Source organism: Chiloscyllium plagiosum, unplaced genomic scaffold (assembly GCF_037043375.1).
Source record: "Chiloscyllium plagiosum isolate Xiang-an unplaced genomic scaffold, Cpla_swu_hap1 HiC_scaffold_27, whole genome shotgun sequence".
In the NCBI taxonomy this organism is placed as follows: Eukaryota; Metazoa; Chordata; class Chondrichthyes; order Orectolobiformes; family Hemiscylliidae; genus Chiloscyllium; species Chiloscyllium plagiosum.
This window is the reverse complement of record NW_028270165.1, coordinates 45,413,059-45,485,147: the sequence shown is the minus strand read 5'-3', so window position 1 is coordinate 45,485,147 and position 72,089 is coordinate 45,413,059. Positions and strand designations below refer to the sequence as shown.

Below are 72,089 nucleotides of genomic sequence, written 5' to 3'. Positions count from 1 at the left end.
GCAGAAACAGAAGGCAAAAATAATGACAGCCACGGTTGATGAGGTAATAAAGAAAAGGATAAAACTAAAAGAAGAAGGAAACCGGAATGGTGGCGGGCGGCATGTTGAAAGTAAAGGGAGGAGAAAGGATCGGGGAGGAGATGTTAAGGGGTCTGGTAGACAGGAACAAGGATCAAAGTGGAAATCCCCACAGGCAGGATGTTATTACTGTGGAAAGACAGGTCACTTTGAGAGAGTGTCCAGATCTGAAAAAGGAAGCAAAGGCAGTACCGTTTATGAACCTCGATGAAGAATAGGGGTATCAGGGGTTCCTGCCCCCGGGGACCCACCAGGAACCCTTGATAAATTTAAAGGAGGGACCTTACAAAGAGGACGTAATTTTTCTAGTTGATATGGGGGCACAAGGTCATCCTTAAATTTTAAGCGCAAGAGAGCGGAAATCTCAAAACAAATGTTAGCTGTTTCTGGAGTAAAAGGGGAGGGATTTACAGTTCCAGTTTTTGAACCTATGATAATCGAAAATGGGGAAGAGATAGTCAAAAGTGAACTGTTATCTACTCCTGATAGTGGAAGTAACTTATTGGGGAGGGATTTAATCATACTCCTGTGACTGGAGATTGGAGTATGGGACCAGAGATTAGTAATACAAATGGCCATCCTGACTGAGGAAGAGGAGAAGGAAATAGAACCCATAGCGTGGGAACGGGAAGGGAATCGCGGGAATTACGAATACCTCCTTTGAAGATCAGTTCAAAAAGAGAGGGAGATGTGGTTTGCAAAAGACAATATCTGATTTCAATAAAGGGACGCAGGGGACTGCAGCCAGTAATTGAGGGATTGATTAAGGATGGATTAATAAAGCCCTGCTTGTCCCCTTACAATATCCCTATCCTGCCAATAAAGAAATCGGACCTTAGTTATCGCCTGCTATAAGACCCCAAGGGCATTGAACCAAATAGTACAAGCCCGCCACCCTGTGGTTCCTAATCCCTATACACGACTGAGTAAGATTCCCCATGACCATAAATGGTTCAGTGTAGTGGATCTGAAGGATGCCTTCTGGGCATGTCCACTGGCGGAGGGAAGTAGGAATATGTTTGCCTTCGAGTGGGAAGATCCAAAAAGAGGGCGAAAACAGCAGTACAGATGGACGGTACTCCCACAGGGATTTACTGAATCCCTGAATCTCTTTGGTCAGGTTTTGGAACAAGTCTTGGAGAAGTTTAATAGCTCCCAAGGAGCTACTCTGATCCAATATGTCGATGATCTTTTGGTAACAGGTGAGAAAGGGACAAAACAATAAAAGCCACAAACAAATTACTAAACTTTCTAGGACAACAAGAATTGAGGGTCTCCAAAAATAAATTGCAGTATGTAGAGATGGAAGTCAGATATTTGGGACACCTAATCAGTGAAGGAAAACAAAAAATAAGCCCAGAAAGAATTGAGAGAATTGTGGGAATGCCGCTGCCTAAAACCAAAAGGGAATTACTAAAATTCCTGGGATTAACAGGGATGTGTAGATTATGGATAGACTCATATGCACAGAAAACAAAGAAATTATGTTTGAAACTATTAGAGGAAGAACCTAAATTATTGAATTGGTCAGATGAAGAGAGGGAATTAGTTGAAGAACTAAAGAGGAACCTAATCCATGTCCCTGTTCTTGCATTACCTTCCCTAGACAAGTCCTTCCATTTGTTCTAGGGGTCCTAACCCAGCGATGGGGGGGAATAAAGCAGCCGGTTGCCTACTTGTCGAAATTATTAGACCCAGTCTCAAGGGGGTGGCCGGAGTGTGTGCAGGCAGTGGCAGCAACAGCCTTATTGGTAGACCAGAGTTGGAAACTTACTTTTGGGGGAGCCTAAATAGTCAGCACCCCACATCAGGTACGGACCATATTAAAATCAGAAAGCAGGGCGGTGGCTCACAGACTCTAGGAGATGAAATATGAGACAATCTTAATACAGCGGAATGACCTTGTGTTAGTCACAGACAGTTGCTTGAATCCAGTTGCATTTCTGTGGCGGGGAGAGGAGGTGGCCCTTGGCAATCCAGAACATGACTGGCTTGATATTATTGAATATCAGACTAAAGTGCAGGTGGACTTAAGAGACGTACCGTTGCATCCGGGAGCTCGGTTGTTTATCGACGGGTCCTCCAGGGTGATTGAGGGTAAAGGCACAATGGGTATGCTGTAGTATACGGGATAGAGGGAAGCATTATCAAGGCTGAAAGACTGCCTAATGGCTGGTCAGTCCAAACTTGTGAACTCTATGCCCTAGAAAGAGCTCTCAGAACCTTAGAAGGCAAGGAAGGAACGGGGTACACAGACTCCAAATATGCGTTTGGAGTTGTACACACCTTCGGAAAAATTTGGCAAGAAAGAGGATTGATAAATAGCAGAGGAAAATAACTAGCATGTGAGAAATTGATAAAACAATTGCTGGAATCCCTGTTACTCCTGAGAGAAATAGCGGTAGTTCATATAAACGGACATCAGAAGGGGAATGAACCGGAAGTGAGAGGAAATAGACTGGCCGATGAGGTAGCTATAGAAGCAGCCCTGAATCCATAGGGAGCAGTGCTATACTCCCTAACACCTTCAATTCCAGATCTTCAGGTGCCACGTTGTTTACTGCAAAGGAGAAAAAGGAACTAAAACATTTAGTAACTGCAAAGACAGCGGATGGGCGCTGGCTGTTACCTGGTGGGAGGGAAATGTTGAATAAAATGACAATGCCAGAAATTTATGGCTGTCTTACATCAGGGGAATCACTGGGGAGTGCAAGCAATGTGTGATTTAGTTTTAAGGAAATATGGATGCAAAGGGATATATACAATAGCCAAACAGATATGTGAGGGATGCATAACATGTAAAAAAGTAGACAAGAAGGTGTTAAGGAAACAAGTCCCAGGAGGGAGAGAACCTGGGCTAAGACCATTTCAGAGCATTCAGGTAGATTATACCGAATTACCCCGAGTGGGAAGACTGAGGTGTATGCTGGTAATGGTTGATCACCTATCTGGATGGGTGGAGGCCTACCCTTTAGCCACTGCCACCGCAAGTGGGGTGTCCAAGATAATACTCGAACACATAATCCCCAGATATGGGATAGCGGAATGCATAGATTCAGATCAGGGAACTCACTTTACTTCCAGAGTACTGCAGGGAGTGATGAAGGGGTTAGGAATCTCCTGGGAGTTCCAGTCCCCTTGGCACCCACCTTCATCAGGAAAGGTTGAGAGAATGAACCAGACACTCAAGAAGCAGTTATCTAAATTAGTAGCAGAAACCAGACTCCCTTGGACTAAGTGTTTACCTATAGCCCTTTTGCGAGTGCGAGCGGCCCCAAGGAAAGATATGGGGCTGTCCCCTTATGAGATATTGTTTGGCCTGCCCTAACTGGGAATGAAAGGGGAACTGCCAACCCTGGAGACTAAAGATCTGTTCTTAAAGAAGTATATACTGGTCTTAAAAATGTGTTGCTGGAAAAGCGCAGCAGGTCAGGCAGCATCCAAGGAGCAGGAGAATCGATGTTTTGGGCATAAGCCCTTCTTCAGGAATCACTGGGCTTGTCCTCCTCTTTGTCTTTCATCAGGAAACAGGGTTTATTGGCACAGACTCCACCTCTTGAATTCACCGTGCATTCGATCCAACCGGGGGATCATGGACTGAGACCAAATTGCAACCAGTCTAGGAGGGGCCGTACCAGGCACTCTGATGATAAGAACGGCGATAAGAACAACAGAGAAAGGCTGGACTCACTACACTCAGATCAAAGGGCCAGCTGAATCTCCAGTTGAGAGAGAAGTCTGGACAACCAAACCGACAAAAGAACCACTTAAACTTAAGCTAAAAAAGACTTTAAATAACTGATTATATAGTGGCGTGAGCACGGGAGAGTTTCTGTAGTGTTGTATGCTAAATCTCTCGGTGCTTCAATACCACTGTAGAATGGGAAGAATGTTTAGGTACCCTATATTAGCTTTTCTAGTCTTAGGATTCTGTCAGGCTATGGTGTGGTCGTCTTACTTAGTGATAACGGTTCCAGAAAGTACAAATCCACAAGTTATAGAAACAGATGCCTGCAGCCGAGTGGATTGCGGAGATGTAAGAAGTCAGAGGCAATACAATAACTCAGAGATACATCTTAAGTTCTATGAAAAAGGCCCCAAAGCGGGGGTATGGGGTAGGGTTGACGGGAAGGAAGTGTTTTGGAGAGAGACGTGTAAGGGATATCTTTGGGATGGAGGATGTAAAGAATGGCGGAGGCAGGAAGATCGTGAAGGTGATCTCTTGATTAATCCACTCGTCACAGTACACCGGGGTCCCTTCCAGCTAGCTCTTGACTGTCCCGATAAAAAGTGTAACCCTATATATTTAACAATAAAGAAAATTTCATGGCGTGAAGCAGTTTTGGGGGGAGGAATCTGTCAGGTCCAATTAAACAAAATATTTTTGATAGAGATGAAAGCAGACGGGAAGGATTTCTTGGGATGTTGTTTCAATATACACGTGCAAGATGGAACCCGAATAGGGGAAAGGAATAGTAAAGCCCTTTACTCTGAGCCTAAGGTGATAAAAATTGTAAAGGTAAACACTTAAAACAGACCATTGAAGTAGAAACAGGATATGGGGATACAAATGCCTGGGTTGATTGGGTAAAGTACACTGTGAAAAGTCTGAATAAAAGCAATTGTTATGCATGTGCCTCTGGGAGACCAATGGCCCAAGTAGTCCCCTTTCCGCTTGGGTGAAAGCGAAACAGGAGGGGCATGACATGCATGATAGCCCTGTATCAGGATGAGACCACACGGAGTAATAAAAATTGTATGCCCCTTCTATTAATGTTCCCTCCCTTAAAGAAGGAAGATTTAAAAACGCCCCCCCTGTTTTCTGCCTTGGTAGGAAATCACACATTGTTTGTAAACAGACGAGGAACAAATCGGTCCAGGTACTTGGGGGAGCTGAAATCATGAACCGAAATTGAGTACGTGACGGAAAAGGACAAGGGAGGGAACTACTCAGCATTAAGGATTCCCCGAGCGGATCTGTGGTGGCACTGTGGAGGGAAAATATTGAGACCCACCCTACCTCCAGATTGGAGGGGCATGTGTGCAATTGTGCAATTGGCAATCCCGTTCACCCTGGCATTTGAAACGAAAGAGATAGTAAAGAAAGGGGAGTGGAGTAAGAGATCACTGTCAGATACTTTGTTTGATGAGCGGATATATCTAGACTCTATAGTAGTTCCAAGAGGGGTACCGATGAGTTCAAGGCTCGTAACCAGATCACAGCAGGTTTTGAATCGGCTCTCTTCTGGTGGGTAGTAGTCAACAAAAATGTAGACTGGATAAATTATATTTTCTATAATCAGCAAAGGTTCAATAATTACACTAGAGACGCAATTAAAGGCATAGCCAAACAACTTGATGCAACCAGCAGACTGGCCTGGGAGAATAGAATGTCCCAAGATATGATCCTAACGGAAAAAGGGGGAAATTGTGGGATATAGGTCAAGCAGGTTGCTTCTGCAGCTGTAATTGCTTCTGCAGGGTGATGAACTAACTTACACAATTGTATAATTGTTTCAGCAAAGAGCTGAGTTAGCTAAACTTGCATGCAAAGATGAAACTATATGAAGGGAGTCAAAGTTTGTGAAAAGATTTGTAGCTCGGGTGCTTGTTGTTGTGGTTCTGTTCGCCGAGCTGGGAATTTGTGTTGCAGACGTTTCGCCCTGTCTAGGTGACATCCTCAGCGCTTGGGAGCCTTCCCCTAAGACACCCGACAGGCAAAGCCTCCGACTTTGAAAAATTAATCTTGTAACCTGAGCAAGAGCCAAATGAATTGATCCACTGTATCAATTGGGGCACTGAAACTACCGGGTTCAAGAGAAATATAAGAACTTCATCCACATATACTGTGCTCTTATGCGCCTTTGATCCCACCTCTGGACCAACTATATTGGAGTCCCTACAAATAGTCTCTGCCAACGGCTCAATCATCAATGTGAAAAGTAAAGGTAAAAGGCCACAGCCTTGCCGACTGCCCCTGCCATGTTAACATTACTAGGCCTTACACTATTGGTGAGAACTGCTGCTGGAGGATCACTGTAAAGGACCCTTACCCATCTAGTAAACACTTCACCTAGGGTATAAAAATGATCTAGACACTCCACCCAGTCAAATGCCTTTGAATCAAGGACATGATAATGAAATATCAAGGCTGCTTGAGAAAAGAAAGCCAGTAAAGTTGCTGAATGACTTCTTGCTGTCCTATTAAATAAAAATTATTTCCAGCACCTTTGAAGGCAGCTTGTTCCAGGTCATTGTCACCTAAATGAAGTTTTCCTCTGTACACACTTAAGGTTATCTGGCTCTGTGAGGGTTCTCAGGTTTCTGTGTGCTGGATAATGTGTGATCAGCAGGCATCTGGCAACCTACAAGAATTGCCACCGATGTTATGTCCATTTAACTGTACTGACAGTGATCACTTATTTTGTGATTTCTTTTGCAGGAAGACATGCAGAAAGAAATCTGAAAGCAAATGATACATCAACTTCTGACAGAGCCACTTGATTCAATGGGTCTTGAATATCAGCAGCCATTCACTTGAGAAGAAATGTTTGCTTTTGTCTGCATGAGAGATTTTGGACACTGGTGTGGCAGGAAGAATACTGAGACACCCGAGTGAGGGAGATTCAGTGCGCTGACTGTGAAAAGTGCTTCACACCATTTACTCGGCTTGGGGGATCAAAATCTCACCTGTCACAGTGGGGGGAGACTGTGTAGCCGTTCTGTTTGTAATTTCAACCCCAAAGTGACACAAGGAAAGCTTCCGCCCCCACCCCCACCTCCATGGTGAAATGTGGGGACTGTGGGAAAAGGTTCCCTTCCCTATCGATGCTGGAAACCCACAGACACGTTCACACGGGGGAAGAGGGAAGAGGCCATTCACCCGCTCCGTGTGCAGACAGGGATTCAGTAAGCTGGGCCATCTGCAGACACACCAGCGGGTCATGTGGAAGAGAAACCGTTCAAGTGCTCCATGTGCAGGAATGGATTCACTCAGTCATCTACACTGTTGATCCATCAGTGGGTCCACACCAGAGAGAGGCTGTTCACTTGCTCTCCGTGCAGTAAGGGCTTCATCCACTACTCCCACCTGTGAATGCACCAGCAAGTTCACATGCCATCACAGGGGGATTAAAGGAGTGATGGCTGAGTGCTATTATCGACTGGATATCAACCCAGTTCTGCAGACCCCTGGGTTCAAATCTCACTGCAGCAGATGACAGGATTGGAATTCAGTCTGAAATCTGGAGTTCAGAATCTCATGATCAAACCATTTTCGGGGAAGGAAACTGCCGTTTTGGGAAAGGATTCACTCAGTCGTTCCAGTTGTATCGTTTACCCTACAAGTGACTCCTGACCCACAGCAGTGTGGTCGACTCTTGACTGCCCCCCAGCCTGGCAAATAAGTGGGAGAATCTTACTTGGAGACAGGGTATAGGTTGAAATTGCTGAGTGAGATAATACTTCCTACGGGTTAAGGCTGTACCAAGGATCCAATTACAAAGGGACAACTCAGCTGACCAATAGTAAAGGAAGTGGGGTACAGGGGAGTCTGAGCTGTTTAAAAAAAAAGCTACGTTTCGGGCATAGTCCACCTTTGTGCTGGGGAGATCTCAAGTTGTAACAAAGTTGAATCGCAATAAAAGTTACCTGAACCTACCTTTTGGACTCAGAAATTGAAGGCTATGAGACCCAACAGGTTTTTATTTTGAAGCTGCTCATTTCTTTCAGCCTCCAGCGTGAGGTTTCCAATGTCATATATTAGAAGGAGCAGTCAATGTGTAGCTCATCTTATTAGAAATTTTAAATTTTTCAGGACTGCAAGTTCATTGTTTCATCGGCTTTGTAAAGTTTACTGACAGCAGCTGGAGGTGTGGGCTGTGTTCATTGGAAACAAAGTTAAAAATTACACAGCACCAGGTTATAACAATAGGGGTCATCTCAGCTCAGATAATGCATCGACGGCGTGAAGTCAAAGTCTGTCTGTGTTCCAAAGTTAGGTCAGACTGATTGTATTTCTAAAGTGGGAACTACAGAATCTTACATGGATTTATGCAGTTTTTGAGCAATTCAGAATAGAATGGACTACTGCAAGGAAGTGTACAGACAACTGACCAGGAACACGACAGGCAACAGCCAGCCAATCTGACCAAAGAGCACACCCATGAATTAACAACATTGATCAAGACTTTCAATTCAATCCTTCAGAGTTCTCAAGCACCCTCTTCCCATGTATTCTCACGAAGGCAACTTCTACTGCCTTCGTCCCATTGTATCAGGCCACGGGACTGTGTGAGAGAATCTCTCTGGCTATGTTGAAGGCATCTCGAAACCCATTGTACAAGGGACTCCACGCTTCTGTCGCGACACTACAGATTTCTTCCAGAAACTCAGCACCAACAGACCAGTCGAATCAGGAACATTGTTTGTCACAATGAACGTTTCAGCACTCTACACCAGCATTCCCCACAATGATGACATCACAATAACAGCCTCAGTAATGAATACCAGAAACTGCCAATTTCTGAGCTCTGTCCTACAACTCATCTGCTTCATCCTCGACCACACCATATTCACCTTTGACAACCAGTTCTTCATCCAGACACATAGAACTGCCATGAGGACCAAATTTTCAACCCAGTATGCCAATATTTTCATGCATAGGTTCGAACAAGACTTCTTTTCTGCACAGGACCTCCAGCCAACACAATACACCAGATATATTGACAACATTTCTTCCTCTGGACCCAGGGCGAGGAGTCACTGAAACAACCACACAGTGATATCAACAAGTTTTGTCCCACCATCACACTCACCATGGACTACTCTTTAGTATCTGTCTCATTCTTGGACACATGCATCTCCATTAAGAATAAGCATCTCAGCACTTCTCTGTACTGTAAACCCATGGATAACTTGACAATATTAAAACAGCCATCCCCTATGGACAAGGCCTTCGCATACATAGGATCGGTTCAGATGAGGAACGTGACAGACACTTGGAAGTACACAAGCATACCTTCAAAGGAACGGGATACAACGCTCAACTCATCAATTGCCAGTTCCAATGTGTCGCAGCGAGAAACCGTAATGACTTCCTTAGGAGACAAACACGAGCTGCAACCAAAATGGTACCCTTTGTTGTCCAGTACTTCACGGGAGCTGAAAAACTATGACACGTTCTTCACAGCCTGCAACACATTATCGATCAGGATGAGCACTTCACCAAGACCTTCCCCACGCCTCCACTTCTCACCTTCAAACCACCAAACTTTAAACAGAACATTGTTTGCAGCAAACTGCCTGGCCTTAAGGCAACATGATACAACCTTGTCATGGCAGAGGCTGCAAAACATGTCAGAGTGTCAACACAACTACACATGGGTTCACCACCCACTATGAGTGCAGCTGGTACTCATGTGACCCCGACAACATTGTTTATCTCATACACTGCAGGCACTGACGCGCTGAGGCATGGTATATTGGCGAGACTGAGCAGAGGCTACGGCAATGGATAAATGGACACTGCACAACAATCACCAGGCAGGAGTGTTCCCTCCCAGTCAAGGAACACTTCAGCGGTCCGAGACATTCAGCCTCGGACCTTCGGGTGACCATCCTCCAAGGCGGACTTCAGGACAGGCAAAAATGCAAATTGCTGAAAATGTGTTGCTGGAAAAGCGCAGCAGGTCAGGCAGCATCCAGGAACAGGAGAATCGACGTTTCGGGCATAAGCCCTTCTTCAGAAACTTATGCCCGAAACGTCGATTCTCCTGTTCCCTGGATGCTGCCTGACCTGCTGTGCTTTTCCAGCAACACATTTTCAGCTCTGATCTCCAGCATCTGCAGACCTCACTTTCTCCTCAAAAATGCAAATTGGCCAAGCAGAGGCTGATAGCCAAGTTCGGTACCCATGGGGATGGGCTCAACTGGGACCTTGGATTCATGTCACACTGCAGCTGACCCCATTACATTATACACTCTCTCATACACACACACACACACACGCTCCTCCAGACCAACACACTCACGCAGACCCTCTCTCATACACAAGCGCTCTCTTATATGCTCACACACACTCACAGATTTATAACCCATTACACTCTCACACACTCACACCTCACCCCGCCCCCCCCATACACACTCGGTTTCCCTTGCGTGCACATGCACAAGTTTGTGGAGTGAATATGTACGTGCAGAATTACATTATATTTTGTTCAAAACCTGCATTAATCCACGTAAGATTCTGTAACTCCCACTTTAGGAATAGAATCAATCTGACCTTACAGTGGGACACAGACTTTAACTTCACACCTTCAATGCATTACTTTAGCTGAGAAGACACCTATTGTTAAAAGCAATCTTGAGAATGTAACTTTTAAAAAGTTCTGATATTTACATATGAAGGAACAGAAACTATCATGGTCATTCTAAAAGACGTAAGCTAAATTTGTTTAATATTACTCCCATGACACTATAATCCTCTTGCGATAAAGTCTGTGTCTAATTATTTTGCTCCACAACCACCCGATGAAGAAACAGCGCTTTGAAAACTAGTGCTTCCAAATAAACCTTTTGGAATACCCTGGCGTTGTGTGATTTTTAACTTTGAAAATCTGTCAGTAATACCAGCATCTCCATGCTGCGCATGCTACTCTGTGTCAGCAACGCAGTGCGCATGTTCGCCGGTGTCAGCAAAACACTACGCATGCTCGTGCAACAACCGGAAATGTCCCACGACCTTGTTTTGATGGACCAATGGGACGCTCAGGAGGACCGGATGGCGACTGGTCCTCCTGCCAATCACAGCAAACCCATTGTCTGGATGCGGAAGTTGGACCAAGATGTTGCTGTTCCTCTCTCTCTCTCTCTGAATTAAGATTGAGCTTCAGCCTAGACCACAACTTTCTTCCTCACTCCAACATCTCTGAGTACAGCACTCTCTTTTTTCACCCCCTTTTCAATTCCGGGGTTCAGCTGTTGACTTGCAGGAACTGAAGGGAAACGGAGTGAACCCAGGGAGGGGACAGACTCTGGGAAAGTTAGTCCAGGTCAGTTGAAAAACACATGGCAAATACAGGAGAATTGACATTTCGGGCATGAGCCTTTCATTAGGAATGATGTGTGGATGCACAGAGGGCCTCAGCATCCTTCTACACCAGTCAATGCCAGTTGTCAGACAGGTGCAGCAAGCAGTGAGCAAGGCAAGTGGTATTTAGCAAGAGGAATTGAGTTGAGAACTGGTGATGTCTTCCTGCAGTTAGAGCGTCATTGAATATATTCAAGGCTGAGTTCATCTGATTTTTGAACAACAAATAAGTGGATGATTATGGAGGAAGGCAAGAAAATGATTTTAAGACCAGCACAGAACAGTTACAGAGTAATACAGCACAGAAACAGACTCTTCAGTTCAAGTAGTCCATGCTGACTATGTTCTCAAACTAAACTAGCCCCACCCTGTGTTTAGCCCATATCCCTCTGAACCTTTCCTGTTGGAGTCATAGAGATGTACAGCATGGAAACAGACCCTTCGGTCCAACTTGTCCATGCCGACCAGTTATTCCAATCTAGTCCTATTTGCCAGCACTTGGCCCATGTCCCTCTAAATCCTTCCTAAATCAGATGCCTTTTAAATGCTCTAATTATACCAGCCTCTACCACTTCCTCTGACTGGTCATTCTGTACACATTACCATTCTCTTGGTGAAAAAGCTGCCTCTTAGGTCCCTTTTATGTCTTTTTCCCCCCTCACCCTAAACCTATGCCCCCTCATTCTGAACTCCCCCACCACAGGGAGAAGACTTTGTCTATTTACTCAGCCATGCCCCTCTGTAAAGTCACCCCTCAGCCTCCGATACTCGAGGGAAAACAGCCCCAACCTGTGCAGCCTCACCCAAGAGCGTAAATCTTTCAAACTTGGCAACATCCTGGTAAATCTTTTTCTGAATGCTTACAAGTTTTAAACATTCTTCTGATGGGAAGGAATCCAGAGTTGCATGCAATTTTCCAAATGTGGCCTCACCAATGTCCTGGACAGCTACAACATCAACTCCCAACTCCTTTACTCGATGCTCTAACCAATAAAGGAAAGCATACCAAATGCTGCCTTCACTATCCTATCTACTTGCAACTCTACCTTCAAGGAACTATGAACCTGTACTTCAAGGTCTCTTTGTTCAGCAACACTCCCCAGGACCTTACCGTAAAGTGTATAGGTCCTACTCTGATTTGTTTGTCCAAAATTCAGCACCTCACATTTATCTAAGTTAAATTTCATCATTCATGTAATTATTCAAATGTCTTTTAAATGTTTTAACTGTACCTGCATCCACCTCTTTCTCTGGACATTCACTCCACTCACAAACGACTCTCTGTGGGGAAACGAAATGGTGCCCCTCATGTATTTTTTTAAATATCTTTCTCCTCTCTTCTTCAAAAGTTGCTCCCTAATTTTGAATCCCCACCAAGGGAAAGGATCTCCGCTGTTCACCTCATCGATATCACTCATGATTTTGTCATCCTCTATTAGGTCACCACTCAACGTCCTCTTCTCCAGTAGAAACATTTCTAGCCTATTCACAGAGATGCAGGTATATTCATATTCACTTATGATCTGTTCAATGCTGGTGCAGGCTTGACAGGGTAAATGGTCTGCTCCCAATTCTCTCACTCCTAGTCCAGGACAATAACAGACCATTAAACACAGGAGCAGAAATTAGGCCTTTCAGCCCATCGGGACTGCTCCGTCATTAAATCATGGCTGATAAGTTTCTCAATCTCAATCTCATTCTCCCACTTTCTTCACGTAACCCTCGATTTCCCTCTTGAAACTCAAGAACTTATTTGTCTCTGTCTTAAACATATTCAGTGACCCGGCCTCCACAGCCTTCTGTAGCAGTGAATTCCACATGTTCATCACTTTCTGGCTGAAAAGGTTTCTCCTTATCTTTGTTCTAAAAAGGTTTTCCCTTTACTCTAATGCTGTGCCCTCAGGTCCTAGTCTCTCCTACCAATTGAAGCATCTTCTCCACGAGCACTCTGTCCAGGCCATTCAGTATTCTGTCTGTTTCAATTAGATCTCCCCTGTGTGTGGGCCTGTGTATCAGCACAGACCAGACCCTTCAGGATGAGGTACAGCAGGGATTAGGTTCAGCAAAGTGAGAGTGGAGGGTGTGTGTGTGGGAGATGGAGACTCAACATTTAGGGAATGAGAGGGGAAAGAAAGAATTGATAGGATGGGCTGATGGGCCAAGGAGTGGCAGAATGAGTTTAATTTAGATAAATGTGAGATGTTGCATTTTGGTAAGGCAAATCAGGGCAGGACTTACACAGTTAATAGGGAATATTGCTGAACAAAGAGACTTGCAGGTTCATATTCCTTGAAAGTGGAATTGTAAGGAGACAAGATAATGAAGAAGGCATTTGGTATGCTTTCCCTTATTGGTCAGAGCATTGAGTACGGGAGTTGGGAGGTCATGTTGCGGCTGCACAGGACATTGGTTAGGCCACTTTTGGAATAGTGTGTGCAATTCTGGTGGCCCTCCTATGGAAGAATGCTGTGAAACTTGAAGGGGTTTAGAAAAGATTTACAAGGATGTTGGGTTTGAGTTGTCGGGAGACACTGAATAGGCCGTGGATATTTTCCCTGGAGCATTGGAGCCTGAGGGGTGACCTTATAGAAGTTTATAAGGAGTGTGGATAAGGTGAATAGCAAAAATCTTTTCCTCGTGGTAGGGCAGTCCATAGGTTTCACTTGAGAGGGGAAAGATTTAAAACAGACCTGAGGGGCAACTTTTTCAGTGTGTTTATTGAATGAGCTGCCAGAGGAAGTGGTGGGGCCTGCTGCAATTACAACATTTAAAAGGCACCTGGATGAGTATATCAATAGGAAGGGTTTAGAGGGGTATGGGCCAAATGCTGGCAAACGGGACTAGTTTAATTTAGAATACCTGGCCAGCGCAGACGAGTTGGACCAAAGGGATTGTTTCCATGCTGTATGACTCTGATAATCATTGGTGAAAGTAGAAGTGTCGTTGTGAAGACTGGGCTTTCAGAGCAGCTTTCAAAGATGTTTTGCCCTGACTGGGAGCAGAAGTTATGGTGAAATCTTTCATTTGTGAAACAGCAACTGAGTGAGTGAGTACATCCTGGATTTTGGTGGAAAGTGGGAATTCATTGCAATGTGGGGTTGAAGTGCTTTAAGGTTTACTGGCAGTAAGTAAAGTGTGCTGAACAGGGAACCAATGGGAAATGTAGGGTTATAGGTTCGTATTAATAAGAGCAAGAATAGGCCATTTGGCCCATCCACCCTGCTCTGCCATTCATTAAGATTATGGCTGATCGATCCTTTTAAACTGCTCATTTGTGTCAGCCTCCAACACTGTATTTCCAATGCTGTTCATCAGAAGGAGCAGTGAATCAGTAACTGGTATCGTTAGCCTCACGATTTTCAGTACTGCAGGTATAGCATTGTTTCATCAGCATTGTAAAGTTTATTGGCAGCAGTGGGAGGCGTGGGCTGTATTCATGAGAAACAATTCTGCATTTAGATAACACACACACTCTCGTGGCACTTGTCTTTGGATTGGCAGAAGGTGGGAGGTTTTGGGTGCTGTGATCCAGGGCAAACAACTGCGGTAAATCATAGAAGCCCAACAGTGTGGAAGCAGGCCATTCAGCTCATCAAGTCCACGGCAGTCCCTCCGAAGAGTAAACCACTCGTGCAGCTACCCCCCTCCCCCATCACCAATCCAGTTGTTTCTGCTGGTGGGTGAGATGAGCAATAGATGACATGACCTCAAGATTAAGGGGAGTCGTTTTAGGACAGATGAGGAGGAACTGCTCTTCCGGGAGAGTAGTGACTCTCTGGAACTGTCTGTTCAAGGAAGCAGTAGAGGCAGCTTCATTGAGTATATTCAAGACACAGTTGGATGGGTTATTGCATGGTAGGGAAATTTAGGGTAGTTGGGATAATGCAATGGATCGATCAGCCATGATCTTAATGAATGGCAGAGCAGGGTGAATGGGCCAAATGGCCTACTCCTGCTTCTATTGCTATGAACCTGTAACCCTGTATTTCCCATTGGCTAATCCACCTAACCTGCACATCCCTGGACACTGGGCAATTTAGCATGGCCAATCCAAATCAAGGCAGGTGAGCAATGTAGTGATGTGGAAAATGAGCATCAGAGAATGATAGAAAGGGACAAGGAGACTAAATGTACCAGCAATCAAAGCTGGATTCAGAACATCACAAAACTGAAACTAAAAATGGCGTGTCTGAATGTTGAAGAGAATAATTGAAGAGAATAATTATGATCTGAGACTCCTTGCAGAGTCATGGCTTCAGGATGACAAGGATTGGATCCTGAATATCGAGGGGGTACATGGAATTCAAGTTGAATGGGAAGCCAGTTAAAGGTAAAGGCACTGCTAGTCAAAGCACTGATAACATGGTAGTCTGGTGTAAGCTCGGATTTTAGGTCCTGATTTCCCTGTCCTCTTATATCCCTGTTCTCACAGAGTAAGATGTTGTCTGTTCTCAGCTCTGCTGGATTTCTGCTGAAATTTTGACCCCACTTTTTACACCTTCCGGAACAATAAAACATTCAGTCACTCAAGGCCCGACCCACAACCTCCCAGCCTGTCAACTGAACAGTGTTATCATCGCAGAGAATAAAACAAGAAAAATGGAACAAAATTAGGAATTAAATAGGTTCTTGTTTAATGTTTGTTTGTTAGGACGTAAACCAGAAATTAGGTCTCCCAGGATTTGTATTGTGCCCTAAGTGAGGAATTCTCTCTCCCTTACATCTAACTATTAGTACCCAGCTATGATTTATAACAATATTTGCATCAACGGAAATAAAGCATCTGTTATCAAATAGACATAGAAAGATACAGCACGGAAATAGACTTTTTGATCCAACACATCCATGCTGATAAGGTATCCTACGTAAATCTAGTTTAATTTGCCAACATTTGGTCCATATCCCTCTAAACACTTCCTACTTACATACCCATCCAGATGCCTTTTAAATGTAATTGTACTGGCCCCTTCCTCTGGCAGCTCAGTCCATAAATGCACCATCCTCTTTGTGAAAACATTGATCCTTAGGTCCCTTTTAAATCTTTCCCCTCCCACCCTAAACCCTCTAGTTTTGGACACCCCCACACTGGGAGACGTGCTTGCCTATTTACCCTGTTTATGCCCCTCATGATTTTATAAACCTTGACAAGGTTACCCCTCTTGCCTTTGACGCTCCAGGGAAAGCAGCCCCATATTATTCAGCCTCTCCTTATACCACAATCGTCCAACCCTGGTGACATCCTTGTCAATCTTTTCTGCACCCTCTCAAGTTTCACAACATCCTTCCTACCCTGTCGCAGGTAGACCAGAATCTAATGCAATATTCCAAAAGTAGCCTAACCAATGTCCTGTATAGCTGCATCATGACCTCCCAACTCCGATACCCAATGTATTCTATGGACCAAATAAAATCTTTGCAGTTCAGAAAGAGGCTATGATTTTATTCTGTGTCCCAGTCAATTTTAGTCATTATCTCTGGTGTATGGTGTGTCAGGATGGGATCACTGGTACCAGAATTGCATGCAATATTACAATAGTGGCTGAACCAATATCCTGTGAAGTGTACCAAACACCACCTTCACTATCCTGTCTACCTGTGACTCCACTTTCAAGAACTATGAACCTGCCATAGAGTCATGCAGCATGGAAGCAGACCTTCGGTCCAACCAATCCATGCCAACTATAATTCCAAATTAAACTCGTCTCTCCTGCCTGCTCCTGGCCTGTATCCCTCCGAACTTTGCCTATTCATGTACTTAAACAAATGTCTTTTAACTGTACCCACATCCACCACTTTTTCAGGAAGTTCATTCCACACATGAACCACCCTCTGTGAAAAATTAGTATTTGAATGGCAAGGATTGAAAGATTCAGAAGATTTACAAGGACGTTCCAGGGTTGGAGGTTTTCAGCTTCAGGGAGAGGCTGAATAGATTGGGGCTGTTTTCCCTGGATCGTTGGAGGCTGAGGGGTGACCTTATAGAAATTCATAAAATCATGAGGTCTTTTCCCTGGGGTAGGGGAGTCCAGAGGTTGAGGATGAGAGGGCAAAGATTTAAAATTACTTAAGGGGCAACTTTTTCATGCAGAGGTTGGTGCATGTATTGAATGAGCTGCCAGAGGAAGTGGTGGAGGCTGGCACAATGACAACATTTAAAAGGCCTCTGGATGGGTGTTTGAATAGGAAGGGTTTTGAGGGACACGGGCCAAGTGCTGGTAAATGTGGCTAGATTAATTTTGGATATCTGGTCGGCCTAGACGAGTTGGACCGAAGGGTCTGTTTCCGTACTGTACATCTCTATGACACTGAGGTTGAATAAGTCCTGATCTGATTTGCATTTCCAAAATGCAGCACCTTACATTTATCTGCATTAAACTCCATCTGCCACTCCTGAGCCCACTGGCCCATCTGATCAAGATCCTGTTTTAATCAGAGGTAACTTCCTTCGCTGTCCACTATACCTCCAATTTTGGTATCATCTGCAAACTTACTAACTATACCCACTATGTTCACATCCAAATCATTTATATAAATGATGAAAAGTAGTGGACTCAGCACTGATCCTTGTGGCACATCACTGGCCACAGGCCTCCAGTCTGAAAAGCAATCGTCCACTACCACCCTCTTTCCTCTACCTTCAAGCCACTTCTGTATCCGGTTGATTAGTTCTCCCTGTATTTTGAGATCTTACCTTGCTAACTAATCTTCCATGAGGAACTTTGTTGAATGTCTTACTGAAGTCCATGTAGGTGAAACCCACCACTCTGCCTTCATCAATCCTCTTTGTTACTTCTTCAAAAAACTCAGTCAAGTTTGTGAGACATGATTTCCCATTCACAAAGCCATGCTGACTATTGCTAATTGGACCTTGCCTTTCCAAGTACATGTACATCCTGTCTCTCAGGATTCCCTCCAACAACTTGCCTATCACCGATGTCAAGCTCATTGGTCTGTAGTTCCCTGGCTTTTTTTGACCAGCTTTCTTAAATAGTGGCACCACATTAGCCAACCTCCAATCTTTTGGAACCTGTGACTATTGATGATACAAATATCTCAGCAAGGGGCCCAAAAATCACCTCCCTACCTGCCAGAGAGTTCTGGGGTACACCTGATCAGATCCTGGGAATTTATCCACTTTTATGTGTTTCAAGATATCCAGCACCACCACTTTGGTAATATGGACATTTTGCAAGATGTCACCATCTATGTCCCCACATTCTATATGTTCTTCTCTACAGTAAACAATGATGCAAAATACTCATTTAGGATCTTCCCCATCTTCTCCACTCCACACATAGGCTGCCTTGCTGATCTTTAAGAGGCCCTATTCTCTCCCTAGTTACCCTTTTGTCCTTAAATGTATTTATAAAAACCCCTTCTAAGTCTCCTTTAACATATTTGCCAAAGCTATTTCATGTCCCCTTTTCGCCCTCCTAATTTTCTTCTAAAGTATACTCTTCTAAGGATGCATTCGATTTTTCCTATCCATACTTGTCATATGCTTCTGTCTTTTTGTTAGCCAAGCCCCAATTTCTCTAGTCATTTGCATTTCCTACACCTACCAGCCTTTTCTTTCACCCTAACAGGAATATACTGTCTCTAGACTTTCGTTATCTCATTTTTGAAAGCTTCCCATTTTCCAGCCGTCCCTTTACCTGCGAACATTTGCCCCCAATCAGCTTTTCAAAGTTCTTGCCTAATACCATCAAAATTAGCCTCCCTCCAATTTAGAACTTTGACTTTTAGATCTGGTCTGTCCTTTTTCCATCGTTATTTTAAATCTACTACAATTATGGTCACTGGCCCCAAAGTGCTCCTGCACTGACACCTCAGTCACCTGCCCTGCCTTATTTCTCAAAAGTAGGTCAGGTTTTGCACCTTTTCTGGTAGGATCATTGACATACTGACTCAGAAAAGTTTCTTGTACACACTTAACAAATTCCTCTTGATCTAAACCCTGAACAGAGGCAGTCCCAATCGATGTTTGGAAAGTTAAAATCCCCTACCATGACCATCCTTTTACTCTTACAGCTAACTGAAATCTCCTCATTACAAATTTGTTTCTCAATTTCCCGCTGACTATTAGAGGATCTATATTACAATCCCAGTAAGGTGATCATCCCTTTCTTATTGCTCAGTTCCACCCAAATATCTTCCCTGGATGTATTCCCAGGAATATCCTCTCTAAATACAGCAGTAATACTATCCCTTATCAGAAACTCCACTCCCCCTCCTCTCTTGCGCCCACACCATGCTTCTTATAGCACTTGTATCCTGGAACATTGAGCTGGCAGCCCTGTCCGTCCCTGAGCCACGTTCTGTAATTGCTATGATATCCCAGACCCATGTTCCTAACCATGCCCCGATTTCATCTGCCTTCCCTGTTGGGCCTCTTGCATTGAAGTAAATGCAGTTTAATTTATCAGTGCTACCTTGTTCTCTGCTTTTTTCCTTCCTGCCCTGACTATTTGACTCACTCCCTTTCCCAACTGGACGAATCTCAGGTTAATCTCTTTCCTCACTATTTCTCTGGGGCCCATCCCCCACTTACTCATTCAGCAACTTTACTGGCTTTCTTTCTGCAAGCATCCTTGACATTTCATTATCCTGTCCTTGATTTAGCTTGTTCCAGGTCATTGTCACCTAAATGAAGTTTTCCTGCATACACACTTAAGGCTATCTGGCTGCATGAGCGTTTTCAGGTTTCTGTGACCTGGATAATGTGATCAGCAGACATCTGGCAAACTACAGGAATTGCCACCTATGTTACATTCATTTAACTGTACTGGCAGTGATCACTTATTTTGTGAATTTATGTTGTGGTTCTGTTTGCCAAGCTGGGAATTTGTGCTGCAGACATTTCGTCCCCTGTCTAGGTGACATCCTGAGTGCTTGGGAGCCTCCTGTGAAGCGCTTCTGTGTTGTTTCCTCCGGCATTTATAGTGGCTTGTCTCTGCCGCTTCCGGTTTGTCAGTTCCAGCTGTCCGCTCCAGTGGCCGGTATATTGGGTCCAGGTCGATGTGTTTATTGATAAAATCTGTGGATGAGCGCATTGCCTCTAGGCATTCCCTGGCTGTTCTCTGTTTGGCATTTCCTATAATAGTAGTGTTGTCCCAGTCAAACTCATGTTGCTTGTCATCTGTGTGTGGCTACTAAGGATAGCTGGTCGTGTCGTTTCATGGCTAGTTGGTGTTCATGGATACGGATCGTAAGCTGTCTTCCTGTTTGTCCTATGTAGTGTTTTGTGCAGTCCTTGCATGAGATTTTGTACACTACGTTGGTTTTGCTCATGTTGGGTATCGGGTCCTTTGTCCTGGTGAGTTGTTGTCTGAGAGTGGCTGTGGTTTGTGTGCTGTTATGAGTCCTAGTGGTCGTAGTAGATTGGCTGTCAGTTCAGAAATGTTCTTGATGTATAGTAACGTGGCTGGTCCTTTGGGTTGAATGAGTAAGTGGGGGATGGGCCCCAGGGAAATAGTGAGGAAAGAGATTAACCTGAGATTCGTCCAGTTGGGAAAGGGAGTGAGTCAAATAGTCAGGACAGGAAGGAAAAAAGCAGAGAACAAGGGAGCACTGATAAATTAAACTGCATTTACTTCAATGCAAGAGGCCCAACAGGGAAGGCTGATGAAATCGGGGCAACATGAGTTTGACTGGGACAACACTACTATTATAGGACAAGCCAAACAGAGAACAGCCAGGGAATTCCCAGAGGCATGGCACTCATCCACAGATTCAATCAATAAACACATCGACCTGGACCCAATATACCGGCCACTGCAGCGGACAGCTGGAACTGACAACCGGAAGCGGCAGGGACAGACCACTATAAATGCCGGAGGAAACAAAACAGAAGCACTTCACAGGAGGCTCCCAAGCACTCAGGATGTCACCTAGACAGGGGATGAAACGTCTGCAACACAAATTCCCAGCTCGGCGAACAGAACCACAACAACGAACACCCGAGCTATAAATCTTCTCACAAACTTTGTGAATTTATTTTTGCAGAAAAACGTGGAAAGAAATTTGAAGCAATTGATACGTCGACTTCTGGCAGAGCTCCTTGATTCATTGGGACTTGGATATCAGCAGTCATTCAAATTGAGAAGAAATGTTTGCTTTTGTCTGGTTGAGAGGTTTTGGACACTGGTGTGGCAGGAAGAATACTGAGACACCCGAGTGAGGGAGATCCAGTGCGTTGACTGAAAAGTACTTCACACCATTTACTCAGCTTGGAATATCAAAATCTCACCCCTCATGTTGGGGACAGACTATATACCCTTTGTTTTTATAATTTCAAACCCAGAGCAACACAAGGAAAGTTCTCCTCATGGGGAAACCATGGAAATGCGGGGACTGTGGGAAAGGATTCCCTTCTCCCTCTGTGCTGGAAATACACAGACGTGTTCACACTGGGGAGAGGCCGTTCATCTGCCACCATTGCGGGAAAGGATTCATTCAGTTGTCTCAGCTGCAGACACACCAGCATGTTCACACCGGGGAGAAGCCGTTCACCTGCTCAGTGTGCGGGAAGGGGTTTGCGAATTCTTCCAACCTGCGGGCACACCAGCGGGTCCACACGAGAGAGAAGCCCTTCACGTGCTTGATGTGCGGGAAGAGGTTCGCGCATTCATTTGCACTGCTGATCCATCAGCGGGTCCACACTGGGGAGAGGCCGTTCACTTGCTCCGAATGCGGGAAGGCTTTCCATCGTACAAGCAACTTGCGGAAGCATGAGCGGGTCCACACGGGGGAGAGACCCTTCAGGTGCCCCAAGTGCGGGAAGGGGTTCAGTCAGGTGGGCGACCTGCAGAATCACGAGCAGGTCCACACGGGGGAGAGGCAACTCACCTGCTCTGAGTGTGGGAAAGCCTTCGGTCATGTGGGCGACCTGCGGAGGCACCAGCGGGTCCACACTGGGGAGAGGCCGTTCACCTGTCCCGAGTGCGGGAAGGCCTTCCGTTATGTTAGTAACCTACGGACCCACCAGCGGATCCACACAGGGGAAAAGCCATTCACCTGCCCAGAGTGCGGGAAGGGGTTCCATCATGTGGGCAACTTGCGGAATCACGAGCATGTCCACATGGGGGAGAGGCCATTCACCTGCCCTGAGTGCGGGAAGGCCTTCGGTCATGTGGGCATCCTGCAGAGGCACCAGCGGGTCCACGCGGGGGAGAGGCCATTCACCTGCCCTGAGTGCGGGAAGGCCTTCTGTTATGTGGGTGACCTGCAGAAGCACCAACGGGTCCACACCAGGGAGAGGCAATTTGCCTGCTCAGTGTGTGGGAAGGGGTTCAGTCATATGGGCAACTTACGAAAGCATGAGTGGGTCCACACAGAGGAGAGGCCCTTTACCTGCACTGTGTGCGGGAAGGGATTCATCAATTCTTCCAGCATGCTGACTCACCAGCGGGTCCACACCGGGGAGAGGCCATTCACCTGCTCTCAGTGTGGGAAGGGTTTCACCCACTCCTCCTACCTGCAGAAGCACCAGCGAGTTCATTTGCCACTGCAGGGGGATTGAAGGAGTGAGTGCCATTATCGACTGGACTATCAACCCAGCTCTGGGGACTCCCAGGTTTGCAGGGAAGATCTGAAGCTGTAACAAGGTTGGGTGGCAATAAAGGTTACCTAAATATACCACCGGACTCAGACTCTCATTAAAACTGAGCTCCAGCAGATTTTTGTTTTCATGCTGCTCATTTCTTTCAACCTCTAGCACTAAGTTTCCAATGTTGTGTATCAGAAGCTAATATTGTTAGGAACTGTTACATTTTTCATCTCTGCAGCTGCTGCATCATTTCATCAGCATTGTAAAGTTTACTGGCAGCAGTGCAAGGTGTGGGCTGTATTCACTAGAAACAAAGTTTAAAAACCACATAACAGCTGGTTATAGTCCAACAGGTTTATTTGGAAGGACTAGCTTTTGGAGTACTCCTTCATCGGGTAGTTGTGGAGCAGGATCATAGGACAGAATTTGTAGCAAAAGATTAGTGTCATGCAACTGAAATGGTATATTGAACAAATCTAGATTGCTGTTATGTCTTTCACCTTTTAGAATGGGTTGCAGGTTTAGGTTCATTAATACGTAAATCACAGAACTACTTTTAAGTCACATTCTCGACGTAACTTAAGGTGACATTTCGGCTCAGACAATGCATTAAAGTTGAGGTCAGAGATCATCTGTATCCCAATCTTGAGTCAGACTGGTTCTATTTCCAAAGTAGGAATTCATAAAATATTGCGTGGATTGAATACCTGCAGACTGTGTGCTTTTTGAGCAAAACTGAATGTAACTGCATATATAATTCTGCAAGGTAGAAGAAAGAGGGTGGTGGTGGAGGGTTGCTTTTCAGACTGGAGGCCTGTGACCAGTGGTGTGCCACAAGGATCAATGCTGGGTCCACTACTTTTCATCATTTATATAAATGATTTGGATGTGAACATAGGAGGTATTAGTTAGCAGGTTTGCAGATGACACCAAAATTGGAGGCATAATAGACAGTATAACAGGATCTTGAACAGATGGGCCAGTGGGCTGAGGGTAGGCAGATGGAGTTTAATTTGGAGATGGAGATAAATGCAAGGTGCTGCCTTTTGGAAAAGCAGGACTTAGACACTTAATGGTAAGGTCCCAGGGAGTGTTGCTGAACAAAGAGACCTTGGAGTGCAGATTCATAGCTCCTTGAAAGTGGAGTTGCAGGTAGACAGGATAGTGAAGAAGGTGTTTGGTATGCTTTCCTTTATTGGTCAGAGCATTGAGCATTGGTTAGGCCACTGTTAGAATATTGCGTGCAATTCTGGTTTCCTTCCTATCAGAAGGATGTTGTGAAACTTTTAAATCTTTTCTGAACCCTTTCAAGGATGTTGCTAGTGTTGGAGGGATCGAGCTATTGGGAGAGGCTGAATAGGCTGGGACTATTTTCCTTGGAGGATCAGAGGCTGAGAGGTGACCTTATTGAGGTTTATAAAATCATGAGGGCCATGGATAGGGTAAATAGACAAAGTCTTCTCCCTGAGGTTGGGGAGTCCAGAACTATAGGGCATAGGTTTAGGGTGAGAGGGGAAAGATATAAAAGGGACCCAAAGGAGCAACTTTTTTCACGCAGGGTGGTGTGTATGGATGGAGCTGCTGGAGGAAGTGGTTGAAGCTGGTGCAATTACACCATTTAAAAGGCACCTGGATGGGTTTATGAATAGGAAGGGTTTAGAGGGATATGGGCCAAGTGCTGGCAAATAGGACCAGATTAGATTAGGATATCTAGTTGGCATGGACAAGTTGGACTGAAGGGTCTGTTTCCATGCTGTATATCTCTATGACTCTGACTCTAAATGCAAGTTCACCCCATAGTATGTGTGTGCATGTGAGTTTGTGTGAGAGTGTGTGCTTAAGAGTGCATGTTTGTGTATGTGCATGTGAGGTAAAGTGTGTGTGTGATGGGAGTATAAGCCTGTCAGAGGGTGAGAGTTTCGGAGGAGGGCGGGGGGGGGGGGGGGGGGGGGGTTGGTGAATGTGTGTGTCTGAGAGGGGTATGGATAAAAGCAAGGGGTTGCATCTTGGTAAAACAAACAAAGCAGCACTTGTACAATTAATGGTAGGGCCCTGGGTCTTGATGTAGAACAGAGATACCTGGGGGTTTCAGCACATAATTCTTTGAAAGTTACACCACTGGTAGACAGGGTGGTTAAGAAGGCGCTTAGCACATTTGCCTTCATGCTTTGGACTTTCTCACAAATATGGTGCACCAAAAGACAGAATTTTTATAAGACATGGCAGCCCTTTTTGAATTATCTGGAAGCAGATTTGTCTGCCATTTTAATTAGGGCCTTTGTGTAGCCATGTTGGTTTGGTTTAATGAACTCTATGCCCTGACAGGAAGAATTTCAAACAAATGTTGGGGTAATAATTGATGCTCTTGAAGATTGAGAGCTATGGTCTTATTGCACATTATTTATTGATCTGTAGTGAGTATAGTTTTGATATGTTTTGTGTAGTAGTTGGTTTACTGTTATTGTTGTTAGAATGTTATTTTCATATTTTTATAGCTTTATCATTCAGAAAAAGGTTGCAATAAAAGTATTAAAATGTCTAATGCTTTGTGTCTGTGACATTATCAGTCAAGGATAGTTTCCCTATCACCACCAAGCCCCTGAATCAGTATCTAATTAAGGAAACTACAAACATCCATAAGTAGAGAAAACAGCAGCTGTATTTAAGAGACAGAAGATGAGGTGTTTTTTCTCCAGGCGTCAGGTGGTTAGAGTTTGGTGGTGGTGGAGGGAGAGTTAAAATGATCGGCCACAGGGCAGTGGAGTCATTTAATTTCAGTGTCCCAGAGCTGGTCTCTAAAATGTTCTGCAAGTTGGCCTCCATTCTCCCCAATGTAGAGGAGACCAGGTAGAGAACTGGACATATTTATAAGATTTATTTATAAGTTGTATAAATCTTAATCTCCCAGAGTTATTTTCTAAAAAAATTTAAATTAAATTGGGCGACAATGAAACAGTTTGTTGATCAGACTTGAATCATCACCCTCAAATGAGACAATGCCATTGACAGCAGTGAACAGCTGTTTTTGTTAAAAAGCACAAGTTCTTGATTTATTTTCACATCTTACTGATATTCACATCTGCACATTCAATGTCAAACTCTGACATCAGAAATGACATGACACCATTAATTTTTTCTTACAATAATCCAACAAAAATTAATAACACAGTGAATACCAAGTCTCATTAATATGAAATTAAATTTGACCAAATAAAATGTAAAATCAAATGGGAGATAACAAATGGGGGAAGGGCAGAAGGCAAGAAATGCAGCATCATAGAAGGTGCTCCTCCAGGGAGTGTATTTTACCAACTACAACTGCTCAATATAAACAAACACTGACATGATCCTCCAGTTTTAATGTAAACCATAGCCCCATACAGTAGGTACCATTTAAATAAGTTAATAGATACAAGCCTTGAGCAAATCCAGCCTCCAGCCGGACCCCCCGCTTCTTGGAGCTCGGACCTTCCTCCAGCTACGGGGGGTTGTTGAGCTCCTGGGCTCCGGCCGCCGCCGACGAAGCCGCGGGCGCCGGCTCTCTCTCCTCCACCGCCAACATTTTTAATTTGTTTTATCGTTCACCCGGTTACCGTCACCTCCCCCTTCCCGGGCCCCGGGAATTATACACAAATAAACAATAAACCCCACCGGGGACTGTCTCCTTTTCTTCACAACTTTTGTTTGAAAAGTTCCGGCTTTAATTTGAAATGTATTTTAAAGGTATTTTCTGAGGTAAACGATGCCTGTCTGCCCCCCTCCCTCCGTCAGAAACCACCCGCTGAGTCGATGAGAAAACCGCAGCCTCGTGCCGCCATCTTTGTTTTTCTTCTTCTTTCCGTCTCCTCCTTCAGTGACGCGCGACATCCACGCCCCCTCCAATCATAGCGCACCTTACTCCACCTGACCAATGGCGGCTGGCTTTGTGTGTCGTGTTGGTCCCACCCTCTGCAATATCTCTCTCCGATTCGTCGGTACCGACCACAAGCTTTGGGATTAGTTGGGAATTTCACAACCACGTCAGTGTATCCGCCCTTTTCATTCCCGTTCATTCATTCAGCAGCAGATGACCCAATTTACTGCAACGGGCTGTGGGGCTATAGCGGTAGTGTCACATATTCAGGGGGAAGATGTGATTTTTAACGTTATCAACCAATTCAACTCTGGCACCTCCGCATCCATTCATTCAATCGATGAGGGCTCAATTTAGTGCAATGGGCTCTGAGAGTATAATATTTGTATCCCATGTTGGGAAGAAACCTCTCCCCACTCATTCAGTAGAAGAAGGCCTATTTGCTGCAGAGGTTTTTTTTTATGGCGCAGTGGTAGTGTCCCTACCTTCGAGCCCTGAAATCCCACTGCTATGAGGATGCGTAATAACAAATTTTTTAGTCATAAGTCACATGACACCAGGTTATAGTCCAGCAGGTTTGTTTGGAGGGGATCTTACAGAAATATATTAAATTATGAAAGAAATAAAAGTAGGATGTTGCATTGGTAGGTGAGACTAGGATAAAAGCGCACGGCCTCAAGATTAGAGGAAGCAGGTTTAAAACTGAACTGAGAAGAAACTTCTTCAGCCAGCGGGTTGTTAATCTATGGAATTCCTTGCCCAGGGAAGTATTTGATATTACTTCAGCAATCACTAGAAGCAGTAGATATGTTTTTGAAAAATAAAAGAATTAAGGATATGGTGAAAACGCAGGTAAGTGCAGCATAGATTAGTCATGATCTTATTGAGTGGTGGAGCAGACTCGAAGGGCCGGAAGGCTGACTCTTGCTCCTAGTTCTTATGCTCTTAGGTTGAAATCACAAGCTTTTGGAGTGTAGTCACTTCAGCAGATGAAGTCATGAAAAAACAAGTGCAGGAAAGAGAATTTAGATAAATGAAAGACAACGCATCTCAACGGTCAATTACTTACTCCCATTCCTATTTCTGATTATCTTACTACACAGCAAGTTGTGTTTTCCAAACATTAATTTTATTTCCATTGTTTAAAATTAAATATTTAAGGTGAACAGTTTGTTTTTCGTCACTTGGACACACTGTGAATATCATAAACCCTCTCATGAGATATCATAGGAACAATTCATAAACTAGATTTGTCACTGAGTCACTCAAGGAGATATAGAAAGGAGAAAAAATCCCAACATGTGCAGGATGCTAACGAAAAGTTAGCAACCTGATATGGTAACAGGAGCAAGTGAACAGCCCCAATCAGGAAACTCATATTAGATTAGATTAGATTACTTACAGTGTGGAAACAGGCCCTTCGGCCCAACAAGTCCACACCGCCCCGCCGAAGCGCAACCACCCATACCCCTACATTTACCCCTTACATAACACTACGGGCAATTTAGTATGGCCAATTCACCTGACCTGCACATCTTTGGACTGTGGGAGGAAACCGGAGCACCCGGAGGAAACACATGCAGACACGGGGAGAACGTGCAAACTCCACACAGTCAGTCGCCTGAGGCGGGAATTGAACCCGGATCTCTGGCGCTGTGATGCAGCAGTGCTAACCACTGTGCCACCGTGCCGCCCACGACAGTACCTTGTACTATTCTTCACTGAACACTGCAATTGCTTTCCTTTTCAGTTTAATGATCCATAATTGAATCTGACTCCAACACACTCTCTGGCAGATAGTTCCAGAGGTCAAAGTAATTTCAATCATTAACGAAGTTAGTTTTGGATCCATCCCAAAGACAATTCCGATGGACTTTTGCTTCCAAACATTTACAGCAAGTTCTTGGTATGGACACATTTCCAACTTAGTAGGTTTATTCCAGTTTTATAACATATTGGGGTGGCACACTGCTTAGCATTGCTACCTCACAGCATAAGGGACCCAGGTTCAATTCCAGCCTCAGGTAACTGTCTGTGTGGAGTTTGCATGTTTTCCCTGTCTGCACAGGTTTCCTTCCACTGTCTAAAGAGGGGCTTCGGTACATCTGTGTGGACCTCCTCCAATTAACTGAGGGCAATGGGGCACTGTGAGGATCAACAGATCAGACAGTCAGTCAGCAACTTCTCTCCGGGAGACTTGTCTCAAGAAAGGCAGCGGTTTCTTATCTCATCCATTCTCCTATACTCCACAAACTCCACACAGACAGTCGCTCCAAGGGTGGAATTGATCCTTGGTTCCTGGTGCCATGAGGCAGTGCTAATCACTGAGTCACAATGCCACCCCTGAGCCGTGAGGTTGCACTCCAATGGAAAACAAATACAGTGCACCAACTCTCCCACTGCACCCACTGTCAGGAGAATCAGTCCTGCGGGGGACTCATGGCAATGTCAGCGGTGGAATCTGATTGTTGTGAGCGCTGGTGCCCCCGCTGGTGCTTCCGCAAGTTGCGGGAAAATGTAAACCTCTTCCCGCACTCAGGGCAGCTGAAGGGCCTCTCCCCGGTGTGGACTCGCTGGTGCTTCAGCAGGGCAGAGGAATCACTGAAGGCCTTCCTGCACTCGGGGCAGCTGAATGGCCTCTCCCCCGTGTGGACCCGCCGGTGGGTCAGCAGTGTGGAGGAGCGGGTAAAGCCCTTCCCGCACTCGGGGCAGGAGAACGGCTTCTCTCCAGTGTGGACGCGCTGGTGCCGAAGCAGGGCAGAGGAATTGCTGAAGGCCTTCCCGCACTCGGGACAACTGAATGGCCTCTCCCCTGTGTGGACCCGCCGGTGGGCCACAAGGTGAGAGGAAACAGCAAAACCCTTCCCGCACTCGGGGCAGGAGAACGGTCTCTCGCAGGTGTGGATCCGCTGGTGGGTCAGCAGGTTGGAGGGCTGGGTAAAGCACTTTCCGCACTGGAGGCAGGAGAAGGGCCTCTCCCCAGTGTGGACCCGCTGGTGCCTCAGCAGGTGGGAAGACCTGCTGAAGGCCATCCTGCACTCTGGGCAGCTAAAGGGCTTCTCACCCGTGTGGACCCGCAGATGGGTCAGCAGAGCAGAAGAGCGGGTGAAGCCCTTCCTGCACTCAGGGCACAAGTACGGTCTTTTCCCCGTGTGGACCCACTGGTGCCTCAGCAGGGTAGAGGAATCACTGAAGGCCTTCCCGCACTCAGGGCAGCTGAATGGCCTCTCCCCTCTGTGGACCAGTTGGTGCTTCAGCAGGTCCGAGGATTTGCTGAAGGCCTTCCCACATTCAGAGCAAGGGAAGGGCCTCTCCCCAGCGTGGACGCGCTGGTGGGCCAGCAGGTGGGAGGAGTAGGTGAAGCCCTTCCCACACTCAGGGCAGGAGAATGGCTTCTCCCCAGTGTGGACTCGGCGGTGGTCCAGCAGGTGGGAGGAGCAAGTAAAGCCTTTCCCGCACTCGGGGCAGGAGAATGGCCTTTCCCCAGTGTGACTTCGCCGATGAATCTCCAGGACAGATGGGGCATGGAAGCCTCTCCCGCAGTCGCAACACTTCCATGGTTTCTCCACGGTGTGGGATTCCTCTGGTTTCACCATGGCCGCAGCTACAGCCCCTGCCCACAGTAAATTCCTTTTTCCTGGCTGGATAACTGTTTCAGGCTTTACACACAGTGCGCTGTAACAGTAGAGACTCTCATCCAGTCCCACTAATGCTGAAAATGGACTGAAACAGGAACCAAAATGTTTTGCTCCTTCTCACAGAATCATAGTTCAAAATCGTTGAGGTCCCGATGGATTGAGTGACTGTCAGACATTGATGTGAAAGTGGGGACTGTAGACGCTGGAGAGGAGTTGAAAAGTGCGGTGCTGGAACAGCACAGCAGGTCAGGCAGCATCCAAACAGCAGGAGAATCGACGATTCAGGCATAGGCCCTTCATCTGTTGATTTTTAAACTTCAGTCTTCAGATCTTCAAATACTCTGGAAAAAGAGATTACAACAGTCATCACGGTCAGTCCAGGGTAGAAATTCAGAACAAGCTACTCCACTTTCTGCAGAACATTTTTTTCTTTTGCTGTTCCACAAAATTGAAAGCATCCCACTCTCTCTCTCTTCCTCTATTCTCACTCCCTCAAATTAATTCTCCTGAAGTTGCTGATTCAGGATCTTACAGGGACAGAAAAAGCAAAAACGTCAGGACTGACACCTTCGAATTTTGGACAACACCACGTGAAAATTAATATCTTTCAGGATATTGGGATATTGCTGAGAGTGAGCAAGTCTGATTTTGGGAAGCAAAACAAGTGTAAATTCAGGTTGAACCTGCAATACAGCTTCTTGATAAAAAAAAAAGACATGAATTGGTTATCGTCCCTGTGGTGGTGGTGGTATGTGGTGGGTGGAATGTGACATTAAGGCATTGACACAGACAACCCGAGAGAAACTAAACATACAGACATGGCAAATGTTAGTGGCAAGCCAGAGTCAGATCTACAGCACAGAAACAGCCCCTTCGGGCCAACCAGATATCCTAGCCTAATCTAGTCCCATTTACCAGCACTTGGCCCATATCCCTCTAAATCTTTCCTATTCATATACCTATCCAGATGCCTTTTAAATGTCATAGCTGTATCAACATCCACCACTTCCTCTGGCAGCTCATTCCTTACACACACCACCCTCTGCATGAAAAGGTTACTCCTTAGGACCCTTTTCAATCTTGCCCTGCTCCACCCTAAACCTTTTACCCTCTAGTTCTGGACTCTCTCACCCAGGGAAATGTCCTTGTCTATTTACCCTATCCATGCCTCTCATGATTTTATTATTGACTCTCAGTCACCCCTCAGCCTCTGATGCACAAGGAAAAACAGCCCAGCCCATTCAGCTCAAACCCTGGCAACATCCTTTTAAATGTGTTCTGAACCCTTTCAAGTTTCACAACATCATTCTGATAGGAGCGAGACCAGAATTGCACACAATATTCCAAAAGTGGAATATTGTACAGCCACAACACAACTTCCCAACTCTTATCCTCAGTCAGAGGATTGGGAAAGTTTTCAAAACCCACAAAAGACAGCCAGGAAAGAATGCAGGGACAAACCAAATTTGAGGGTTAGCTTGGAAGCATCAATGAGAAATCGGCGGACTGGGTTTATTGGGTATCCGTTCTTGAGTACGTATACATATTTCTCTTCTGCTCTTCGCAGTTCCTCTGTGCTGCAATGTGTGGTGGCTCGTTGAAATAATCTCCTGATGCAGCTTCGTTTGTGGGCGTTGGGATGATTGCTTCTGTAGTTAGGTATTTGCTCCGTGTGTATTGTTTCTTGTAGACGCTAGTGTGAAGTTCCCCATTGACTGTTCGCTCTACTGTGACATCCAGGAAATGGCACTTTGTTGTTGTTCTCCTCCTCTTCAAACTAGGAGCCCCCCGCCCGCCTCAGGCCCATAGTCTCACTACCCAGAACACCACCAATATACAGACTAGTCAAAGACCTCCAGTGAAGACTAAAACACCAAGTCGAAGATTCATGCCACTCCATTCACTCTACCCAAGATTTCCTGAACACCAAAGACACCAAGATAGAACAGGATGAAATTATGCTGTCCTTTGACATAACAGCCCCGTCCACATCCATTAACATCAACGTGGCCAAAGAAACACTGACTACACTACAAGAACCATCAAAGACACAAACACCAAACAGCACCAACTTCATCAGCAAAGATAACATTGTCAAGCTTGTGGACCCGTATCTTATCACCCACTTCACATTCAATAACAAGACCTCCAAACAAATCAACAGAACACCCATGAGACCACCAATATCAAGGTTCCTAGCAGAAGCAATAATGCAGAGACTCGAACAAACAGCCCTCCCAGTGCTCCAACCCAAATTTTGGGTCCGCCACAGTGATGACACCTTTGTCATCAGAAAATGAAACAAATTAGAAGAAACCTACAACACCATCAACAATATCCTTACTGGCATAAAATTCACAAAAGAGGAGAACAACAACAAAGTGCCATTCCTAGATGTCAGTAGAGCGAACAGTCAATAGGGAACTTCAGACTAACGTCTACAGGAAAACAACATACACAGACTCAAGTACCTAATGCAGAAGCAAATCATCCCAAACGAATCTGCATCAGAACACTATTTCAACGAGCCACTACACACTGCACCATCCAGAAACTACGAAGAGCAGAAGATAAATACTTATACAGCATATTCAAGAAGAACGGTACCTAATAAACCCTGTCCGCTGATTTCTCAACAACAAACTCAAACAAGCAGACACATGCGCAGAAACCCTAGCCACATTACCTTACATCAAAGACATCTGTGAAATGATGTCCAGACAACTCAAACCTCTCCGCATCATGGCAGCCCACAAATCTACCAACACACTTAAGCAGCAGCTAATGAACCTGAAAAAACAAATGTTATTTACAAATTACCATGCAAGGAAGTATAGACATGGACTCTGCCCCCATAGTTCTCGGTGGCAAGAAATGCTGGGATGAGATAAGGAAGATTTTTTTCAGTCAGAAAGAGCTGACTCTGTGGAACTCATTGCCACTGAAATGAGGAAAGTAACTGAGTGCTTTTAAAACAGATAAAGGTCGGCTCTTGATTAGTAAGGAAATCAAGGAGGATGCAGGAGAATGGAGTTGAGAAACATTGGCCATGATCGAATGGTGGAGCAGACTCAACAAGTCGAATGGACTGATTCTGCTTCTGTATCTTATGGATCTGTAACCACAAACATCTGACTTAATTTTCACTACTTTTACTGTGTTCCTGTCGTATTTATGGCAAGCATGTGGCAATACGTTGTAGATTTCTCAAGCTAGATCTTCTAATTTCATATCAAATATTGATAATTGGAGCTAATATTAGAGAGAGTAAAGGTGCTTATTTCTTGGATAAATAAACCTGTCATGCATTTTAAGCTTAAACCTTGCATACTTGCGAAATTAGAGTTGCCATTTTGCCCGCTGTCATCAAATCTCCAATAATACTTCCCTTTTACTTGATAACCCATTTTGGGAAATAATGAACATAACTGAGGTTGTGTTTTATGCAAGCGCTTTAAGCTTTTGATATAATGATTTTAAGCCATCTACACAGAGTGTGATTGAATTTCTAAACTTAAGTAACAGCCTTAAAGTATTGTTATTTGTGTCACTCACATAACTGTAATTAATGTAAATATGGAATTAAACTTATTGAAAAGAACATACTTGCTGAATTAGAGTCAGCACTGTTTTCATTGCTTTGTCCATTATTCCCTTTCACCTCATTACCTATTTTAGAGAAAGAAAAATATTGCATATGTTGAACATTTACTTTTTTTGGCAATATTTTAAAATGAAGAAAGCAGTTCAGTCAACTTCAATCTTCATCCGGTCACTTTTTAGAAAAGGTTTTGAGCACAGTTATAAAATAATAATGCAAGGTTACCTAATTTGCAGCATTGCTGGAGACAGATTTAATAGTACAAGAAGTTATGATCTCCATTCAGTAATGTCTCGATTTGAACATAGTTTAAGTTAAGCTAAGGGTGTTGCAGGAATTGAAGTCATTGTGAAAATGTTACCAGGGAAAACATTGGATAAAAAAAAAATGCTGGTTTGAGTTTCTTCTTTGGGTATAAACAGATACTGGATCCAAGTGTCCTCCCAATCTTCTTAAAATATCCCACAAAATAAACACATAGCAACCTAAATAAATCAGGCCCAAAAGAAATTCAGAACCCACACTAATATATGGCAAGGAGGAAAGTTTTAGACTACAGGGCAATAAAGATGGGTTGGTCAGATGGGCAGAACAATGACAGATGGAGTTCAATCCTGAAAAGATTGAGATGATACATTTCAGGAGGATCAACAGGCAAGGGAGTACATGAAGAATCACAAGAACTTAGAATGTACTGAAGATCAGAAAAAGGCATATGTGTTCATAGATTCTTGAAGGCAACAGGACATGTGGATGAAATGGTTAAGGCGGCAGATGAAATACTTGCCCTCAATAGTTAAGGCATTGAACATGAGAGCCAGGAGATCATGATGGAACTGTACAAGACATTCGTTGGGCCACAGCTGGAGTACTGGATTCTGGTCGTCACATTATTAGAAGGATGTGATGGCACTAGAAAGGGTGCAGAAGGGAATACTAACCCAGGGTGGTGCATGTTGGTGGGTTTCAGCTATGAGAGTGATTAGATCGGCTGAGGGTATTTTCCTTAGAGCAGAGAAGGATGGGTGAGGACCTTTTTGTACAGATAAGACACTTAGGGTCTAGATAGGAAGAAACTGTTCCCCTTGGTGGACGGCTTCAGCAATTAGGGGGCATAGATTTAAGGAAAGAGATAGGACATTTTAATGGAATTTAAGGAACAATATCACCTAGAATGTGCTGGAGATGGATGAATTTACTTATGGGAAGCATTGGTTTGTTTGAAGGGATGGATATAATGAAATAAAACTAGTTCAGAAGATCATTATAATGTGCGAAGAAAAAGAACTGGAGGTAGACCTCCAATAGTGGAAACAATCTAAAGAAGTTTCACTGTCCCATCTGAGAAAAACAATTCTGCTAAACTTCTCAAACGAACCTGAACATGTGTCAGAACTTGTTTGTTTAAAATTAATTGAATCTATTTCAAGTATTTAGAAAAATGAGAATCATCTTTAATATTGGCCCTATTGGCTGCAACCAAAAGTGATAGGAAGCTTTTTCAGTTTCATTGAAATGGAGCTATCAGAGATATTGGCTCATGAGAAGAACAGAAGAGGGTTGTTTGAGCTTATTGAGCAGTTTGTAGACTCAAACAAGGATCCAGAAAACAATTTTCTATGGCACAGAAGCAAGGACAATTAACAAGGACTGATGTTGGTACTGTGTGTCCAAGTGTCTCAGTCTTCAAAGTTCTAGATAAGTTAAACTTCTGAAAAATTGAAGGTGTCAAAGGAAGATCAGTGGGGAATCAAGGGTTTTGGGGAAAAGGCAGGAAAATGGAATTGAGGGTTATCAGATCAGACATGATCTCACTGAATGGTGGAGCAGAATGGCCAATACTGCTATTTTTTGCGGTAAATCGATCTGGGTGTGGATAAATGCTTTTGTGTGATTTTTCTTTGTAGTCAGCAACATTTTGTATTTGGAAGAAATTGGCTTTTGTGTTGGATCTCAAATAACGCTTGAGGCTCCACTGAGGGTTGTTTAGCAACTGAGATTACATATCATCATCAAGTTAAATCAAAATAAGCAGCAAAATATATGGTAAAACTGTAGGTGTGACTGCTGAAGGCCAAATAAAACATTTCCAGTCGCAAAAATGTCTTTACTCCATAATGTTTCGTTTTACATGCAGTCAGCGACAACCAATCAAGGTGTCGCAGAGTAAAGTTAGGTCTCACCAAGACAGCTGACATGTCCGTACAATACTGTTGTAGCGCTCTTTAACCACAGGGTATATACTAGTGATTCATTTATTTTTCACTTTCCCCAACATCCCAAATTAGGTTGAGGTTTGTTACAGCATCCTGATTGGAAGCCCGATGTAACGTGCTCAGATTCTGCTGCAGTAGTGTGATGTGTTAAATTCCCAAAGATTTTCAAAAAAAAAGAGTGAAAGGCAGTGGTTGCATGTGTTGACACCACAGGTATTATTTATATTGGCTTTGAGATAGGGAACAACCATCACCTCCCAAATTGTGTTTTGTTTGCACAGCAACTTTGAGCATGAAAAACATTCTATTTTTAGACGGCCTAAATGCATACATCCTTTCTTATCAGCGACCTTAAAATCAACATTAAAAAGCACAAACAATTCATTTTCACTGTAAATTACATAGTTTAAAATCAAATATTGCAAGACATACAAACACACCAAGAAGTCAAAATTTGTGAAGAAAGCACATCTTTTCTGACAGTTCAGACAGGGAAAAACTTTGTTCTTGTGGTGGTCACTGGAGACTTACTCGATCAAATATTAACTCCCAGTGTATCTCACATAGATGCTGTATCAATCAAGATCTTATTGATCACTGTTGACAAAATTAAACCTGTGGACCTGACTCTTTACAAAATAAGAACATATTTTAGTACATAACATTTTCCCATAATACAGACATTTGCAGTTGTGCAGTTATGTGAAAAGAAACCTGCGTTGTTAATTTAGTTTGTTGCTCCATTTCATAAATGTTGTTTTCATTTATTTTGAAAAATCAACCCTTCCACTCTTTCTAAAGGTACATGATACTTTAACTTTTTTTTCTTTGCCAATTTTCTTTCACCAACAAAAGCATTCACTTTTTTGGCATTGGGTGGGGGAGCTCTGCCAGCTGCTAATTTCTTGCTGAAATTGTTTCACTTGACATGAGTCTTTCCAATAAATGACAGCAATAGCAGCAGCTAATACTGATGATAACTGTTTAACAAAAGTACACCAAGGTGCTTCACATTATGTATCACCCAAGCTGGAGAAACGTGAGGATCTCCTTCTCGGCCTTTCCCCTCGGCTGAGGTGTGGTGACCCTCAAGATAAACCACCACCAGCCATCTCTAATGAGAGAGAACAGTCTAATCCTCTGGGAAGACTGTGATGAATGTGTTTAAAGTTGAAAGACTGTTGAAATATAAGGGGGCGGCACAGTGGCTCAATGGTTAGCACTGCTGCCTCACAGCACCAGGGACCCGGGTTCAATCCCATCCTGGGGTGACTGTCTGTGTGGAGTGTGCACAATCTCCCAGTGTCTGTGTTGGTTTCCTCCGGGTGCTCCGGTTTCCTCCCACAATCCAAAGATACGCAGACTAAGTGAATTGGCCATGCTAAAATTGCCCATAGTGGTACATAAGTCAGGGGTAATTGTAGAGGAATGGGCTTGGCTGGCATACTCTCTACAGGCTCGGTATGGAGCTGTTGGGCCGAAGGGCATATTTCCACACATAGGGATTCTATGACTGTAACAAACATCTGATAAACAGGAATAAAACGAGCCACCAGGATATATGAACATCAACTAGCCACAAAAACACATGATCCACAAAATCACATGATCCACTATCACTAGTATCTTTACATACAGACAAAGGAGGACACCGTGTTGACTGGGACCATACATCCATCCTATGACAAGCTACCATCCAATAAGCCAACCAGAAACACACACAAGAATTCCTTGGAACATGTCATTCCAACTGGAAATTTATTGATTTGGACCCCATCTACCATGCTCTGAGAAAAAGAACGGAAATGATATCACCATCCTAAAACCAAAATACATAAATAGAAAGCAGGACATAATCCCAGTGCTCAACTCGACTCACTGATGATGTTACCCAGTATGGTGATGAAACATCTGAAAATGACCTTCCAGCTCAGCGAGCAAACTTACATCCAGAATGAGAAAATTCTAGTTGACACAAAGGCTGCCACAAAGTTGGAATTCTCTCTCAGAAATGACAGTTGATGGTGCCCTCACCAAGACGGATGCTCACGCTCCCCGCCCCAAGACAACATGCGTCGTACCCTCACGAATATGGCGACCGGTTGCCCCCAGAGGTCCTTCCCCAAACAAAGTAAACACTGGGCCTGTGGAGCTTTTATTCACTGCCTCAGGCCTCCCCTAGGAGTTTATAAACTCCCCAGTCTCCCTCCTCCCGCGGTTTCCAATCCTCCCCTGTCTCACTGTCTCCTCTCGGTAAAAGCAATGACTGCAGATGCTGGAAACCAGAGTCTAGATTAGAGTGGTGCTGGAAAAGCACAGCAGTTCAGGCAGCATCAGAGGAGCAGTAAAATTGACATTTCGAGCAAAAGCCCTTCATCAGGAATACAGGCAGAGATCCTGAAGGGTGGGGGTGGGGAGAAAGTAACAGAGTACAATAGGTGAGTAGGGGTGGGAAGAAGGTGATAGATATGGGGGGAGGGGGTGGTGGAGTGGATAGGTGGAAAAGGAGATAGGCAGGTAGGACAAGTCATGGGACAGTGCTGAGCTGGAAGTTTGGAAGTGGGATGAGGTGGAGGAAGGGGAAATGAGGAAATTGTTGAAGTCCACATTGATGCCCTGGGGTTGAAGTGTTCCAAGGCGGAAGATGAGGCGTTCTTCCTCCAGGCATCTGGTGGTGAGGGAGCAGCGGTGAAGGAGCCCAGGACCTCCATGTCCTCGGCAGAGTGTGAGTGGGAGTTGAAATGTTGGGCCACAGGGCGGTGTGGTTGATTGGTGCGGGTGTCCCAGAGGTGTTCCCTAAAGCGCTCTGCTAGGAGACGTCCAGTCTCCCCAATGTACAGGAGACCACATCTGGAGCAACGGATACAATAAATGATATTGGTGGATGTGCAGGTAAAACTTTGATGGGTGTGGAAGACTCCTTTAGGGCCTTGGATGGAGGTGTGCGCACAGGTTTTGCAATTCCTGCGGTGGCAGGGGAAGGTGCCAGTATGGGAGGGTGGGTTGTAGGGGGGCATGGACCTGACCAGGTAGTCACAGAGGGAACAGTCTTTGCGGAAGGTGGAAAGGGATGGGGAGGGAAATAGATCCCTGGTGGTGGGGTCTGTTTGGAGGTGGCGGAAATGTCAGCGGATGATTTGGTTTATGCGAAGGTTGGTAGGGTGGAAGGTGAGTACCAGGGGCGTTTGTCCTTATTACGGTTGGAGGGGCAGGGTCTGAGGGCGCAGGTGCGGGATGTGGACAAGATGCGTTGGAGGGCATCTTTAACCACGTGGGAAGGGAAATTGCGGTATCTTAAGAAGGAGACCATCTGGTGTGTTCTGGGGTGGAACTGGTCCTTCTGGGGGCAGATACGGCAGATGCGAAGGAATTGGGAATACGGGATGGCCTTTTTTCAGGAGGTAGAGTGGGAAGAGGTGTAATCCAGGTAGCTGTGGGAGTCGGTGGATTTATAAAATGCTGGTATCAAGTCGGTCGTTATTAATGGAGATGGAGAGGAAGGTGTCAGATGGTCCAGGTAAATTTAAGGTCAGGGTGGAATGTCGGTGAAGTTTGCTCAACCTCCTCGCGGGAGCACGAGATGGCGCCAATGCAGTCATGAATGTAGCAGAGAAAGAGGTGGGGAGTGGTGCCGGTTTAATTACGGAAGATGGACTGTTCTACGTAGCCAACAAAGAGACAGGCATAGCTGGGGCCCATACGGGTGCCCATCGCTGTCTCTTTGGTCTGGAGGAAGTGGGAGGATTCGAAGGAGAAATTGTTAAAGGTGAGGACCAGTTCAGCCAGATGAATGAGAGTGTCGGTGGAAGGGTACTGTTGGGGACGTCGGGAGAGGCAGAAACGGAGGGCTTGGAGGCCCTGGTCATGGCGGATGGAGGTTAGAGGGATTGGGTATCCATGGTGAAGATGAGGCGTTGGGGGCTGGGGAAACGGAAGTCTTGGAGGAGGTGGAGGGCGTGGGTGGTGTCTCGAACGTATGTGGGGAGTTCCTGGACTCGGGGGGATAGGACAGTGTCGAGGGAGGTACTCACTGTCCCCTCTCCCCGGGCGCTCAGGCCTGGCGACCTCTCCGGGATGTTTCCGAAACCTGTTTCTGTTCTGAAGGAGGATCACTGGACCCGTAACATTTCCTCGGATTCTCTTGACACATGCAGCCAGGGCTGCTCAGTTTTCCCAGCGGGTCCTGTTCTTGTTCCTTAAGCCACCGGCGCCATTCCTCTCCCACACTCAGTAACACTGCCTTTGTCTCGCTACATGACCTACACTGCACATGCGCCAACTCACAAGGGGCTGGGTGACCAGACCGTGACGTCACCCCGCGTGTAGTGGGCGCGGTTCGACGAGGCATCCAACCAATCGGAGACAATGGGGGCGGGGCCAATGTGTTCCCTGCTCCCCTCGCCAGCCACCTGAAAGTTGGGTTTGTCTTTAAGTTTTAACGTTGTTTTTAAAAATTTTCAGTCTTTTCCGTAATGTTATTCAAGACCTCGAAGGCTGAAACATTGGAAAACTTGCAAACATAAAACGAAGGGATACTAAAAAAAAGATAAATTACGAAAGAAACCTAGCACAAAATATCAAAAAGAATAGCAAAAGCTTCTGTTGGCATGCTAAAGGGAACAGAGTCGCTATGGTCCCTTGGAAAATGAAACCGGTGAGTTAATAGGAGGAACACTGAAATGGCAGAGATGCTAAGTCAATTCTTTTCCTCAGTTTTCAAGCTGGAGGACAATAGTACCATTCCTAATGGAACGGGCAAGTCAGAGGTGATAGAAAGGATAGAACTTAAACAATCAACGTTGAGAGGGAAAAGGTACACAGCAAACTATTAGGATTGAGGGCAGACAAGTCCCCTGGGCCTGACGACTTAAATGCCAGGGTACTAGATAGACTTTAGTAAGGCGTTTGGCAAGATTCCCCAAGGGAGACAGGTTCGCAAGGTTAGATATCATGGAATACAGGGAGAACTAGCCATTTGGATACGGAACCAGCTCACAGGTAGGAAGACAGAGGGTGGTGGTGGAGAGTTGCTTTTCAGACTGGAGGCCTGTGACCAGTAGTATACCACAAGGATGGGTGCTGGGTCCACTACTTTTCATCATTTATATAAATGCTGTGGATGTCAATATACGAGGTATAGTTACTAAGTTTGCAGATGACACCAAAATTAGAGGTGTAGTGGACAGTGAAGATGCTTAGCTCAGAGGATAACAGGATGGAGTTTAATATAGATACATATACGGCACTGCATTTTGGAAAAGCATATCAGAGGAGGACTTATACACTTAATGGTAAGATCCAAGGGAGTGTTGCTGAACAAAGAGACCTTGAAGTGCAGGTTCATAGCTCCTTGAAAGTGGAGTCACAGGTAGATCGGATAACGAAGGCGGGGTTTGGAATGCTTTCCTTTATTGGTCAGAGTATCAAGTATTGAAGTTGGGAGGTGATGTTGCAGCTGTACATGGCATTGGTTAGACCACTTTTGGAATATTGTGTGCAGTTCTGGTCTCCTTCCTGTCAGAAGTTTGTTGTGAAACTTGAACGGGTTCAGAAAAGATTTAGAAGGACGTTGCCAGGGTTGGAGGATTTGAGCTATTGGGAGAAGCTGAATAGGTTGGTGTTGTTTTCCCTGGAGCGTTGGAGGCTGAGAGGCGACCTTATAGAGGTTTATAAAATCATGAGGGACATTGATAGGATAAACAGACAAGTTCTTTTCCCTGTGTTGGGAGGAGTCTAGAACTTGATGGCATACATTTAGGGTGAGAGGGCAAAGAAATAAAAGGGACTTAATGGACAACTGTTTAATGCAAAGGGTGGTGTGGGTATGGAATTAGCTGCTTGAGGAAGTCGTGAAAGCTTGTATAATTACAACATTTGAATGGAATCTGGATGGAAGGGTTTAGAGGGATATGGGCCGAGTGCTCGCAAATGGGACTAGTCTGTTTAGGCTAACTGGTCAACATGGATGAGTTGGAGTGTTAAAGTAGGGATTTGAGACGGCTCAGGGAATCCCAAGTTTTGTTTCGGGGTCAGAATCAAACACTGTCATTAATTTCACAAGAGAACAGCCATGAATGTTATCACTCTGTGTCCTATTTACACAGATTCACTGTTAAGGCAAATGTACTTAATTGCCTTAGTACTGTTATCACTTGGTTATCTTCTGCATACCTTGAATTCTCCCCTTTTACCAAGCCTCTTTGCCTGTCTATTTTCTAGTGTGCAGCAAATGTGCTCTATAATTCAATGTTATATTTTAGTTTAAATGTTTAAAGACAGGTTTTATGGCTGTAGACTTTCTTATTTCCTCCTTTTGTTATTTCATGAAAACTACTTAGCTTGTAACTATAATTAGTCCATTCAGTCAATTTGTATTTTCAAATAAGTCAACTGCCTCCTCTGCCAGGTCATCGTCCAGAGGAGCAGAGTCTGAAAGATACTGGATTTCAGCATGGAAGTTCAGGCATGGAGGGAGAGGGGTAGACAAGGGTCAATTAACCAGACTCCTTTTCGGCTGAGGTGAAAAACAATGTACAGTCCATTTCATGCATAACCGGACGACAGTGTATATTCCGAGGATGAGACCAAGGATTATCAGTACAATCCACACGATCCATCCTCACAGCGATCATAGCCAGCAAGTGAACTTCCATCCATATGAATCAGACGACAGTTGGGCAGGTATCTTCCCTGCATCTTTGACCCGTTAGGTGGAAGGAGGTTAAGGTGAGGGTGATAGGCCGGAGTGGGGATGGGGGCGGAGAGGTCAGGCGGCCTACTTGCGGAGTGTTTCAGTGAACACCTCTGGGACTTCTGGACCAACCAACCCAACCACCACGTGGCTCAACACTTCAACTCCCCCTCCCACTCCACCAAGGACATGCAGATCCTTGGACTCCTCCATCGCCAGACCATAGCAACACGACGGTTGGAGGAAGAGCGCCTCATCTTCCTCCTAGGAACCCTCCAACCACGAGGGATGAACTCAGATTTCTCCAGTTTCCTCATTTCCCCTCCCCCCACCTTGTCTCAGTCCCAACCCTCGAACTCAGCACCGCCTTCCTAATCTGCAATCTTCTTCCTGACCTCTCCGCCCCCACCCCTACTCTGGCCGATCACCCTCACCTTAACCTCCTTCCACCTATCGCATTTCCAACGCCCCTCCCCCAAGTCCCTCCTCCCTACCTTTTATCTTAGCCTGCTGGGCACACTTTCCTCATTCTTGAAGAAGGGCTCATGCCCGAAACGTCGATTCTCCTGCTCCTTGGATGCTGCCTGTCCTGCTGCGCTTTTCCAGCAACACATTTTCAGCTCTGATCTCCAGCATCTGCAGTCCTCATTTTCTCCTCTATGTTTAGAAATCAGCAAGGATACTGCAGAATGCGAGGTACAGACTTCTACATTTTGATGTAAAGTTATATTAGAGGTAGCCACTACCATAGTATGGATGGCAGAGAGAATCTGGGTGCAGGAAGGCATACCTTGAGCAACGGGGTCAAGCTTAGTAGAAAAATAGGCAATAGGGCGCCAAGAAGAGCCATGCTGCTGGGTGAGAACAGCTGAAGCACAGGTATCAAGGATGGCAACATAAAGATGAAAGTGGCAGTCATACAAACGTCGGCCTAGCATGGGTGCTGAAGAGAGGTAGTTTTAAGCTCCGTAAAGACTTGTAGTTGTTATGGGGTGAGTTCATACCATTAAGGCACATTAGTCGAGGATAGGGGAGATAATTTTTGATCAGAAGGGACAATTAGGAATCCATTGTCGGCAATAATTGATGAGGTCAAGAATCTGTTTAGGAGTGGTTGGAGGGACAATACAAAGAATAGGATCAATACGTTCACGTGTCAAGCACCGATCGAATTCAGAAATGAGAGTACCTAGGAACTTAACTTCTTTCTGATTAGTCTTAACTTTGCTGGGGGGTACAATATAGCCACATTGGTGTGGATGGTTGAGAAAGGTAGTGGAGTCAGTGTGATTGGACACTTTGTCAGGGCTAGTGAGGAGGTCATCGATGTATTGAACTAGGGTAACGTCTCCAGGAAATTCAAATAATTCAAGCTGGGCGTGAAGAGTCTCTGAAAAGAGTGTCAGCGACTGAATAAACCCTTGAGGTAGGCAAGTCCACATATATTGGTGGCCCTTAAAAGAAGGCAAAAATATATTGGGCTATCTGGATGCAAAGGAAGACAAAAGAATGCATGTTGGAGGTCAACGATAGTGAAGAGCTTGGCATCAACTGGAATTTGGCTGAGGATAGTAGCAGGATTGGCAACTGGAGGATTATGAGCCTCAATGATTTTATTTACTTCACGAAGGTCGTGAACGACATTCAGGACGTCCCAGTTTAGGGATCGGAAATATAGGTGTATTGACAGAAGAATGGCATGGGACTAGAAGGCCTTGCTGTAGAAATGAATCAATGACAGGTTGAATGCCAGCTTCACCTTCTGGTTTCAGGGGGTATTGAGGTATAGACAGGAGGACAGAATTAGGTTTGTTCAGAATGGAGATGGGTGGGACCTTAGCAAGGCCCACTTGTGTTTTAGAGTCCACCCAGACTCCAGGGTATACTGCGTCCTGCAGGTGAGGGTGTGCATAATGATGATGAAGGCTGCCGTGAATTGACTAAGGCTGTGCATAAAATAGGATTGATATCTCAGTGAGCAGCTGAATTTCACAGCAAGTTTGATGAGCATGGTCAAAAAGAGTCTTAGCGTCAAAACCTTCTTCTTGGGCTTTGTGTTTGGGGTTCAAGTGAGTGGTGACACAGGGGAAAATGAGAGGGCCAGTTATCCAGCTATGAAGAGGAACTGACACGAAAAGAACGCCACCAGCTGGTGACCTGATCTCACCAATCACCCAAGTGTGCTGAGTAGTGACCCACCCAAGTGTGCTGAGTAGTGACCAGTAAGGGATTATAGTGTGTTCAAGCCTGAGATCATAAGCTAAAGTAAATGTGGGGGTGAGGGACGTTATGTAAAATAGGATCAAAAGAATAAGGATCCAAATCAAATGACCACCATCGAGGAGGCTTTGGTTTTGATGCATTGAACAAAATGAGGTGGATCCTGAATCAGGATACCATCATCACGACATTCAATAGTAATATTTAGAGGACAGAGGAGATCTCTAGCGAGTAGAGGGATACGTAATCCATTAGTTACAACAAAGCAAAAAGGGAGCGTGACACAATTTTTCCACACCACTGTCAGAGGGACAGCGTATGCATGTTTATTAGAGGAACCATCAAAACATTGCAGGATTTCATCATCGTCCGAGATTTGAAAATCAAAAGCATTAGCAAGATGGACGGGAAGTGATGAAACAGTGGCTCCTGTGTCAAACATAAATTCAATATTATGGCCATTACAGTTAAGAATTAGCATAGGTCCATCTTCTGGGCTAGCGGTAAGTATGGGAAAATTCAAAGCAGGAAGCTGCTCTATATCCGGGAGTCATTTTGAAAAGGGTTTTGTGCAGTAAAAGGGGCAACCTGCTGAGGTCACTGGGGAGGGAGACCAGGAGATTGTCTGTTGTTTTTACTGCGGTGATGAACCAGGGACTCCTATGGAAAGGGCAGTTCTTGGACCAATGTCCTGGTTCATTGCAATTGAAACAAAGGTGTAGTTGTTGGGGGACTCTAGGGGGTGGGGGAGGCAGTGAAGAGTAATGAGAGGATGTATAGAGGCATCATGGACTGTTGGGGAAGGATACATAGGAGGACCGCAAGGTCCATTGGGATGTTGTGAATACACAGTACCATTTCTACTGTCCTGCCATACTGGGCGTTAGTATGAGGGTTTCATTTGCAAGCTTGACTGACCTTGCAGACGAAAAGGTCTACTTTGAATCCTGAGTTTAAGTTTAGCCACTGTAGTTTGGGCAAGTTCTGTCTTATTCTTGGGATCCTTTCATTCTCAGAAGTACCAAATCTATCAGCTGAATTGTGCAATCTCAACATCTTGCCAGTGGATATTGTGGGTTTTAATAGCTTTCTGTACCTGATCAGGTAAGAGAGTCATACATAGGGCATTAAATTGGGATGATCACCCTTGTAGGTAGTTAGCGTCACCAGAGGAAGCACCATAGCATTCCTTAAAACGGGTAAGGAACTCCTCAGCCTCTTCGCCTGAGCTAGGTTTACATGTTAAGACTTTACCCACACCAACTACACGATGCACTGCTTGGTGGAGACAGGTAATAATCCAATCTGATAGTTTCTGCTGGGTGCCGGACTACAGGCTGGGTATGATTATTACCTTGTAAAATTTCTCAGAACTCGCCCATTTTTCAGGCAAAAGTCAGCAATTTTGAGGTGATGTAGGTCTTGGGAGGCAGCATTATAAATGGTCTTAGTCCTGTTAATTACATGTATAAGGCTAACATCTGCTATTTTGTACGGTCAGTCAGGGAGGATCCGTCAGATCGATGTTGTATAATGATTCATGATTGGGGAACTGCAGGGATTGGGACTAGGACCCCAGGTATTCACAGTATATGTCAGTGATTTAGATGAGAAACTAATTGGAATATATCACAAATTGCAGATGACACAAAGCTGGGTGGAAGGGTGAGCTGTGAGGAGGATGCAATGTTATTTGGACAGGCTGAGTGAGTGGGTAAATGTATGGCAGGTGCAGTTTAGTGGGGATAAATGTGAGGTTATCCACTTTGGTAGTAAAAATAGAAAAGCAGATTATTTCAATAACTGTAACCTGGGAGATGGGAATGTTCACCAAGAACTAATCCAAGATGGAGGCTGAGAAAATTTGTGGCTGTAAGAGCTGCTCTTTTTTAAAGATATTTTCAGTGTTGGAGGCGATTTCCTTGAATTCCAGGAGCAGCAATTACTGTTTTATATGCTGTTGCATTGTTTCGGAACTTTGGAGTAAAAAAATCAGCTAATGGCAGCGAGCACATGGTCTGAAAGAGAGAGATAGAGAGAAAATCCTACACTGCTAGCTGACACAGCAGTGAATCGATGTAGTTACTGCCTTTGTTGTTTGAAATCATGTATCTCTGGACATTGGAGTGCGTCTAGGAAAAATTAACAAACACAAAATTCACAACTGGTCTTGGTGGAATCTGTGTGGGAGAGCTCACAGCACAGAAACAGATAAGTGCATAGTTTTTAATGTGTAACCTTGCTGTAAGTCTGCGGTAGTGAATAGAGTGGGTTCTTTCTTGATTATTTGTTTTGAGATTTTAGAAGCTCACCAGCGGGTCCACAACAGGGAGCGGCCAATCACCTGCTCCGAATGTAGGAAGAAATTCATTGATTCTTCCAGCCTGCAGACGCACCAGTGGGTCCGCACCGGAGACAGCCTGCTCACCTGCTGTCAGTGTGGGAAGGGCTTTACCCCCTCCTCCCAACTGTGGAGGCCATTGCAGGGTGATTGAAGGAATGACAGCCGAGTGCCATTATCGACTGGACTATCAACCCAGCTTTGGGGACTCCTGGGTTCGAATCACACTGTGGCAGATGGCAGAATTCGAATTCAGTCAGAAATCGGGTTCAGAATCTAATGATGAAACCATATTCTGGGAAAAAAAATCCCTTGAGATTCACTCATGTCAGAGTCTGTCTGTATCCCAATTTTGAGTCAGACTGGTTCTATTTCCATCGTAGAATTTATAACATATTACATGGATAGACTGTCTGAAGATTGTGCGTTTTTTGAGCAAAATAGAATGTACTTGCAATTAAAATCCTGCAATTGCAAATTCACACCATAGACTGATGTGTGTGTCTGTGTATGTGCGTGCTTGGTAAAGTGTGAGAGTAATGGAGTATAAGCCTGTGAGAGGGTGTGTGCATGTGTGTGTGTCTGAGTGCGAGCATGAGTGTGAGAGTGAGAGAGAGAGAGTGTACAGTGTAGTGGGGTCACCTGTAGTGTGACATGAACCCAATGTCCCAGTTGAGACCACCCTCATGGGGTTCCAAATTTGGCTATCAGCCTCTGCTCAGCTAACAGAAATGATTAAGCAGTAACACAACACACATTGGAGAGGGCAAGATGGGCCTTGTCTTTCGATTTGCGGAAGTTGAGACGCTCTGGATGCTGTGATCCAGGGCAAACACAGGACCTTCGGCTCAGAAAGATGCAGCTGGAAGCCGGGCTGCAGACACGTTGGGGTAAAAGGGGAAAGTTAACTGGACACTTTATTCTGGGAGATGGTCTTTCCTCTACGGACAAACCTTCTGACTGGGTCAGTGGACAGGGTCAGGAGGATGTCAGCACAAGTCAGACAGAACGGGCGGCACGGTGGCACAGTGGTTAGCACTGCTGCCTCACAGCACCAGAGATCCGGGTTCAATTCCCACCTCAGGCGACTGACTGTGTGGAGTTTGCACATTCTCCACGTGTCTGTGTGGGTTTCCTCCGGGTGCTCCGGTTTCCTCCCACAGTCCAAAGATGTGCAGGGCAGGTGTATTAGCCACGGTAAATTGCCCGTAGTGTTAGGTAAGGGGTAGATGTATGGGTGGGTTGCGCTTCGGCGGGGCAGTGTGGAATTGTTGGGCCGAAGGGCCTGTTTCCACACTGTAAGTAATCTAATCTAATCTAATAAAGGGGATATGAGAGAGCTCTGTACGAGCGAGGAGCTAACTGGCTGTGTGGTGGGAGTAAGAACAATGTTGGGGAGGGGGCAGTGGTGGTCAGGGAGAGAATAATGGCAGGGATTGTCACCATTCTCTGCAGTTGGCAGCAGAAGACCAGATTGCATCAGTGTCTGCCTGGCGCCAGGATTTGGGAACCGGTGTGCTCAGGGCGGGAGAAATGGAAAAGGGAAGTTGCAGCGGGCGTGGTCTAACAATATCAGGAGGAGAGAGCCGCTGCTGAAGGCTCATGAGAAGTCAGAAGCTACAAAGACAAAGCAGAACTTCAAAGCTCTGGGTGGCGCGGTGGCTAAGTGGTTAGCACCACTGCCTCACAGTTCCACGGACATGGGTTCAATTCCACTCTCATGTAGCTCTCTGTGTGGACTTTGGCATGTTCTCACCTTTGTGTCTGCGTGGGTGAACTCTGGGTGCTCCAGTTTCCTCCGACAGTCTAACCATCTGAAGTTTAGGGTGGATTGGCCATGCTGAAGTGTCCAGGGATCTGCAACCTAGGGTGGGTTAACTGTGGGGAACTGCAGGGAAAGTGGGTGGGATGCTGTTGGGAAGGTCAGTCTGAATTTTATGGGCCGAATGGCCCATAGGGATTATATGAATCTACTGTCTTAGCCATGTGTCTATTGAGAAACGACTGCCCCCAAGTCTGCTGTGGATGGAGTGGGTTCAAGTTCATGGAACACTGACACCATTCCTGGGTAAGGTGGGATTTGAGCTGTCACTTCCCCAACCCACTGTCTCCATGCATTCTCTCTCTCTCCTTACAGTCTGCACTCACCAAATCTCTCTGCCCAGCCATTCTCTCTCTCCCCCCCATTCTCTGTCTCCAAGTCTTTCTCCTCCCCTCCACCCTCTGTCCCCTGTCCATTTTTTCTCTCTCTCTCCCTCTACCCTCTGCTCCCCTATCCATTCTCTTTCTCTCTCTTCCCCCCCCCCCCCCCCCCCCCCCCCTCTGCACCCCTGCCCATTCTCTCTCTCTTCTACCTTCCCCCCATCCTTTCTCGTACCTCGAGCCCTCTTTGATTGCTGTATCAAGCCCTTCTCGGGAAAGACAGAGAATGGATGGTGATGACTCAACCTGGAAGACAGGGGAGCACAAGAAATGGCTAATCTTTAAAATTGAGAACAGCTGAATTGATATATTCAGAAACATTGTTAATCTAAAAGCATAAAGCTGCAGACATGTTTCTGAAACTTGCATTGAATTAAGCGGGTAGAGTCATGCAGCACAGAAACAGACTCTGCAGTCCAGCTCACCCATGCTGACTGGATATCCTAAATTAATCTTGTGACCCATTTGCCAGTATTTGACCCATATCTCTCTCGACCCTTCCAATACATATACCCAACCAGATGCCTTTTAAATGTTATAATGGTACCAGCTCCCATCACTTCCTCTGGCAGCCCATTGCACACACGTACCACCCTCTGTATGAAAGAAATACAAATCTATGCCTTCCCCACTCCCTCGTTTTATCTGTACTGATACCTTCGGGGATCTCTGGACTTGGACAGCAAGGTTCCTTTGTTCCTCAGCACTCTGTAGGGACCTACTATTTATTGATTACTTTCTTCCATTATTACATTTCCCAGAATGCCTGGAGATTAAATTCCATCTCTCTGCCCCATTTACCAGCTGATTGGTATCAAAGTGTAGCCGGAGACCATCCTCCTCACTATCAATACCACCACCTTTCCTGAGTTTACTCCTAAACAGAGGGGGGCAGCACTGTCTCCGGCTGAGCAGTGGGAATTGTGTGTGTGTGTTGTGGGGGCTTGGAAACTTTGCAAACTCCCTTTCCTTCATTTTTTATTTCCCCCAAATCCTTGCGATTTGAGTTTTTATAACAGAAAACAGCACAGGGTTTAATTTTAACTTCCCACTGGCTGAAACTTTGTCCTCCCCTCTAACGTCTGAGAGTAAAACACTTTCCTTCCCCTCCCCTCCCTCCATGTGTAACACAGAGTTGTGGGATTGGCACCTGTTGTTATTTTGTGATCTATTCCAAATGAAATTTTATCTCTGCGCAGGCACAAGTGACAAGTCTGTTTTTGTGCTTTCTGCGAGATCAGGCTAGCAGCTTTTAAATCCTTATGTTAAGCAGCAGAAACAAACAGTAGATCAGCAATTGTATTTTGAGAGTGGTAATTCTAGCCCTGGTAATCCTGTTGGGTCAACAGAGAGAGAGGGAGAGGATGTCACACCTAAAGTGCATACAGAAGAGTTGTTACACTTGTTCAGTCAGTTGAGTTGGTTCTGCCCACAGATGTGACTGGATGTTGCTTTTCATGGATCATAATTAAACTACAACGGAACTCATTAAATTCAAGGAATTCAATTGAAAGCGCAGTTTGAGTGAATAAATGGAAAACTGCTTAAAGATTGGCTCCTGGTCTTTTACTTCACCAATTAGAAGTTGTTGGTTTGACAGCTCTCCTAATCATAGAATCCCTACAGTGTGGGAGCAGGCCATTTAGCCCATCGAATCAACACTGACCCTCCAAACAGCATCCCATCCAGACTCACAAAAATGTGCACCGCATGTGTGCAGAGAAGGGGATGCTGGGAGTGAGTGGGATGCTTTCACCACCACCATCTCCCTCCAAGACCCAAACATCCCCACAGCACCACCTATCCATTCCTCCAACACCACAGTGCCTCTGGCCTTACCCCCTGCCAACCACAGTGCCACTGTCCATTCTCCCTGCCACTCACAGCGCCCCCCCATCCATTCTCCCCGCCACCCACAGCATCCCCTGACCATTCTCCCTGCCACCCACAGCACCCTGTCCATTCTCCCCCACCAACTACGGCACGACCTGCCCATTCTCCCCTGTGGCACCCACAGCACCCCCATCAATTCTCCCCCGCCATTCATGGCTCCCCCCTCTCCATTCCCCCGTGCCATCCACGGCACCCCTGTCCATTCCCTCATCACCCCCGGCACACCGTCCATTCTGTCTCTCTTTCTTTCTCTCATCCCCACCCTCTGCATCCCTGTCCAGTCCCTCTTCCCATCTTCTGACTCCCTATGCATTTTCTCTCTCCCCCAAACCCTCTGCTCTCCATCCCTCTGTTCCACCATATATTCTCTTTCTCCACCCACGTTCTGCCCTCTGTCCATTCTCCTGCAATCCAATGACTCCCATCTATTCTCTCTCCCCTCACCCTCTGCACTCCACTATTTCTCTACCCCACAATGCTCTGTACCCCATTCTCCCTTGGCCCCCTCCACCATTCTTTGCTGCCCCATTCTCTCACTTTGCCCCCTACCCTTTGCCCTGCAGGTCTTTCTCTTCCCTCCCCCCCACTAACCTCTGCCCCCCAATCTTTCTCTAACCCCACCCTCTGTTCCTGTCCATTTTCTGTTTCTCTACACACCACCCTCTGCCCTCTCATCCATTCTCTCTCTTTTCTCCCCATCCTTTCTCATGCCTCGAGCCCTCTTTGATTACTGTATCAAGGCCTTTTCAGAAGAGAGAGAGAATAGATGGTGATGACTCAACTGGGAGTCAGGACGGGTGACAAATGGCTGATCTTTAAAATTGAGAATAGCTAAAATGATACATTCAGAAACATCATTAATGTCTGAAAGCATGTTCAATTTTTAAGAGCTGCTGAAATCTTCTGAAACTAGCATTGAAATAGGCGCAGTTAGGCCACAGCTCAGGACAAGCTGTAAGGGGTGAATGGCCTATTCTTAGTCTCATGAAATTGGTTCTGACTATGTCAAAATAGAGTTTTAGATTTGTATAGCACAGAAACAAACTAAATTAATCTATTGACCCATTTGCCAGCATTTGGCCCATTTCCCTCTGAATCCTTCCTATTCATAGCCCTATGAGAATGCATTTTAAATATTGTAACTGTACCAGCCTCCACCACTTCATTGCATACACATACCACCCTTTGTGCAAAAAGGTTGGCCCTTAAGATCCTCAGAAATCTTTCCCCTCTCATCCTCAACCTATGCCCTCCAGTTCTGGGCTCCCCTCCCCCCAAACATGCGGAAAAGACATACAAAAGTTGATCAGCCAGACAAAATGCAAAAGCAATAAAATGTCGAGCCACGGGGGAACAAAACTGTTGCTCTACCTTTGTTTTCCTATTTGCATTTGGAGACTTAAAATCTGTCCGTAAAACTAACAAGAGTATATTGCCAATATTTGCTGGTGTCAGCAACGCAGTGCGCATGCTCATCGCTGCCCAAACGAAAGGCGCGCGACCTGTTTTTGATGGACCAATCGGAAGCCCTGAAGGACCAGTAGGAGATTGGTCTTCCTGCCAATCAGAGCCACCGCATTGTCTGAATGCGGAAGTTGGACCACGAACTTCTGAAGCTGCTGCTTGTGCTCCTCTCTTTGGAATGGAGATTGAGCTTCACCCCAGACTCCAACTTCCTTTCTCCGTCCAACATCTGTGAGTATGGTAGTCTCTTTTCTCACCCACGTTTTCCATTTCACTTTTTTTCATTCTGGGGTTCGGTTGTTGACTTGCAGCAACTGAAAGGAAAAGGAGTGAATCCAGGCAGAGACATACACTGGAAAAATTGGTCCAGGTCTGTGTCTCAATTGGCAAAATACATCGGCAGGAGACTGCAAGAACACACTAAGCCAGGCAGCATAAGGAGGTGGACAAGGCGATGTTTTGGGTGTAAACCTTCTTCGTGGCGGAGTGGGAGAGTGCAGGGGGAACTGTAGATGGGGCATTAAAATGGGTGGTGACTGGGAGGACCCGTCAGTCTCTGCGGACCCGGCTGCGATGCTCGGCGAACCGTTCCTCAAGTTTACTCTTGGTCTCCCCGATGTAGAGAAGTCCACAGTTGACAAACACATGGCAAATACAGTACCACAATGTGAAGTTATAGCATTTGCAGTAAAAAAAAAAGCAGAAAGGAGGTGCATTATTTAAATGGTGATATATTGGGGTGTGGATAAAGTGAGAACTGGAGATCAGAGTCGAAAAATGTGGTGCTAGAAAAACAGCAGGTCAGACAGCAACGGAGGAGCAGGAGAGTCGCCGTTTTGGGCATGGGTCTTTCATCAGGAATGGACGTACAAAGGGGCCTCAGCGTCCTCCTACACCAGTCAATGCCAGTTGTCAGACAGGAGCAACAAGCAATCAGCAAGGCAATGGTACATTAGCAAGAAAAATTGAGTTCAGAAGTTAACCAACCTCTGGACTTCTGGTACCTCTCCTGTGACTATTGATTTACAGATATCTCAGCAAGGGGCCCAGCAATCACTTCCCTAGATTCCCACAGAGTTCTAGAGGCACCTGATAAGGTCCCAGGTATTTATCCACCTTTGTGTTTCGAGACATCCAGCATCACCACCTCTGTAATATGGATATTTTTCAACATGTCACCATCTATTTCCCTACAGTCTATATCTTCCATAACCTTTTCCACAGGAAATACTGATGCAAAATACTCATTTAGTATCTCCCCCATTTTCTGCGGTTCCACACACAATCCACCTTGCTGATCTTCGAGGTGCCCCATTCTCTCCCTAGTTACCCTCTTGTCCTTAATGTATTTGTAAAAACCCTTTTGATTCTCCTTCACCCTATTTTCCAAAGCTATCTCATGTCCCCTTTTTGACCTCCTGATTTCCCTCTTAAGTATACTTGTTTATACTTTGTACCTTTATACTCTTCTAAGAATTCACTCAATTTATCCTGTCTATACCTGACATATGCTTCCTTTTTTTTTGAATCAAACCCTCAATTTCTCTAGTCATCCAGCATTCCCTACATCTATCAGACTTTCCTTTCACCCCAACAGGAATATACCATCTCTGGTCTCCTCATTATCTCATTTCTGAAGGCTTCCCATTTTCCAGCCGTCCCTTTACCTGCGAACATCCGCCCCAATTAGCTTTTGAAAGGTCTTGCCTAATACTGTCAGACTTAGGATTCCTCCAATTTAGAACTTCAACTTTTAGATCTGGTCTATCCTTTTCCATCACTATTTTAAAACTAATAGAATTATGGGCGCCGACCCAATGTGCTCCCCCACTGACACCTCTGTCACCTGTCCTGCCTTATTTTCCAAGAGTAAGTCAGGTTCTGCACCTTCTCTAGTAGGTACATCCACATACTGAATCAGAAATTTTCTTGTACACACTTAAATTCCTCTCCAACGAAATCCTTAAACCTATGGCAGTCCCGGTCTATGTTTGGACAGTTAAATCCCCTACCATAACCATATAAGGGGAAAAAAGGGTCTAAAACTGGGCACAATCCTCCAGGTCCGGCCTCAGCAATGCCATGTATAGTTGCAGCAACATTTCCTTACCTTTTGTATTCTATTCCTTTAGCTATCAAAGCCAACGTTGCATTCACTTTCTTTCTTATCTATTGTACCTGCATGCTAGTTTTCTGTGACTCCTTAATGAGGATACCCAGATCCCTCTGCACCAGAGCACCCCAAAGTCTCTCCCCATTTAGACAGTAGGTCACCTCCCTTTTTTTTAACCAAAATGCATGACCTCACACTTATCCACCTGAAACTCCATCTGCCACATTTGGGCCCACTCTCCTAACCTATCTATATCTTTTTGTAAGGTTCTTATTTCCTCATTGCAATTTACCGTCCCACCTATTTTTGTGTCATTCACACATTTGGCAAAAGAGCCTTTTATCCCTGTATCCAAGTCACTAATGTGGATTGTCCAAGGACCCAACCCTGTGGCACCTCACTAGTTACATCTTGCCATCCAGAAAAAAAGCCATAGATTCGGACTGTCTGTCTTCTGCCGATCAGCCAGTCACCTATTGAAGCTGATAAATTACCCCTAATCCCATATGATCCCACCTGTGAATTAACTTTTTGTGTGGCACTTCAGCAAATGCCTTCTGAAAGGCCAGATATATTACATCTACAGGATTACCATTATCCACTTTGCTTGTTACATCTTTGAAGAACTTAGTCAAATCTGATTTGCCCTTCATAAAACCATGCTGACTCTGATGGATGGAGTTTTGATTTTCAGACATTCTGATATTGCTTCCTTGATAATTGATTCTACCAGCAGGTGTTAAACTAACTGGTCTGCAATTTCCCACATATTGCCTCCCTCCCTTTTTGAATACAGGTGTTACATTAGCATTTTTCAAATCCACTGGAACCATAAGATATAGGAGTAGAAATGAGACCATTCAGCCGATCGAGTCTGCTCCACCATGGTTGACTGGTTTATCAACCCCATTCTCCCACTTTCTCCCCATAACCTTTGATCACCTTGACAATCAACAACCTACCTATCTCAGTCTTAAATAAACTCAATGAATCTTTCTCACGTCTAGAGAACTTTGGAATATTATAACTAATGAATCCACCATCTCCACTGCACTTCCTAATGTATTTTTAAGAAGCTATGAACCTAGACTCCAAGGTCTCTTTTTTAAGCAATACTCCCAAAGACCTTATCATTATGTGTTGAAGTCTTGCTAAGATCAGCCTAAATTCGACAACTGCATGATACATCTCGGGCCATAGTCTGGGGTGTGGATTACCAGGTGCTGGGGATTTGTAAACTTTTAATCCCATCAATTTCTCCAACACCATTTCCCTACGACTACTCAGTTCCTTCAGTTCTGCTCTCAATGGATCATGTGTTCCCCAACATTTTGGGGACGTTATTTGTGCCCTCCTTTTGTGATTATATCAGCAACCTATGTGGTTAATTGGTCTGCCATCTTTGTTCCACATGAGAACTTTGCGGGTTTCTAATTGTAATTGTTTTCACCAATCCTTTTCTTTCCCCCCTTCACATACCACATTTTCCCCTTTTAATCAATCCTTTTGTTGAAACCTGAACTGCTCCCAGTCTTCAGACTAGCTGCTTTTTGTTAGCTAATTTGTATGCCACTTCTTTGGATCCAGTCCTGTTCATAATATTCTTTGTTCGCTGTGGCTGGGCCACCTTTTGTTTTATTTTTCAGACAGGATGGAACAACTATTGCAGTTGCTCCAGGTGCTATCTAAATGTTTGTCATTTCTTTCAATAATGTGCCCTCGTTTGTTGCAGCCTTTTTGTGCCTGTAATTTCCTTGCTTTAGATTTAAGTCCCCAGTCTCAGTATCAACTCTGTTGCTCTCCAACGTAATGGAAAATTCTCACTCAGTTCTTCACTCTTCCGCAAGGGACCTCTCACAGCTACATTGCCAATTATTCCCTTCTCATGAAGGAATTAACATTTTGGAATTAAATTGCCATTAGCCAACAGAACCATTGCAATTTTTGGGAGATTGTGTGCAATTCGGGTCTCCCTCCTATTGGAAAGATGTTGTGAAGCTGGAAAGGGTTCAGAAAAGATTTACAATGATGTAGCCAGGAGGTTTGAGTGATAGCGAGAGGCCAAATAGACTGGGGCTATTTCCCCTTGCGCGCCGGAGGCTGAGAAGTGACCTTATAGACGTTTATAAAATCATGAAAGGCATGGATAGGGTAAATAGACAAGGCCTTTTCCTTGGGATGGGAGAGTCCAGAGCTAGAGGGTAACAGGTTCAGGGTGAGGGCTGTGGGATGGGGGTGCAGATTTAAAAGGGACCTTGGGCATCTTTTTCATTCAGAGGGTGGTGCTTGCAACGAAAGAGCTCCCAGAGAAAGTGGTGGAGGCTGGTACAATTACAGCATTTAAAAGGCATCTGGATGGGTATATGAATTGGAAGGGTACAGAGGAATAGAAGCCAGGTGCCAGCAAACGGGGCGATATTAATTTGGGATATCTGGTTGGCGTGGACAAGTTGGACTGAGAGTTTCTGTGCTGTATATCTCTGACTCTGGCTATCCACTAGATATTTGCCACGTCTGTATGTTCAGTCTTTCTCTGGTGTCGGTGTCAAAGCCTTAATATCTCATTCCACTCCCACCTCCCGGGATGTTAACCATTTCGTGTCTGTTTTTTTCTCAAGAAGCTGTATTGCAAGTTCAACCTGAATTTACACTTGTTTTACTCCCCAGAATCAGACCTGCTCATTCTCAGCAATATCCCAATGTTGTTGAGAAAGATATAAACTTTCAGGTGGAATTATCCAAAATTCAGTGATATCAGTCCTGACATTTTTGCTTTTCCGCCCCTGTAAGATACTGAATCAGCACCTTCAGGAGAATTTGTTAGAGCAGAGTGAGAACAGAAGGGGAGAGAGAGTGGGATGGTGCTTTCAAATTTATGAAATAACAAAAGAAAAGAATGTTCAACGGCAAGTAAAATTCCTTGTTCTGAATTTCTACCCTGGACTGACAGTGACGACTTTTGTAATCTCTTTTAACAGAGTATTTGAAGATCTGAAGACGGAAGTTTCAACATCAGCAGATGAAGGGCTTATGCCCGAAACAGACTTTGCTGCTCCTCAGATGCTGCCTGACCTGCTGTGTTTTGCCAGTGCCGCACTTTCCGACTCTGACTATCCAGTGTCTGCAATCCTCACTTTGATGTCAATGTCTGACAGTCATTCAATCCATTGAGACCGCAACAATTTTCAACTATGGATCTATGAGAAGGAGCAAAGCCTTTGGTTCCTGCTTGAATGCGTTTTCAGTATCAGTGGGACTGGATAAGAGACCCTCCTATTGCAGCACGCTGAGTGTGCAGCCTGAAACAGATATACGGCCTGGAAAGAGGAATTCACAGCAGGTACACAATTTTGTGTGCAGCTGAAGCTTTAGCCATGAAGAAATCCAAGGAATCCCGCCCTGTGGAGAAACCGTGGAAGTGTGACAACTGCGGGAAAGGCTTCTGCTTCCCGTCTGTGTTGGAGACTTATCGGCGCAGTCACATGGGGGAGAGGCTGTTCACCTGCCCTGAGTGCGGGAAGGGCTTTACCCAGGCCCCTGCCCTGCTGAGGCACCAGTGGGTCCACACGGGGGAGAGGCTGTTCACCTTCCCTGAGTGCAGGAAGGGCTTTACCCAGGCCTCTGCCCTGCTGAGGCACCAGTGGGTCCACATAGGGGAGAGGCCATTCAGCTGCCCATGTGCAGGAAGGGCTTTACCTGGGCTTCCAACCTACTGACCCACCAGCAGTTCCCCACAGAGGAGAGGCCCTTCCCCTGCAACAAGTGCGGGAAGGTCTTCAGCCATTCCTCCGACAGGCTGAACCACAAGCGGGTCCACACTGGGGAGAGGCCCTTCAGTTGCCCCGAGTGTGGGAAGGCCTTCGGCGATTCCTCCAACTTGTTGAGACACCGGTGGGTCCACACCAGGGAGAGGCCGTTCAACTGCTCTCACTGTGGGAAGGGCTTCACCCGCTCCTCCCACCTGCGGAGGCACCAGAGAGTTCATGTGCCATTGCAAGGGGATTGAAGAAGTGATGACAGAGTACTGTTATTGACTGGGTTATCAACCCAGTTCCGGAGACTCCCGGGTTCGAATCCCGCTGAGTCAGATGGCGGAATTGGAATTTGGTCAGAAATCTGGGGTTTAGAATCTAATGATGAAACCGTTTTCATGGGTGGGGGGAGCTGGAGAAAATCCCCATCTGATTCACTCATGTCCTTTTTAGGGAAGGAAACTGCCGTTGTGGGAAAGGATTCACTCAGTCAGGGCAGGAGAACGGCCTTTCCCCGGTGTGCCTGCGCCGATGAGTCTCCAACACAGACGGGAAACAGGAGCCTTTCCTGTTGCCACACTTCCACGGTTTCACCACAGGGCGGGATTCCTCGGGTTTCTTCGTGGCTAAAGCTTCAGCTGCACACAAAATTGTGTACAGGCCCTCCCAGCTGTGAATGCCTCTTTCCAGGTTTGTATATCTGTTTTAGACTCCACACTCAGTATGCTGCAACAGTAGGGTCTCTCATCCAGTCCCACTGATACTGAAAACCAGCTGCATCCTTTACCCGGTCTGGCCTTTGCGTGACTCCAGACCCATAGCAGTGTGGTTGACTCTACACTGCCACCCCCAGCAAATGAGTGGGGAGAAATGTACTTGGATACAGAGTGTGGGTTGAAATTGCTGAGTGAGGCAATACAGGTTAAGGCTGTACCAAGGATCCAATTACAAAGGGACAGCTTGGTGCTGACCAATAGTAAAGAAAGTGGGGGGTGGGAGGAGTGTGAGCACTTGGGCCTTGAGCTGTTTAAAAGAAAAAGCTACATTCTCAACACCTTTTTGCTGGTGGGGATCTGCAGTTGGAACAAAGTTGGGTCGCAGTAAAGGTTACCTGAATTTACTGAAGGGCTCAGACTCTCATTGAATTGATTTATTGTCACATGCGCCACGATACAGTGAAAAGCTTTGTCTTGTGAGCAGTACAGGCAGATCAGAGTTAAGTAGCAAAGATATGTAAATAATAAATAAACAGCTGCAAAAACAAAAACACAGGTCCAGGTGAATGTTAAGAGTTTGAGAGTCCATTCAGTATTCTAACAACAGTGTGGTAGGAACTGTTTCAAAACTGGCTGGTGCATGTGTTCAGGTTTCTGTACTATCCACCCCGATGGTAGAGGTTGAAGAAAAACATTGCCAGGCTGTGATGGGTCTTTGAGAATGCTGGCGGCCTGTCCTTCAAAGTGGGCCTGATAGATGGATTGTATAGATGGGAGGTTGACCTTTGTGATTGTCTGGGCTAAGTTCACCACTCTGTGTAATTGTCTCTGATTTTGAATGGTACAGTTGAAAGCTTTGACCTCCAAGAGGTTTTTGTGTTAAAGCTGCTCATTTCTTTCAGCCTCCTGCACTAAGTTTCCAATGTCATGTATCAGATGGAGCAGTGAATGACTAGCTAATATCATTTGAAATTGTAAATTTTTCAGGAGTGCGGTTACTGCGTCATTTCATCGGCATCGTAATGTTTACAGACAGCACCGGGAGGTATGGGCTGTCTCCACTAGAAATGATGTGGAGGAGCCAGTGTTGGACTGGGGTAGACAAAGTTAAAAACACAACACCAGTTATAGTCCAATAGGTTTATTTGGAAGCACTAGCTTTCAGAGCGCTGCTCTTCATCGGGTAGCTGTCGAACAGGATCATAAGACACAATTTATAGCAAAAGATCACAGTGTCATGCAACTGATGGGATATATTGAACAAACCTAGAATGATAGTAAGTCTTTCATCTTTTAGAATGGGTTGCAGGTTTCAATTCATTCATATGTAAACCCCAGAACTACTTTTAAGTCCCCATTCTCAAATGTTTTATAAAGGTTTTATAAAAATAGGAGACATCTCAGCTCATATAATGCATGAAAGGTGTGAGGTTCAAGTCTGTCTGTATCCCACTCTTGTTTGAATCAGACTGGTTCTATTTCCAAAGTAGGAATTTATAAAATATTACATGGATTAACTGCCTGCAGATTGTGCACTTTTTGAGGAAAATTGAATGTATCTGCAAATGCACATTCACCCCATAGACTATTATCTGTGTGTGTGTGTTTGCGTGTGTGCATGCTTGGTAAAGTGTGAGTGTGATTGGAGTTTAAGTCTGTAAGAGGGTGAGTATTTTGGTTGGGGTGAGTGGTGCATATGTGTGTGTGTCTGAGAGACAGCATGTTTATGACAGAGTTGTGGATAAAAGCGAGGGGTTGCATTTTGCTAAAACAAGGGCAGGACTTGTACAGGTAATGGTAGGGCACTGGGTCGTGCAGAACAGAGAGACATGGTGGCTTTCAGGTATATTGTTCTTGAAAGGTGCATTGCTGGGACACAGGATGGTTAAGAAGGCATTTAGCAACATTGCCTTCATTGTTCACACCGTTGAGATAGGAGTTGGGACATCATGTTGAGGATGTCCAGGATGTTGGTGAAGCCATTTTGAGTACTGAGTACAGTTCTGGTCACCCTGTAATAGGAAGAATACTATTGGAGGGGGTTTGGAAAACATTTTCCAGGATGTTGCCAGGACTGGAGGGATTGAGTTATAAGGAGAGACTGGGACTTTTTTCAGTGGAGTGCAGGAGGTTGAGGGGTGACCTTATTGAGACTTAGAAAATCATGAGTGGTGTCGGTAAGAAAAATAGCAAAAATAGCGACGAGCATGTACGGTTCTGTCAAGCTACAGGAGAACACAATTGTGGCTCTACTCTTTTTTTTTCCCTATTGGCATTTGACCACTTAAAATTTGTCAGTAACAGCAGCTTCGGCAGAGCATATTGCACATGCTCCTCGGTGTCAGCAAGGTCTGTGCGGGTTAGCCGGTGTCAGCAAAAACTGCATGCTCATCGCTGTCCCCGGAAACGGTTCGCGACCTTCATTGACCAATGGGGAACATTGGCGGACTGGAAGGAAACTTATCCTCCTGGCAATCAGAGCCCCCCTACTGTCTGAATGTGGAAGGTGGACCATGTCCTTCTGAAGCTGCTGCTGTTCCTCTCTCTCTAAATGAAGATTGAGCTTCACCCCAGACTAACTTCCTTCCTTTGTCCAACATCTGTGAGTATGGCACTCTTTTCTCACCCTCGTTTTCCATTTATTTTTCATTCAGGGCCTCAGTTGTTGACTTGCAGCAACTGAAACGGAAGAGAGTGAATCTGGGGGGGCGAGGGGCAGACTCTGGAAATGTTGGAGAAATGACTACTGCAGATGCTGAAGATCAGAGTCGAGAGTGTGGTGTTGTAAAAGCACAACAGGTCAGGCAGCATCAAGGGAGAGTATGAAGGAATGGAGACTTTCAGCTTCTGTGGAATGAAAGAAAAAGAGTTCACTATAAATTAGAATTGATCAGATAGGCCAATGGGAGATGGAGTTTAATTTAGAGAAATACATTTTGGTCAAGCAATCCAGACAGGACTGACAGGGGAGTGTTGCAGAATAAAGAGACCTTGAAGTGCTGGTTCAGACTTCATTGAAAATGGAGTCTCGGGTAGACAGAATAGTGAAGGCAGTGTTTGGTATGCTTTCCATTATTGGTCACAGCATTGAGTATGGGAGGTCACGTTGTGGCTGTGCAGGACATTGGTTAAGCCACATTTGGAATGCTGCATCCACCTCTTGTCTCCTTTCTATCGGAAAGATGTTGTGAAACTTTGAAAAGGATCAGAAAAGATTTACAAGGCTGTTGCCAGAGTTGGAGGGTTTCAGCTACAAGGAAAGGCTGAGTAGGCCAGGGATATTTTATCTGGAGGGTCAGAGGCTTATAGAGGTTTATAAAATTATGAAGAGCAAGGATAGGATAAATAGACAAGGTCGTTTCCCTGGAGTCAGTGGCGGGGGGGAGGATCTAGAGACATAGGTTTTCAGTGAGAGGGGAAAGATATAAGAATTCTGAGAGGCAACTTTTCCACGCAGAGTGTGGTGCATTTAAGGAGTAAGCTGCCAGAGGAAGTGGTGGACACTCGTACAATTGCAACATTTAAAAGCATCTGGATGGGTTTATGAAAAGGAAGCGTTTGGACGGATATGGGCCAGGTGCTGGTAAGTGGGACTAGATTGGGTTAGGATATCTGCTCCGCATGGACAGGTTCGAGTGAAGGGTCTGTTTCTATGCTGTACATCTATGACTCTGTCTATTTGATTACAGATGCTGCTCCTCTCTCTGAATGAAGATTGAGCTTCACCCCAGACTGCAACTTTCTTCCTCTGTCCAACATCTGTGAGTACAATACTCTCTTTTCTCACCCACTTTTTCAATTTATTTTTCATTCGGGGGTTCAATTGTTGACTTTCAGCAACTGAATGGAAAGGGAGTGAATCCAGGGAGGGGACAGACTCTGGAACAGTTGGTCCAGGCCTGTGTCTTGATTGACAATATAGACAGTCAGGAGGCTGGAAGAACACAGCAAGTCAGGCAGCATCAGGTGGTGGAGAGGTCGACGTTTCAGATGTTTCTTCCGGATGGGGGATGGGTGTAGAACAAGATGCAGATAAAGGGGTGCTGGGGTCAAGGTGTTGAAGTGGGGATTGGTGAAGACTGAGGGTCCAACCTGATGGTCGATGGGAGGAAGGAATCTGGTTGGTGGCAGGGAAGAGTGAATGGGAGGGGCAGAGGCCGTGAAGGGAGTTGGGGGATGGGAGGGGAGAAATTAGACAACTCCAGGTGGAAGATGAGGTGTTCCTCCAATTTGTGGATTGGATCGTTGTGGCAATGAAGGAGGCCAAAGTTGGTCATGTCAGAAAGGGAGAGGGAAGAGGAATTAAAATGGGCGGCCTCTGCAGACCCTCTTGCCCTTCCTTGTTTTAGCAAAATGCAACCGCTGGCTTTTATCCACACCTCTCTTATGCACATACTCTCTGACACACGCACATCCCCAATACTCACCCTCGCATAGGCTGATACTCCATAACACACACTTCACCAAGCAAGCACACATGCAAAAACACACACGCACAAACTCACATGGAGACACCTGTGCTGCCCTGCATAGTTTGCAGAAATCTCTTCTCTCCAGAGAATCCCCACAGCGTGGAAGCAGGTTACTCGACCCAACGAGTCCACCCAACCTTCCAGAAAGTAACTCCCCTACCCCCATTTCTCTACATTCACCCCTGACTCATGCACCTAACCTGGACATCCCTGGGCACTATGGGTAATTTGAGCATAGCCAATCCACCCTAACCTGGACAAAGTTAAAAATCACATAACACCAAGCTATTTGGAAGCACTGGCTTTCGGCACGAAACTCTCATCAAGTGGTTGTGAAGAATAAGATCATAAGGGACAGAATTTATGGAAAAACATTGTAGTGTCCTGCCACTGAAATGATATATATTGAGCAAACCTGGATTGTTAAGTCTTTCATCTTTTCAAATGGGTTGCAGACATCATTAATATGTAAATTTACAACTTCCTGTAAGGCACTTCTCAACATAACTTAAGGTTTTGTAACAAAAGATGACATCTCAACTCAGACAATGCATTAAATGTGTGAGGTCAGAGTTCAAACCTTGAATCAAACTGGTTCTATTTCCAAAGTCAAATTTACAAAATATAAAATGTATTGACTGCCTGCAGACTGTGCATTTTTAAGCAAAATAGGATGTATCTGCAAATAAAAATTCACCCCAATGGACTTCTGTGTGTAAGCGCGCATGAGAGAGAGAAAGTCTACTTCCATGCTGTACGTGTCTATTTGATAAGATGCTTCATTTCTGGTGTAAATATTGTAAATCATAGCTGGGTACTAACAGTTCGATGTAAGGGAGAGAGGATCCTCAAGTTGGACACAATCAGAATCCTGGGAGAGCCCTATTTCTGGTTTGCTTCCTAATGAACAGACATTAAGCACTTGCACCTATTTATTTCTCATGTTGTTTCATTTTTCTTGTTTGATTCCCTGCTATGATGACACTTTTGTCTCTGGTTAGTTGAGAGACTGGGAGATTGTGCATTGGGCTTTGATTGACTGACTTTACACCTTCTGGAACAATAAAATATTCAAAGAGGGGGTGGGGGTCAAAGCTTCAGCAGAAATCCAGTAAAGCTGAGAACAGACTGACATCTTAATCAGTGGGAACAGGGAGATCAGAGGACAGAGAAATGAGGACCTGAAATCAGAGCGGACACCAGACTACCCTGTGGTCAGTGCTTTGATTAGCAGTGGCAACCCTCTACCTTTACCTAGCTTCCAATTTGACTACCACCTCGATATTCAGGATCCAATCCTTGTCATCCTGAAGCCATGTTTCTGTAAGGAGCCTCAGATCATAATTATTCTCTTCAATGTGTGCAGACAATTCATTTACTTTTGTTACAGTGCAGAAACACCACTTTTTGTTTCCACTTTTGTGATCATTCAGAATCCAGTTTTGATTGCTGGTATATTTACTCTCCTTGTCCCTTTCTATTATTCTCTGATGTTAATTTCCCACATCACTACATTGCTCACCAACCTTGATTTGGATTGGCCATGCTAAATTGCCCATAGTGTCCAGGGATGTGCAGGTTAGGTGGGTTAGCCATGGGAAATGCAGGGTTATTGTTTCATAGTAATAGAAGCAGGAGCAGGCCATTTGGCCCATCTAGCCTGCTCCGCCATTCATTTAAAATAATGGTAAAACTGTCTATTGTCTCAGCTCCTCCTCCCTGCATTATCCCAACTGTCCTTAATTAACCTACCATGCAAAAACCTAACCAACTGTGTCTTCAATATACTTAATGAGGCTGTCTCTACTGCTTCCTCGGGCAGAGAATTCCATAGATTGACTACTATCCAGGAAAAATAGTTCCTCCTCATCTCTGTCCAAAATCCAGTCCTCCACATTATGTGGCCTAGTCTCATCCACCAGCAGAAATGTCTGGATAGGATAGGGTTTCATCCCTACAGTGCAGTGAATTCCCACTTTCCTACAAAGTTCTGTACATAACTGGATATTAATCTACCTACATCTAGGTGGATAGGCTGGGACTTTTCTCACTGGAGCACAGGAGGTTGACAGGTAACCTTAGAGATTTATAAATCATGAGGGGGGTAGATGAGGTGAATAGTGGGTGTCATTCCCCACGGGTGGGGATTTTAAGATTAGAGAGCAAACTTTGAAGGTGAGAGGAGAAAGATTTTTAAAAAGACTTGAGGAGCAGCATTTTTTTTTAAAGAGTGGTTTGTGTGTGGAATGAACATCCCGACACAGTGGTGGATGCAGGTACACTAACAACATTTAAAAGACATTTGGATAAGTACATGAAGAGGAAAGGTTCAGAGGGAGATGGGCCAAACACAGGCAGGTATGACTAGTTCAGTTTGAGAACATAGTCAGCATGGATTAGTTGGACTGAAGGGTCTGTTACTATGCTGTATGACTCTGTAACTGTTCTGTACTGGTGTTAAAAGCCATTTTCTCACCTTCCCCCATAAATATCCTCCTCTTTGTTGTTCAAAAATCAGATGAACTCAGCCTTGAATATATTCAATGATCCCCTAACTGCAGGCAGGCATCCCCACTTCTGAACTCATTTCCACTTGCTAATATACCACTTGCATTGCTCGCTGCACCTGACAACTGGCATTTACTGTTGTAGAAGGATGCTGAGGCCCCTTTGTACATCCACACGTCATTCCTGATGAAGGGCCCGTGCCCGAAACGTCAACGCTCCTGCTCATCGAATGTTGACTGAGCATTTCCAGCACCACACCTTTCGACTCTGATCTCCAGCATTTGCTGTCCTCACTTTCTCCATATTCCAATATGTCACCATTTAAACAATGCACCTCTTTTCTGCTTTTTTTTTTAACACCGCAAAGGTTCTAACTTCACATTGGGGTACTGTATTTGCCATGTGTTTGCCAATTGTGGTCTTCGGGAGACAGCGGGTAAATGTGGGGAATGGTTCGCCGAGCGTCACAGCTGGGTCTGCAGAGGCTGACCGCACCTCCCAATCACCACCCATTTTAATTCCCCTTCCCACTCCATTTCTGACATGACCATCTTAGGCCGCCTCCATTACCACAACAAACCAAACCACAAATTGGAGGAACACCACAACATCTTCCACCTGGGCAGCCTACAGCCTGGAGGACTCAACACTGAGTTCTCCAATTTCAAATAACCTCTTTCCCCACTCCTCAAATCCCTTCCCAGGCTCTTCCCCACCCCCACCCCTCCTTGCCACCAACCAGATTCCGTCCTCCCAGTGACCAACCAGTTTGTATCCTCTACCTGTCTCCACCTATCCCCAATTCACCACCCTGCTTCCAGCACACCCTTGTTCTGCAGCTCTCCCAACACCCACCCCCAGTCCTGAACAAGGGTGACACCCAAAGCAAGGAACATGCACAATGCTTGTTGACACAGTGGAACGTATGCAATATGCTCAGTGGTGATGCTAGTATTATTGACAGATTTTGAAGTGTCCAAATGCCAATAGGAGAAAAAAAAGGTGGTAGAACAACTTTTTTTCCCTATCTGGCTCGATATTTTGTGGCTTTTCCGTCTTGTCTGGCTGCTCAACTTTCTTATGTCTTTTCCCTAGTGTAGGGGGTGAAGGTCTGCACTGGAGGGCCTAGGTTCAGGGTGAGAGCTGAAAGATAATAAAAGGTACCTAAGGGGCAACCTTTCCATGCAGAGGGTGGTGCGTGAATGGAATGAGCTGCCCGAGGAAGTGGTGGAGGCTGCTACAATTAAAGCACTTAAAAGGTCTCTGGATGGGTATACGTTTAGGAAGGGCTTAGAGGCAGATGAGCCAAGTGCTGGCAAGTGGGACCGGATTAATTTAGGATATCTGGTTGGCATGGACGGGTTGGACCGAAGGGTCTGTTTCCGTGCTGTACATCTCTACCATTCTAAATAATATGTATACTTTGACAAATTATAAACTATATCCATGTTAATAAGGCTCAGTACACCAGACACTTCACTAACCATTCTCAACAGGTCCTGCCCCTTCAATGACTGAGGAACATCCGCCTCCAGAATGCTCACCGGCTCCTGCCTGCTGTACAGCCGGCCGGTGTGGCCGTGACACAGCAGCTGCGCCAGGAAGGCGGCGGTGCCCAGTGACGGGTGTCTGCCCCGGGCCGCACGGCGCCATTTTCCTAACGGCCGCCCTCCCGCCGCTTCCCCGCTCGAGCGACTTCTCCTCCCAACCGCCTTCGGCCCCGCGTGACGTCAGCTCGGGTATGGGCGGGGCTGGGGAGCGTCACCGTCACCAAGCAACAGCCACCTCGCGCTACAACTGGGGCTACCTGAAGCGGGAAATCTGCATTTTAAAAAGGGACATGGACATTTAACGGGCTATTTCTGCAAATAGATTGAAATGGACAAAATTACATTCAAAGGGATGTAGGCACATTCAAAGGGATATCTTAATATGCAAAATGACGCAGTCATATCTAAATGAATCTATATTTCGAAGAGACGTTGCCCTATTTATGAATAGATATGACGCTTTAAGAGACAGTCATATCTAAAGGGGTAAAGATACATTATCGAGGGACAAGATTCCGCTTCGAGGAACACAACCCATTTAAAGGGCATAACTACATTTGAAGGGGCATTTTTATATTTAAAAAGACACATTGAAATCTCAATTAAAAGTACATGGTAATATTTAGAAAGCGTGACCATGTTCGAAATAGTGCAGCCACTTTATAAGAAAAGGGATTTGGGCTGGGGCGCGGGGGAGAAGGGGTGGGGGGTGGGGTAAGATTTAATTTTTAAGAAAATAAGCTAGTTATTACGATTTGGAATGATCTTGAAGGGATGATGGCAGCAGTAAGTGGCAAACGTTAATCCAAAATTCTTGAAAATGATTCCGGATATATGCGGATGCAGGAAAATAATTCAACAAAAGAGCCATTACAAATTTATGGAGCAAACAATATCTTTTTGAGAGATATTAATGGGAGCATCAATATTTAAGTAGGAATTCCAATTTTTGTTCTCCCAAAAATCTGTCTTGTCAGGGTGCAGTGTAAGCCAGTCCAATTTGTTATGCCACAGTAGGCCTTGCAACTCAACCTCATGGTCTCCTCACCCAATATTCATATGGGTGCTTAGCAGTCAAGCTTTCAAGGGAAAGAGGGGATGATGAAAAATAGTGGCTCTGCCAGTGATGCTCACATTCCATGAACAAATAAGTGTTGCACACTGCATGTGTCAGAATTAAATGATCAGAAAAATTCTGAACTCACTACAAACAGTTTGTGCACAATGCCGTTATTTCTACTTATTCTTATCATTTTGATTGCGATTTAGTCTGTACCAAATTAAGAGCAGCCTTGGTTTACATTTCATTGGCAATTCGACATGTTGACTTTCTATTATCACAATCTCTTTGACATTCTTATATGTATTGAAATCAATCTTCAGATTGTTCACAACAATGACATTACCAGACCGAAAATTCACAGCTTAAAAAACGTTTTGGCATTTGATGAAGTTATTTGGGCAAAACCAATAGCAATAGCAAATGAAATATCAAAGAAATACAAAGTTATGAGGAGGGTACATATCTTGTTTAACCAAATGCAATGGCAGTGCAGAGAATTTCAGAAATGCGCAATAAATATTCACAGTGTACCCCTTATTCAACTCATTCAAGAATTTCAAATTGTGTTTGAGGCAATTCGATGGCAAATGGCAACATTTTTTTGTTAATACACTCACCATAAATTGTGAATATGATTTTGATAAAAATAATCTATGTTTAATCCCAAATGGAGCAATTAAGTGCAAAGTTACTTTCAACCATTTAATAAAACACTGCAAATTTTATTTCATATGAAAATACAATCCTTTTATAAAATCTTTACAAAGGAAATATATTAAACAAAATAGCTTTCCTGGGTGTCAATATTTACAACAGTTATGCAGCTATTATTTGGCAATCGACCAACTAATTGAAATAATTTCAGAATAAATTAGCTGTTTCATTATTATACATTGAGATATTTTAATTAAAATGTCACGAAGGAAATCTTTAACACAAAGCAAAGTTAGATAAAATACAAAAGTATCTTGCAGAATTCACTTCAAATCATATCTGTTGAATCACAAAAAGATGATGCTCAATGTACCAAATGATGGACAATCACTGGTAATGATGGAAAAACATTGTAAAGAATGTATATATCTCAATTATATCTTAAATGAATATTTACTCTGCCTTGGACAACAACAACTGAAAGTTTTTTTGACAAATTGAAAACTACAATAACAAAGCTTTGGAAAATCCACCACTGAACCAAATCTTGCATAAAAGTGTTTTGCAGGAAATCCTTTAAAGATTTCAGGCTTCTCCAACTTTAATTAGCTGAAGAAGAAAAAAATGCATCTGGTTGGAGACATGAATAGAAAAGAATCAGAGGGCTATGCACCAAATGCTGGCAAATGGGTCACTAGATTAATTTAGGATATTTGGTTGTCTGGACTGAAGGGTTTGCTTCTGTGCTCTACAACTCTATGACTCTATTTCTACATAGTCAGAATCAATTTCACAAAACGGATTAGGCCATTCATCCTTTACAGCCTGTCTTGGGCTGTGGCCTAACTACGCATGTTTCAATGCAAGTTTCAGAAAGATTTCAGCACCTCTTTTCAAAAAGTGAACATGCTTTCAAACTTTAACAATGATTCTGAATATATCAATGTAACTATTCTCAATGTTAAAGATCAGCCATTTCAGAATGTCATTAAAACGTAGAGCTTTTCTAACAATAGGTGTGAATTCTGTGTCCCAATATCGAGTCAGACTGACATTGTTGTTCGAAAACCTCTGCATTTAAATGACATTCTTGAAGGTACTTTGAAACAAGTTCTGGGATTAACGTACCAAAGAACAGAAGCCCATTCTAAAATATGAAAGATTTAATCTAAAATTGTTTAGTGAAGGACATCTCCATGACCGTGGACTCCTTTGGCTATAAATTCTGTGATCATGATCTTCCTGTCCACGACCAGCTGATGAAAGAGCAGCACTCTGAAATGGAGTGATCAGTAACAATGTCTCATTTGGATCACCCAAGGTTAGAAATGGAAGCATATCTCTTCAAGGTTACAGTTTGATTTGCCCTTTCAACATTCTTGAAATTTAAGGTGTTCCATTGTCGGGTTCAATTCTGATCCATTAAAATCAGTATCCAGTCTCATCGGAGTGCAGAACCAACTCAACTGACGGAACAAACAAAACAACTTTTCGGTTTGCTTTTTAGATGTGACATCTTCTCTCCGTCCCTCTCTGGTGACCCAACAGGACTACCAGAGCTGGAAGTACCATTCTCGAAATACGATTGCTAACCTACAGTTTTCTTTTAAGGATTTAAAAGCTGCCAGCCTGATCTCGCGCAAAGCACAAAAACAGACTGTTCACCCGTGCCTGAGCAGAGGAGAAATTTCAGGAGGAACAGATCACAAAATAACAACTGTTACCAGTCCCACAACACGTGTTTCCTTGGACAAAGTTAAAAATCTCACAACACCAGGTTATTACCCAACAGATTTATTTGGAAACACTAACGTTTGGAGCACCGCTCTTTTATCAGGTTGGTTGTGGAGAATGAGATCATGATCATGGCATTTATAGCCAAAGGAATCCAGTGTCATGGAGATGTGATATATTAAACAATTTTAGATTAAATCTTTCATCTTTTAGAATGGGTTTCTGCTCTTTGGCATGTTAATTCCCGAACTTGTTTTTAATTACCTTCTCAAGAAAGTCATTCAAATGCACAGCTTTTCTAACAATAGGTGTGAATTCTGTCTGGGTCCCAGTGTTGAGTCAGACGGACATTTTTCTTAGAAATGTTGTGCATTTAAATTACATTCTTGAGAAGGTAGTTTTTAGATTAGGGTGTAGTTTAGGCTGGATTGGCCATGCTAAATTACCCTTATTGTTCAGGATATGCAAGGTAGGGTGGATTAGCTATGAGAAATATGAAGTAAGGGGGTGGGTCTGGGTGGCAATGGTGCTAAATGCCTTCTTAACCATCCAGTCTACCAGTTCTTTGCAGGTTGCATAACTATGTATCTGAACCCTCCCAGGTCTCTGTTTTAAAGTCCTGTCTTTCCTCATTTTAGTAAAATGCAATCCCTTGCTTTTATTCATACCTCTCTCATATACGCACACCCTAAC

At 44.8% G+C, this 72,089-nt stretch overlaps 2 protein-coding genes and 1 long non-coding RNA gene across 12 annotated transcripts; 2 read left to right on the top strand and 1 right to left on the bottom strand.

Moving 5' to 3' along the window:
• The first annotated feature begins 15,440 nt into the window (after window positions 1-15,440).
• On the top strand, window positions 15,441-24,122 carry LOC148143864 (uncharacterized). Of its 2 annotated transcripts, none has more exons than XM_087974502.1 (2): window positions 15,441-15,497; window positions 21,173-24,122. In XM_087974502.1, the coding sequence occupies exon 2, from the start codon at window positions 21,495-21,497 to the stop codon at window positions 22,686-22,688; it is 1,194 nt and encodes a 397-aa protein (XP_087830628.1). In that variant the 5' UTR covers window positions 15,441-15,497; window positions 21,173-21,494; the 3' UTR covers window positions 22,689-24,122. The 2 variants fall into 2 exon arrangements, with proteins under 2 accessions (XP_087830628.1, XP_087830629.1); XM_087974503.1 differs by lacking the exon at window positions 15,441-15,497 and adding an exon at window positions 17,356-17,602.
• A 4,826-nt stretch (window positions 24,123-28,948) lies between these two features.
• LOC148143862 (uncharacterized) lies at window positions 28,949-68,012 on the bottom strand. Of its 9 annotated transcripts, none has more exons than XM_087974504.1 (4): window positions 40,055-40,362; window positions 37,971-38,873; window positions 33,813-33,875; window positions 28,949-30,547 (listed from the first exon to the last, which is right to left on the bottom strand). In XM_087974504.1, the coding sequence occupies exon 4, from the start codon at window positions 30,162-30,164 to the stop codon at window positions 28,989-28,991; it is 1,176 nt and encodes a 391-aa protein (XP_087830630.1). In that variant the 5' UTR covers window positions 30,165-30,547; window positions 33,813-33,875; window positions 37,971-38,873; window positions 40,055-40,362; the 3' UTR covers window positions 28,949-28,988. The 9 variants fall into 9 exon arrangements, with proteins under 9 accessions (XP_087830630.1, XP_087830631.1, XP_087830633.1 ...); XM_087974505.1 differs by lacking the exon at window positions 37,971-38,873 and adding an exon at window positions 36,464-36,652; XM_087974507.1 differs by lacking the exon at window positions 37,971-38,873 and adding an exon at window positions 36,555-36,652.
• Window positions 61,886-67,963, top strand: LOC148143863 (uncharacterized). Its single transcript, XR_015751342.1, has 3 exons — window positions 61,886-62,017; window positions 63,105-63,176; window positions 67,892-67,963. It is a non-coding gene; the product is annotated as an uncharacterized LOC148143863 (long non-coding RNA).
• Window positions 68,013-72,089: the final 4,077 nt, after the last annotated feature.

Bases quoted from the DNA above. Each gene is read 5' to 3' on its own strand.
- LOC148143862 (XM_087974511.1), bottom strand. From the start codon at position 30,164: ATGGTGAAACCAGAGGAATCCCACACCGTGGAGAAACCATGGAAGTGT.
- LOC148143864 (XM_087974502.1), top strand. From the start codon at position 21,495: ATGGGGAAACCATGGAAATGCGGGGACTGTGGGAAAGGATTCCCTTCT.